Consider the following 69,996-nt stretch of genomic DNA (forward strand, 5'->3'; position numbering starts at 1 on the left):
AGTGGAGCAGGTGAAGAAGTGAGTATCACCATCAGAAGCAGCTGGGGCAAGAGCTGGCACCAACCTCCTTGCAGGCCAAGGTGGAGTCCCTGCAGTTCCATGGCTTTTCATAGACATGCTGCTCAGGGGTTGTAAGAGGGGCAGAGCTCCCCTGTATGCTAGGTAGAGGGCTTGTGGGAAAGGGCACCCAAAGCCACTGCAGACCCCCAGGGAGAGCACACACGCAAGGTCTGTCCAGAGCTCCCTGAATGGCAGTTGCTCCAGGGCTGGGGATAGCAGTGCCTAATTTAAATCAGTCCCAAGGCAGCTGCTTCTGCAGCATACCCAAGGAGACCTGCAGGAGACCACCAAGGTCCCTTGAAGCAGGAACCTCAGAAGCTGTCTGTAAGATCACCTGGCTGTGTCAGAGGGACTGGCCACCCCCAGCATTGTACTGTATGTACTTGCCCAAAGGCTGGACTGGGCTATGAGCAGGCTCTCTGCTGCTGCCATCTGACATCTGTTTCTACCTCACTTTCTCTACTAGTGGTGGCTGGACAACATGGAAGCCCTTGTGGATGTGTGGTTATGGTCTGTCTGATAGTACGGTGGGCATCATAGGTCTGGGGAGAATAGGTAAGTGCAGGTCACGCACAAGATTTGTGTGTCTCCAGTGACAGCAAGGTGGTTCTGGAGGTGTTCAGCCAAGGTGGTGTCCCTGTTGCTCACCTCTTTGAAGTCCATGACAGCAACAAGGAGAGCTGTCAAGATCTCTGAGCAGTGATCTTGACTCATCAGGCCTAAACCTTGAAAGTTTAAAGCGTTCAAACGCATCCAGTACATATAAATGGTAGAGCAAACTGGATGTCATCCTCTTGATATTCAGGTAAACAAAAGCCCTGACAAAGTCCAAGGTGACATGTTTGTCATCCATTCAGTTGTGGACTTTGTCAGATGGCTATTTCTTTCCTCACTTTCCAGTTTGCTCCCTAGAGTATCTTCAGGTTTAACATCCCATTGCTCCAGTTCCACAGTTTTGCTATGGGAGTTCAGTCCTGCTCACTTCAGAAGCAGCAGAAGACCTCCACCCCGTGCTCGCCATGCTCCAGGCTGGGAAGCAGCCTGGCAGGAGGAATCCCACCACAGTGACCCTTTAGCAAGCAGTGTGCTTTCTACTCTTAAGCGTGAGCTCACTGAAGGATGGATTGCCTGGAGAGTACTGACAGACCCTCGCAGCCCAGCACGGGTCTCTGTGTAGCATGCATCGTGCAGGCACAGCGGCTGAACAGTCTTCTCTTTTCCTTCTAGGACAGGCAGTTGCCCGCCGCCTAAAGCCATTTGGGGTCAAGAAGTTTTTGTACACTGGCAGTGGCCCAAAACCAGAGAGTGATGTGGAGTTTGAAGCTGAGTTCGGTAAGCAAGGCTTCAGGAGCAGGGGCAGCATCCATTTCATGGCAGCACAGAGAACTATTGGGGCTCACTGGGGAGTTGTCGCTCCCTGGGAGCGGGTCCAGCAGAGAAGGGAGGTTCCAGGTGGCTTCCTCAGTGTAGCTGGCATGAACTACAGTGGGGGCAGCAAAGGAAGGAATGGGAATCCCAAAGGCTTCTCATGCAGTGTTAGTGGATGGCAGGGAGAGAGACCTGCCTTCTTTGAGTCAGGTGATTCCAGCCAGTAAGCTGCACATACCTAGGCTCCAACTGACAGCCAGCCATTGTTGTGGGCTGTGGTGGTTTCAGCTGCTTTTGCCTTTCAGCTTTCTCCTGTGTCCATCCATTTATGATTTTCAGTTAGTTTCATTTGTGCAAGGGAGTGGAATGTAGCAGGGAAGGGAAAGTGGCAGCTGTGCCTTTGAGGAGGGGATGGATCTTTGGCAGGACTTCTCCTGCCCCTTGCACTTTCCTCTCACCTCCAGGAGTGAAAGTGACCCTGCCTGTGGCAGGGGGATGGAACTAAATGGTCTTTTAAGGTCCCTTCTAACCCAAACCATTCTTTCATGATTCTACAATGATTCTATGAAGTCATCTGTAAGTGACACATAGAGAGATTTAATGCTGGCATAAGCTGGTGCTGCCATATTTTGCTGCCTAAATGTGAAGTATGTACCACGGCCTCCTTTAGGCCAGATGGCTGAAGCATTGCTAGATTCCCCTTTGGCTTGGTTTTAATTCAAAAGTGAAATGAAACATCGCAGTAGTTTCTGTAGGGATGTGTATGATTTTTGTTGGGTGTTTGATGGTCCTTGTGTCTCCCCATTTGTTGAGAGGGGTCTCTCCAGAGCAGCACTCACTTGCAGATGAACTTTTTGGATAAAGAAGGTTGTTGAGGTCTGTTGGTGAGATTCCCCAGGCCAAACTGTGACCTGTTTTTCTCCACTCAGTCCCACTCACAAGGCTGGCCGAAGAATCAGACTTTGTTGTGGTGACATGTGCTTTGACTCCAGCCACCCAAGGAATGTGCAACAAGGACTTCTTCACCAGAATGAAGAAGACCTCTGTGTTTGTCAACACAAGCAGGTAATCACAACCCAGTCTCCTGCAAAGGGCTGGGGCGTTGGGGGTTGACAGTCACTCCTGACAATTACAGCTGCATGGAGAATCTGGTAGGATGAGATGTGCTTCCACTGCAGGTCCAGACAGTCTGTACACCCTTCATGGCCCAAGGTGTCTTGGGACCAAGGCAAAGGCAGCATAAGTTATTCCATCACACAGCTGCCCCAGAGTTGTCCTGTGCTTGGGCACTCAGCTCCTCTCCCACTGCTGGGCAGCCTGGACCAGAAGAAATAGTAGCCCATTGTGCTGCGAGGTTCAGGCAGATCCAGAGAGAGTCTGAAATCTTCTCAGGCAGACGGGATCCAGGTGCCTCTACTGAGGCTGTCCCACATGGGCTGTGTCCTGGCTATGTGCCCCTCAGAGCCCATGGGACCTCTCAGCAGCATGGGGTCTCTGTTTTTGCCAGGGGATCTGTGGTGAACCAGGAGGATCTGTACAACGCACTGGCCCATGGCCAGATCGCAGCAGCAGGCCTGGACGTCACAACACCGGAGCCACTGCCCACTGATCACCCCTTGCTCTCCCTCAAGAACTGTGGTGAGTGGCTGGGCCCCCAGTCTGCTCTGACAGCCTGCACTTTGAGTGCCTCATGTGCCCATGGCTGGGGACCTGCTAGCTGGAGTGACAGGGATTCCCTGCCCCTGTTAGCCTGCCAGTGTGACCAAGCACTGAAACGTGAAAGGACAGGAAGGTCAAGTGTCTTTAAGCAAACTGTAGGTAGGCACTGCACAATGCAGAGAGCTGGTAGGGTGGAAGACCTCATCAACATGATGTAAAACAAACGTGGGAGGTATTTTGATTCTCCAGAAAGCGGCTCAGGTCGGCTCATTTTTTAACACCTTCCTGATGGATCTCCATTTGATCGTTAAAGGCGTGGGGAGAAATCCATGGAAGAGTCTTGATACCAGTGGGTGCCTGAATGAGAAACTGAATCCCTGCTCATGCCCTGCTAAGCTGTGGTGTAGATGTTCTGCTAGAACATAGGTAGATACAGAATAGATACTGAATAGATAGAGAAGATATATATATAATAATTACATATATAAAAATGTGTAGTAGTATATATCATTATATACCTAGAGTGTATGATGTATATAATATATAGATAATACATGTTTGTATTCTAGCATATATTCTGTTAGAAACATTTCCCATGTGGCTAAAATTCTGGGTGCTGAGTCTGCCTAGAAGAATTTTGGCCTTGGGAGTGCTGCAGCCACTGTAGAGCTCTCCAGCTATCCCATCCACTGTGAGCCTGGGCTGCCAGGCGCAGGTTCAGCCTACGTGCTCAAAAGCACAGTTCACTTAAGTGCTGCAGTGCTGGCCTTGTCCTGACATCCACATTCGCCATCAGATGTCAGCAAATTATACAGCCCCTAGCTGAAGAGGCCAGCAGGTGCTCATGCTATGGGATGAGCAGAGATTTCTTTGCAGATCTAGCTGTATCCCCTGGACAAACTAGGGCAACTTTGACTGGTAAAGTGGAGCCCAGTGAGTTCAGGCAGCCTGTTTTCTGTATGGTGACAAGCGGCAGGCCAGTAGGAAGATGTTGGTCTCAGGACTAGTGCATGTATTCTTCAGAGGAGATTGGGTTGGATGAAGCAGGTTGGGTAGGAAGGTGCTTGCTCAGCTGCTCTTGTGCTTCAGTATTGTCAGGCTGCTGGACTGGAAGTGGGAGTGCCTGCCATTAGAGGCAGTAGCTGATCACTGTTAGTTTCACTAATGCTTTCCTGAAAGCTTGCTGAGAACTGCTATGTGGGGCACAATGATGTTTTAGTGCAAGACATCAGCAGCCCTCAGAGTTTACCTGGGATCGTCATTGTAGCAGACTGAAGGGACTGTGCAGGGTGGCATCTTCCATGGCCTCACTGCACACCAGCGCAGCTTCATCCTCAGAGGCACCACGGGCTCACAGGCAGCCTGGGATGAGTTAGGGACAGCTCCTGGTGTAGTCACTGCCTCCCCTCATGTGGCCTTCAGTGAGTAACTTGGCCCAGTCCTTGTAAAATGGGGCGAGGAGCTTTGCTGCTCCAGATAGGGAATGTGTAGGCCAGGCTAGGTACTCAGCGGGAGTGACTCAGACACAAGCCAGTAAAGCTCACTTGTATCCCTTGAGGCAGAAAATACATAAAACAGAAACACAACACAGAGAAGACACAGCTTTCTAGTTGGAAAGTGAATGTATGCAGTTGTCTGCAGCCCCGTTGCTGGTGCAGTAGCAGGGTGCCTGTTCCTACCTGAATGCTCAGCTTTGCTGAGGTGACCAGCCTTCCTGAGAGCTGATGGCATGAGCTGGGCCAGAGTAGCCTCCTCTCACGTTGTTGAGTGCTTTGGCTGCTCAGACTGCACCTGAAGCAGGAGATGTGGTGCATGAGCCTTTGTTTATGTGGGCAAAATACCAGAGTGGCTGTGCAGGCGGCAGCAGTATGTCCTCTCTCCAGGAAGGAGGTTTTTGGAGTAGGAAATGTCTGTATCAAAATGAAACCATAGAGACATCCATGAAAATTTGGAACTGCCAGTGGCTGAGCTTCTGTTTCGGAAGTACAACGTCATAGCTGTGACATTATGGTTTGGGGTTTTTGTTTTTTTTTTTAAGACTTTTTTTACCTGTTTGCTTTGATTCCCATAGTAGACAGGAAGAAGAGTTGACATTGCTTTCACAGCAAACAAGGAGCCCAGACTGTTCTCAGCTTGGGGAGAAAGGACCTATGTGGCCCCACAGTCCTTGGGAGAGCCTTTTATCCCCAGACAGCAGCATGTCAGGTGTTTAGGCTTCTGCATTGCCTGTAGTTGCTGGCTGTTACAAAACAAGCAGAGATGGAGAGACTTTTATCCATACCTTTGGCAAGTACTCTTCACTATTGTTGAATAATTTACTACTAAAACAACTTTGGCTCATTCCTTTGCATTGCATAAGAGGAGCCTTTCCACACAGGTGGATGAAAATCCCTGCCCTGACTATGCTACAGCGTACCAGCTCTGTTGCAAGGGCCATTTGCCTCCATGTGTGCCTTTCCAGTACACCCATGGGTCTGTAAACCAGGATGTTTCACAGTAGTCTTCAGTGTCTTGTTGCAATATATGTTGGTTCATGCCTGTCAGTGAGCTGATCCTCCTTAAAGCCATATGGTAATCACACAACAGTGTGTATATTTCACTGCATTTTTGTCTGCCACAGGGATAGTAGGAGGACCTGCTCTTGGCTGACTGTCTTTGGCCTGGATGACTTAAAAAAGCCCAGTTAGCCATTTGTTTCTTGTTCCCTGTCTGCTGCCAGCTCCTGGTGGAGCAGCAGCTGGTGCCTGGTGGACCCAGGTTGCCCACATCCCAGGAAGACCCCTGAAAGAGGCTGTAAGAGGTCAGCAAAGGTAAGGAACAAGCAAGTAACCTTCCCTGTCTCCCCGCAGTGATTCTGCCACACATTGGGAGTGCCACATATGCCACAAGGAGCACCATGGCAGTACTGGCAGCCAACAACCTCCTGGCTGGGCTGCGGGGGGAGGCCATGCCCCATGAGCTGCTGCTGTGATGGCCAGAGTCCCCATCCTGGAGGGCAGCAGGACTTGGTGTTACTGTCCCCTGGAGAAGTCTTGGAGACCAGTCTTGTGCCTCCTTGCCTCTGCAGCAGCATGCCAGCAGTCCCTGTGGTGAGGGAACTGCACCATAGCTATTAAAGAGAAGCAATGAGTGTGTCATGCTTATTTTCTTTGAGAACCGGGTGCACATGGCATACATAGCACACAGCTCTGCAGGGGGCTGCAAGTCCCCTGGTCATGTCGCTGCTGAACTCAGCAGGCTATGGATAGTGTTAAGTCCCAATTCAGAAAACACTTGCAGTGTTAGGATTTGAATGTTAGCCAGCATGTGTCATATGTAAGAGAGCTGCTGCAGCAGCACCTGTCCTCGGAAGCCTGGCTCTTGGGGTCACAGTGAGAGGCCATGCAGTTCCATACTGGAACTCCCAGCCTCATAGCAAGGGAGGGAGGAGAGGTAATTGCTCAATTGGCCCAGGCCCACTGCTGCCAAGAGAGCTGCTGCCAAGCATGTGTTCAAGGGGCTTGCTGAATCAGTGCTAAGGTGTGATGTTTCCATTTGTCAAACGTCAAAAGCAGAAAGGCTTGTATGGCTGCCCTGGCATTTTCAGGTCTGCTTTTGTCTCTGTAACTAATTCTGGGCACAACTCTGAAGTGAATTGCGAACTGGAATTCACACTGGGAGGTTCTACATCCTCCTGTGTGTTCTGGTTTCAACTCACCTCAGTTTGGTTTGTTTTTTTTTTTTCCCAGATATGCAATGACACATGTTAGTGCAGGGGAAAGCCTGAGCAGGTGCCAAGCCTCTAGCTGCCAGGAGGGGCTCGGGTGAGCACATTTCAGGGGCTTTGAGGGGTCCATCTCTCCTCTAGTAATGTCCCACTTCTATAAACGGGAGTTGGAACCCATCTCTCTGTGCCAGTTCTCCGCAGTGAGTTTCTGCTCCAGCTGATGACACAATTGGCTCCCAGGTGTGCTCCTTGGATTGCTCTGTGCTGCTTACCTGTTTGAGGGCTGCATGTCCCAATGACATTGTTTTCTTAAGGAAAAAAAGAAAGGTGGCTGCAACATTGCATTGCAGTGGCAAGAGGACTTTAACGTGTAAAGCTTGTTAGAAATCCTGCTTTGAATGGGTGTATGTAGAGTGTGATCTCCAAGCAATTTCCTGCTGCTAGGGTGGAAAGGGTCAAGGACACTCCAGTTTTGTGGGGGCATGCCCATAAGCCATATGTAGCAGGATGTTGCACAGGGAGTGCACAGCCCTGCAGCATCCAGCCATGCTCTTGAGGACAAGAGCAACTTATCCCTTACTTTCTTCAGCAGAGGGCTTGGCTATGTCCTTGCATTTTTCTTTCCAAGAATAAGGAGTGAGTAAGCCCCTTTCCCAGTGTTACCCTGCTACTTCTGGGAGCTTGCCCAAAAGGGACAGCTTTCCTCACAGTCCCCTGCAGCAGCCTTTCCCAGTCTTCTGCAAGCAAGACCAGGTCAGGCATCTCTCCTCAGATGGGATCTGAGCCCTTTGGGGTCCATGGGAAATGTTCTCTGGTTAGGAGGCAGGGTCACAGCTTCATGGTATAGATGAGAAATTTTCCCATCCTGTATGGCCAGCACTTGGGGAGGAGTTGTTAAAAAGTTACTACACAGCAAAGGAAGACACCCAACTGGGAGTAAAAGGCTAGGATTGATGTATACAAATGCTGCATTTTGAATTCGACAGCATTAAACAAGCACATTGCTGATACTTCACTGGAGATCTAGCAGAAACTTTTTCTGTATCTAGTCTTGCAGCAACAGCACTGCCCAGAGCTGGACACATCTGCAAGTTGCGAATTTGTGTTCCCCATTTATGAACAAATGTATGATGAGGAAGCCAGTTCAATTCAATTTCTTTTTGTGTTCTACATCTGCAGGGTTGTGGGGAAAGCCTTGGTGAGAGCAGTGTGCTAGGGCTGGTAGGGGATGAGACTGGGGTCCAGATGGCCCATCACTGCCCAGTGGCGGCAAGGCTGCTTGGAAGTGCAGGGTGGTCTTGCCATGGTCCCATCCCCTTGTGCCCTCCTGGCACCTACTACAATGAGGCAGATGGGACCACCCTGCCTGCTGCCTGCAGGATCTGTTCATAGACCAGACCTGCCAGTCATGGCTGCATGATGCTATCCACCCTGGCCAGCCCCTGCTGCATGGTGTGGAGATGGCTCTCACCAGTGTTAAACCAGCCTCCTCCCAACCCCGTGTGCTTCCAGCCACTGTGCTGTGGAAAGTGGTGAAAAGCAGGCCTGGACTCGGGTTCCTTGTGAGCTGTGGCTCTCCACTGGCCATCCTTCTCTCCATGCCTTGTCACTATTCTCTCCAGGTTTCAGCATTCAGAGCAGCATATGGAGCAAATGACAGCCTCATTTCCAAGGCTGTGGGAGGTGTGGAGCAGAGGAGGAAGCAAATGAACATGTCAGTTTGCTTGACCCCAGGGGAATCTGTCCCACAGACACAGAACACAAAGCATGCCCAGTGCATTCAGCCAGGGCAGGTGCTGAAGCTGCTGAGCAGTTACAGGCTCTGACAGCAAGGGAGCACCTGCACCAGCCACCTGGCCACTACCAGGTGACAGCATACTATGTTTCCAAAGACAGGACTGCAGCAGCTCCATTGGCCTCATGGGCACAGGAGCCCACCATGTGCTCCACAGCACAACACCTAAACACAACTCAGGAGCTTGTGGTTTTGGAGGAGCCATCTTCAGCTGGGATTAAACACAGTTAAGGGACAGTGTCATGGTTTAACTTCAGCCAGGTACCACACAGCCACTCACTCCCTCACCCCCTGCCCAGGTGGGATGGGAAGGATAATCAGAGAAAAAGTAAAACCCATGGGTTAAGATAAGAACAGTTTAATAGTTGAAATACAATAGTACTAATGATGAAAACAGAGACAGCAAAAAGAGAACTCAAAAGAAAACCAAAACAAACCAACCAAAACCCCAGCCAGCCCACTCCTGGAAGGCAACCAGTGCCCTGTGCAGCTTCGCTTCTCCCAGCCCATCAGGCACAAGGCAAGCAGTGCACACCAGGCAGCCGTGCCACCAGAGGTGCTCAAGCCTGGAGGTAGCAATGCAGCCGCATGGACAGAGAACAGCCTCTGGAAGACAGCCCAAGACAGTAACCAGCCATAACATGCCTGAACTGCTTAACTCATTGCTTGTTACTGTACAGCACAGGAAAGTTTCTAGCAAGAGTAAAAAGTCTGCATCTCTGATGGCAGCAGTGCACTGTTGTCTCCAATTCTCATCATATATAAAAACTGAGCAGGGTCCTGCATAATAATCCAGTACAATTCTTAAGAAATGAGAGGGGAAGGCAGTAGCTGCCAGCAGTGTAAGCCTGGTTCAGGGAGGAAGCTGGAATACACAGAGAAAAGCCTGTGCTTGGGAATTAAAGTTCATCTAGTACACTGTAGTTCTGGCAAGTGTTGTCCCATGGCAAGTGTTCTTCGTACTGAGTGCTCTACTTGAATTTGTCTTGATGTTAAGTGAACCATACTCTGATAGCAGTAATAGCTATTGGGAGATGTTCGTTAATTAGTTACAGATGCTGGCTAGTTAAAGGAAGACCTTTGTTTCATGCCTCAGAGAGTATCTGGCGTGTTTATCATAGAATCATAGAATCGTTAGGGTTGGAAAGGACCTTAAGATCATCTAGTTCCAACCCCCCTGCTGTGGGCAGGGACACCTTACGCTAAATCATATCACCCAAGGCCTCATCCAACCTGGCCTTGAACACTGCCAGGGATGGAGCATTCACAACCTCCCTGGGCAACCCATTCCAGTGCCTCACCACCCTTACAGTAAAGAATTTCCATCTTATATCCAACCTAAACTTCCCCTGTTTAAGTTTTAACCCATTACCCCTTGTCCTGTCACTACAGTCTCTAATGAAGAGTCCCTCTCCAGCATCCCTATAGGCCCCCTTTGGATACTGGAAGGCTGCTATGAGGTCTCCACGCAGCCTTCTCTTCTCCAGGCTGAACAGCCCCAACTTCCGCAGCCTGTCTTCATACGGGAGGTGCTCCAGTCCCCTGATCATCCTCGTGGCCTTCTCTGGACTTGTTCCAACAGTTCCATGTCCTTTTTATGTTGAGGACACCAGAACCGCGCACAGTACTCCAGGTGAGGTCTCACAAGAGCAGAGTAGAGGGGCAGGATCACCTCCCTCGACCTGCTGGTCATGCTCCTTTTGATGCAGCCCAGGATACGGTTGGCTTTCTGGGCTGTGAGCACACACTGAAGCTGGCTCATGTTCATTTTCTCATCAACCAACACCCCCAAGTCCTTCTCCGCAGGGCTGCTCTGAATCTCTTCTCTGCCCAACCTGTAGCTGTGCCTGGGATTGCTCCGACCCAGGTGTAGGACCTTGCACTTGGCATGGTTAAACCTCATGAGGTTGGCATCGGCCCACCTCACAAGCGTGTCAAGGTCCCTCTGGATGGCATTCCTTCCCTCCAGCATATCAACCGAACCACACAGCTTGGTGTCATCGGCAAACTTGCTGAGGGCACACTCAATCCCACTGTCCATGTCACTGACAAAGATGGTAAACAAGACTGGTCCCAACACCGATCCCTGAGGGATGCCACTCGTTACTGGTCTCCAGCCGGACATTGAGCCATTGACCACAACTCTGTGTGCAGCCATCCAGCCAGTTCTCTATCCACCCAGTGGTCCATCCATCAAACTGATGTCGCTCCAATTTAGAGACAAAGATGTCGTGTGGGACAGTGTCGAACGCTTTGCACAAGTCCAGGTAGATGACATCAACTGCTCTACCCCTGTCCATCAGTTCTGTAGCCCCATCATAGAAGGCCACCAAACTGGTCAGGCAGGATTTGCCTTTAGTGAAGCCATGCTGGCTGTCACCAAGCACCTTGTTGATTTTCATGTGCCTTAGCATGCCTTCCAGGAGAATCTGCTCCAAGATTTTGCCAGGCACAGAGGTGAGACTGACTGGTCTGTAATTCCCTGGGTCATCCATTTTCCCCTTCTTGAAAATGGGGGTTATATTTCCCTTTTTCCAGTGATTGGGAACTTCACCTGACTTCATGATTTTTCAAATATGATGGCCAGCGGCTTCGCAACTTCGTTTTGATTCACAAGCCTTGCTTGAGTACTGCCCATCAGAAGCAGAGTGTTTGGGAACTTTCTAGTAAGACCTCTGCTGACCAAGGAAAGGTTGGCAGATAGGAAGAGAATGGGCTCCTGAGCATCTCAACTGGCTGGAAATTTCCAAGTGACATAGCGGAAGGACTTACATTGATGTGAAAACCTTGGCTGTATTACATGGATGTAAATCCATCACGTTAGTTTGCTTGTCTGTATGATTTTTTGAGGTTTGACCCTAAAGATCCTGGTATTGGTGAAGTTATTGAAATGCTGAAGGATGTTGACTAAATATTTGAGAGGTTATTGTGACCCCTAATAATGTGAGAAATAGTTAAGTGTAAATGAACTGGTACCTGAGCACTTGTAAACTGGTACCTGAGCACTTGTATTAGATTAAGACACATTAAGAAATAGACACAAGTTTGTAAATAAGGCTGCTGTAGTGACTGAAGCACATTTCAGGTGTCACATCTTGGAATTTCTTCAAGAAGGGAACCTTCTGCAGCTATTATTTTGCTCTGCCACACAGAGAAATCATTAGTGAAAAGTTTTTGCTTTCTAAAAGTACTTAAAAACCTGTAAATGATAAAATAATAACCTTATCTTTCTGCCCCAGCTTCAATGAACCTGTAGTTTTTTGGGTGAGTCTTGAGTGTGGCTGGTCAGAGAACAGCCTAATGACAGCAAAGCACAGGTAAGCCTTGCTGCATCTCTGTCCAAAGGCAAACACCTCTTGACAGGATTTCTTGCTCAGCAAGTTATGGACATAACCCATACCAGCAATCCCTAGTCAAAACTTTATGCCACCAACAACTAACTCGCTAGAAAGTGTGGTGAGCAATCAGCAGCATCCCAGTAGTTGCACTGGGCTTCCAGACCAGTGTCAACATGTTCCCATGGGAATTCAGAGAACAGCAATCACAATGGATTATGGATTTTACAGATGTCATGTAGATATTAACATTATTTCAGAAACAATAATAATCTCTTAAAGTATATTCTACCAGGAACAAAATTATTAATGAGTAAAGTAAGTAAAATACAGGCTTTTATGATTACTTTTTGCTAAGAACAAGTATTTCTTTACAGCCTTGCATAAAGAGCAATAATCACTTTGCAGGTGCCTTTTGCATGTCCTGTTTTGGTGATTATTTGGCTGATGCAAACAAGGAGACATGCACTTAACCTGCTTTGAGGGAAACAACATCTCATACCAGCAGTGATTTCTTCATTCACAGCACGCTCACAGCAGCAGGAAGAGCCCAGAGCACAGCAAAGAGGCATGGGAACACAGACCCTCTAGACAGGTAGCCAGCGTCTGTGGAGCTGAGTACCCTGCTTGCTTTTTTCAGCTGCTTACAAGGGTCAGCCCACACTGCATAACATATGTGCAGTGAAAGGTGGTAAAAGTGCCACAGAAGTGGCACATGAACCTACTGCTGTTTAAACAATCATTGGCAGGGAGTGACCCCTCCCTTGGACTTTCTGAATTCTTGTTGTGGTTTGGTAGTGTTTTACATGGTTGAATTAGGAGTCAGAGATGCAGTACCCTGCTGAAGTCACCAATGTGTAACAGACACCTGCAGATGCAACTAGCAGAGGACAGAACACGAAGCCTCGCCTTATGCAAGTTTTCCAACAAGAAACTGCCACAGTCCTTCCAAGAGTACATTTTCTGGCAAGAACAGCAAATTTGACAGCGTAAGTGAACACTGCGCTTCAGCTGAGCATGCACTCCTACAAATGCAGGGTTACATAGATGTGGTATTGATTTAAGATTTCTACCGACATGTAAGCGGTGAGGAGAAGCAAGACACGCCAACCCAATATGGGTGATAAGCAAACTTCTACTTTATTTGTGGCGCACTTCGCTTATATCCACGTGGTGTTTAGCCACGCCTACTAGTCAGAACAGTATTGGTTAGTTCTACACAGTTTCCTTCACATTCTCCTCCCACATCCGGTATCCAGTTACCTGTGAGGCCTACACTTTGCCTTGCTCACACAAGGCCTCTAAGGCTCCATGGCCTTGCTCTTAGAGCCATTCTGCAACACTGACACATTAATTCACTCATTCCTTTTTACAGGAAGCTCCAGACTAAACTTATTTTCACCTATTATTAAGGGAAATTAAGAGTGGAATACAGCTTTTAAACTATAGACTGTTGGGTTTATGCCTTTTCAAAATCTATTTAATGACTGTGATGTCTATTCAAGACATCATGTCATGAAATTTAGTCTTGTCAGCACTAATACATTTTATTATGCAAGTCACCAAGCCAGTCTTTGTTAGTTGCCATGTGCTGCAGACACGGGAGGTTTCTGATGGGCATTCAGATGTTATAATCAAAATTAATTGCACCATTACCAGCCACTTACCCCGCCAGCACAAGCACATGTGTGGGTTAGACAGCTGAAAAAACGGTCAATAATTTCCATGCACAACTAGGGATGCTCCCAGAATCCCCAGGCTTTACAGCCTTTGTCTTATGAGCAATATGCAGGCAATGCTCCCCTTCCCATCCAGGTTGTGGCAGGAATCTCTGTTAAGTAGGTCAGCCAGCTGCAGGGCATCTCAAATGATGTGCAGGAAACATCTTTAATATCACCTCCCGATCAGAGAGCTAGCCAGAAGACAGTCCACCACACTGAGGCAGTGGGTCTGTGAGACATTACCACTCTGAGCCTGATCAAAACCACTACAGTCAAGTACAGCCACACTCTGGCTATAAACTAAAAGTGTTGATGGGACAACACAGTCCTTTGAGACTTTATACTGGCTCAAATATGAAACCACTTCTAGCTGATCAGATACTACACATCCTCTCAAATTGGCAAAGCCTCAGCATGAAGCAGGATGCCAGCCATGGGCAGCACTACATGCTTGACCCCATTTCACAAAAAATGCATGTGTGCCTACATTTGAATAGGATTACTTTGCACTGTCAAGTGACTAGTAACACAAAGAGTCCAGTCAGCTAAAACACAAGCATTACTTGTTTAGTCAATACATTATATGCTTTTGGCAAAGACCTCAGGATAACATAAACAAGTAAATCAAGTCAGACACAGCAGCACAAAAATGCAGAGTTTATTTTCAGATGTTTCATACTACTAACATATGGACATCTTCACATGAGATGTCACTGTAGCATTTGCAAAGTTAAATTTTGAACAAAAGTCAGAGTGATAAATTCTGACAAAGTTACTAGGCTTTGAGATGAGAGACTCTCGTTTTACTGTAGAGGGTAGTTAAGTGGAGATAACAATTCTGAGGTATTGCTTCATACTGGAAGTCTAAGAGAGCAACAAGCCAGCCACAGGCTCCTGGGTTTGCAGTGTGCTCCTCCAGATGCACTAGATCTCAATGAATAATGAAATTTAAAATTGCTACTTCCAAAAAATGCTCTAAGTTGCATCTTTTCTTAAAGAAAGAAGACAGAAGTCCTCCTGCACAAGTTCTGTTATTTTGAAATATCATTTTTTTATAAAAACAGATCAAAAGTATAGTTAAGTATATTTATCTGCTCATATTAGTTCTTAATTACTCTAATCTCCTTACTCAGATAGATGCTTTATTGTGATGTGTAAGAATTCAAGGAATTCAGATGTGCTATAGGACCAGACAGAAAATACAAAAACCCCCTATTTTTAAAACAAAACACTAGAAATGCAAGGGAGTTGAAACAATGTCAGGACATTACCAATAAGGATACATGAGAAAATACTGAAGTACAAAATACTGCAGTTTATTAATGTTTCAGTGAGATTGCTTAGTATAGCTCAATGCTGTTAGTCGCCCGATATCAAAATCATTAGCAATTAAAATACAGCATATCCTAATGCTTTTAAAAAATGCAGCACATTTCCTTAATGCTTATAAAATCAAGAGCCAGAAATATGACCATTAAATAAAACCTATGACAAAATACTAATATTTTAAATGAATTAATCCAGTCATTCACTGTGTTTCTATGTTCCTGTTTACCTTGGATGCTCAAGGTCCAAATGACACTTTGACAGACATCTGGCAATTTTTTTCAACATGAAGCAGTGTAATTAAAGACACACTTCCCTATTAGCAGACTACTATTTCACATAAAGCCAGGTACAGAAAGATTTCCATATTTCCTTTGGTTTGTGACAGTTTAGTGACTGTTTGGTTTCTGTGCTTCAACAGTTTTGATATCATCCTGTTAAATGACCTACAGAACTGTGGATTAGGACTTTATTTTCAGTTTATCTAAATATAAATCTGAGATGTTTAAGAAAGCTAACTATTAGGTAGCACAAATTCCATAAAACTGCTGAATATCATCACGGAGGATACATTTGCTGGACAGAATAAAAAAAGAGCGAAAGGTTTGCCATTCTTTTTTTAATATTAATGGAAAGCTGTTGCTCTGTGACTTAGACACTATGAAATGTAAATCCTGTCTCTCCTGAGCAGAAAAGACATGCTGTAGCTCTGACCCAGCTCACATAAGGCAGGGCAGTATTTATCAACAGAAGTGCCCCAAAATTTTATTTACAAACCTAATATGCTGAATGCCTGTAGTTAGTTCATGTGTATCTTTAATAAAAAACAAACAAACAAAAAAAAAGAAACCCACTGCAGACAGTGTTAGTTACAATAGCATGAAAGAAAAGGAAATTAAAGCAAGATTTACACAACTCACTTGAAGAATAAGGATCACTGAATTTCTGCTATACAACGTGTACAGTGCTATTTTTTAAAATCAAATTTATGTTAGTTTTTTTTATAAATGTATGTGGAAAAGTACATTTTTGACACTGTTTTAACAGGAAGGACTAGATTTGACAACTACATTTTATAAAGACATAAATAAATATGGCAGATGAGGATTATCCCTGACTGGTTTGACCTGAAGAACAATCCACAATTGTGAAGAAAAGTAAGTGTACAGAGGAGGAAATTAAAGCCTAAAGATACGAGTGTCAAAAAAAACCCAATATGTTTCTGCAATAACAGGGATCAAATTCACTATCAGCATGGGAAACAGCAAAAGACTATCTTACACAGTAAAAAAGCCATCACAAATTATCTCTCTCCTTCAAAATAACAAAGCAGACAAAGACAAGCTCTTTTCAGACTTCTGTGTATATAGAATTTTAACATAAGAGATACAAATTGGTTAAAATACTGCTAAGAACAGCACGAACAAGAAACAGTACTTCACTTATCACTTACTACAAGTTTCTACAGAAAAAAATCAAACACCCAGATCTTGCTGTATTCAAATCATATACACATCTGGCAGCCCAAAAGTTACCTGTCTTGGATTTAATTTAAGCACCTTCATTACACAGTGTCCTTTACTACAAAACAGCCAAACATACATTCATGACCCTAAAACTGTTCTTATAATTAGCATATTTTAAAGCATTATGTCAGACAGGTGCACCCAAAGTTTTCTCTTTTCAAGATACGTGGTCTGCATTAGTTACAGTAAACAGTGCTTGCATTACTGTCCACACATAATGCAACAACTTGGTTTACAGGTCATTTATTTAAATGCTTGAAATTTTACAAAACACTTTAGGGGGGAAAAATTTAAAAAAAAAAGAAAAGAAAAAGAGGAAATTTGCACTTCAGTTTCTCATTCTTGAAACATGCTACTTCTTGAGATAACTATGCTCTCACTCCTCTGCCCTGCAAAGGAACTGCTGAGCTTTATTGATTTTATCCCCATCAGCCCAAGGCCTGAATGTACATCACTGTAATCACACATCTACAGTGTGATTTCTGATGATCCTCAAGTTTTCCGCTTACAGCTGTTTAAGCCTCACAACACCCCTGTGAGGTAGGTACAGTTATATCCCCAATTTATAGAACCAAGACTTTTGTGTGTGTGGCACGATCATATGTTGTGTTCACTGACTGACCAGAGCAGCTTCTAAGCCTGCAGCCTTCAAGAAAACAGGGTTCATGTTCTTCAGGGAGCTAGATCTCTGCACTGGCATGCTCCTTCCGGCCTGGAGTGGATAAGGTTAAAGCAAAGTGCTAGGCAGATTGCTGCTCTGCCACCTCAGGCAGGTTGTCTTGGAGTGTTTGTACAGGTGACTGGACTGGCTGAACCGCTTGCCACACTTGAGGCAGGCATAAGGCTTTTCTCCTGTGTGCACACGGATGTGTTTCTTGCAGTCTGTCAAGGTCAAAAACGTCTTGCAGCAGATCTTGCATGCATACTTGCGTGCACCTTCTACAACCAAGACGTTGTGCTCCGATAAGGCCTTCTTGCATTTTGAAAGGACATCTGCAGATGCCCGTGTCAGCTGTGGCGGACCAGGTTGCGATGGATGCCCATTTTCAAAAGAAGTGGTCCCATTCATGATCAGCTGGGAACTGGATGAGTTATCTTGCATCTGGGAGCTCCTGACAGAGGTCACCACAGGCATTTTAGGGGCTATGCGTCGGTAACCAGGAAAGCTGTTAGCTCCACCCCTTACTGAGCCCATCACTGCCCTTGACAGGGAGTGCAAGCCTAAGCCCGACCGTGGAAAATCCATGCCAAACTGTTCTGCTGCACGGTACCCAGAAGTCTGTACACAGGGGAGACCCATCACATCCTGCATTGGTCTAACAAAATGAGAATCTGCAGGCTCACTAAATGGATTCTCGACATGAGAGACAGTGGCAGATGAATGGCCAACAGCAGGCCCTGACTCTGGACTCATTAGGTAAGAGGCATCACTGTCCATTCTGCAGTCACTGGTGGTATTTGGAATATTGTCATCACTGTTTTGATTGGCACTGAAGCTACCACTTCTACTTTTATTTAGAAAATTTGAGATACTGAAGGTAGACTTGTGTTCCAGGTTATTTGACACCTCCATGATATGGATGTCTCCCACCCTATCAGTAGTGGATTGTGGGTCAGAAAAGCTACGATCACTGCTCTCAGGACTCAGTTCTATCTTCTCTGCACTCACTACTCCTCCTTCCACTTCAACAGACTCGCTCCCCTCTGCTTGGGAAGTGACATCGCTCACCTCATCTTGAGGCTCCGGGGAACTCAAGGGCTCAGACTTCACCACCACCCTCATGTGCTCTTTTTCATTCATGCTGACCTCTGGATTCTCACATGGGAAGTTGTTCTTCTCAGAAGCAGCCTCCTGGTCAAAGCTGGTTTCCACTTGTGTTGCCTGGGATGCCATAGACATCTGTGAAATGTTTCCTCCGCTGTTGTCAGACTGGCTGGGCACTTGAGCATCTTCCTGAGTACTGAAAGACTGATCAAACAAAAGAGTATTATCCTCCTGGTTATCAGCAACAGCATCAGCCTTAGAGTTGTCCACAATCTTCAGTGAATCCGGTGAGAAGAAGTCTTCCCGTGAATGAACTACTGACTGCCCACTCTCTGTAGTCACATCAGAAATAGACTCATCCATGGTAGGCCTAATACGCTGCCTGGCCCGATCTTCAGAAGACTGTTTACGTTTGTGGAGACGACGGATAGGGAAAGTAGTGCGCTGTTCAATGTTACTTCTCATAGAGGAGCTCATAGTATTTGGTTGTTCCTCTGTGCTCTGAGTAGAATTTAAGGCAGAGCTCACAATGCTCAGTCCAAGCTGCTGCAGCATGAAAGACCTCTGCATGCGTGCATTTTGCTCTTGACCTCTATCACTTGGTGAAGACATCGGCAGTGTCCTGGTAGTAAGGTAGTGCTTGCATGCTTTAACAACAGAATTCAAATGTAAGTGAGAAGCTGCCAGCAAGACATCCATAACATTGCTCTCCCCAAGCATTAGTGTGGAAGTATACATCATGTCTATCAGAGCAGCAAAAGCTTCTGCTGTCACCACTTCGCTGTCCAGCTGAATCATATTCATAGTCTGATCTCCTTCTGCTACAGTAAACAGAGCTCGGAAATGTGTGCTACATGCTGCCAAAACAGAGCGATGGGCTTTGAAATGCCTGTTTCCCACCACAATGACACAGTCACAAAGCTGACCATGAAGCCTCTGGTAGTTGAGCTGCTGAAAGATTTGCTCAAAATGTCCTGGAAAATCCATGATCCTGTAAAACAGAACAGAAGAAACTATAATATTAAAAACAAGTCCTATTCAGACCACAGCCAAACTGGGCTTGACAATGCAATTCGGCAGCTGAAGCACAGATGAACAATAACTGATCTTAATTTACCACTGCCACATTGGTACTGCATCAAAGTCGGCAATCTTGCAGGGGCAGACTAGGAATAAGAATATGCAGGTTCTGCCATGGAGCTGACCTAGAATAACAGCCGCCTCAGCATCAGACATGTCACGGGCAGCTCTGCTGCAAACTGTGTAACACAGGTCATTTCACCTCCGTTAGCTCCTGTCCAAACGAAAACACACTCTTCAGTAAAACATTTGTGTTTTTTTTTTTTAAATCTGTGAATAATCTACTGCAGCCTTTGATAACCTCCTGCTGAAAAGTCTAAACTTTAATTCTCATCTCATTTAATCCAGCTTCACCTTCTGCAAATGACTTTCTGCATAGTTTCTCAGATACTGTGCAGAACTGACATTCAGGTATCTGCTTTCAACATAGAAACACAGAAAAAAAAAAGTTCAGGGAAAAGAAGGGAGACAGTTCTGCACCGGGACAAACGGTCAGCTCTTACCTCAAGCTGCCATCTCAAAGCTCTGTGCTCTCCTTTACTGAAGGCAAAGGGAAGAAAGGAAGGCAGGACAGACCAGGGACTACCAACTTCAAGACACATACTGCTGTAAGACTGTGCTGGTTAAGGGTCAGAAAGACAAGCAACGCACTGAAGACCACTGACGGATTTACACACTTACATACATGTAAGCAGGCAGCTGTGGAATTAGGAGGATCTGTGGGTTTCCAGGAGCAACTTGGTTCCTACAAGGAAAGTACCTCTGCAATGATCCCCAGCCTTGGATTATCACTATTAACATGTCAGGGGAAAGTGGAAAGGTTCTTGATCTTCTTTTATTAAGAACATATTCCTTTTAAACTCATTTGGAAGTTATTCTGCCAGCAGCATGAGATTAGGTTTCTCAGTCACGCCATCCACTGGCAGAACTGAACAAGCACAAGCTGTATACATGCTGGTTCCACCCAGCAAGGGGACAAAGCTAGCCCCTCCCCCCTTTTCTATTAGTCCCTGTCGTGGTTTAAACCCAGTCAGGTAACTCGTTCGCTCACTCCCCCCCTTCTTTCCCTCCCCCTACTCCCGGAGGGATGGAGAGGAGAATCGAAAAGAATGCAACTCCCACGGGTTGAGATAAGAACAGTTTAGTAACTAAGGTATAACACAAATCACTACTGCTACCACCAATAATAACAATGGTAAAGGAAATAACAAGGGAAGAGAATACAACACCTCACCACCAGCCAACCGATAACTCACCCCCCCAGCCCGACCAAGCACCCACAGATACCTCCTCCAACCCTGCAGACTCCCAGCCCTTCTGGGTAACTCCCAGTTACATCCTGGGCATGACGTGCTGTGGTATGGAATACCTCTTTGGTCAGTTTGGGTCAGGTGTCCTGTCTCTGCTTCCTCCCGGCTTCCCCTCCTCCCTGGCAGAGCATGAGGCTCACAAAGTCCCTGACCAAACCAAAACATCCTTGTTATCAGCTCTGTTCCCGAGCTGAAAGTCAAAACACTGCACTGCACCAGCTACCAAAGAAGGAGAAAAATGACTGCTACTGCTGAACCCAGGACAGTCCCACAGCTATAAACCATGCTGGACTTAAATACTGGTATCCTCAGTCAAAACTTGCCAGTGTCTCCAATAGCTACAGAAGGAGTGGGCAGAGAACCATGCCCTGTAACACTTTTTGTCCTTAAATAACAAAGTTTTGTGTTGCCAGGACAGGTGGCTACAGACAGCTGTCCTGCAGTAAAGACTTACAGATACTCTCTGGTTTTAAGCCTGTCTTGAGGCTACTATAGACAGTGTGTGGTGAACAGCTGCCATTTTCTGATTCCCAGGCTTATGAAATGCCTTAGGGGCAACCTGGACAAACAAAGGGACTTGCTCAAGTTTGTGGCATTTGTGGCTTTTGCGGTACTTGACTAACATCAGGTGATATAAAATTAATGGAATTGGTAGTACAGTAGGTGAAGAGATCTGAATTCGTGCCAGAAGAGGTGGCAAACTAACGTAAACCACAAAGACTAAAACCATTAGGTCACAAAACATGTCACAGAATGGCCCCAGACTGTCTCAACTGTCAGGCTGTAGCTAGTGCAAAGTAGCTACTGTTCTCTAGCTGAGAGGCAGCCAGCATTCACCCACCTCCTCCATCTGTAATGGGACACAACATATGTTTTGCAGGTCTTTGCTGGAAAAGGATTTCAAGACAGTCCACTGGACAAAGAACCTTTGCCCTCTCCAACAGATACAGGCTCACAAAGAACTTCAGTTTTACCTAAACACTGAAAAGCTGGAATTTCTGCTGGCAAGTTATCTGCTGCCTTCAACTGTAATTGTTTCCTGAATATTTTAGAAAGAATAAATAAATAAATTACACTTTATGTCTTCCAGCAATGGAGAGGGTCCAGGCTTACTAGTGGCATCAAAAATCCACTAACTTGGCAGCACTAAGGCTATGATGCCTGAAATAACATCATAATGAGATTTAATTAAGTACTGTGGCACAGTACTCCCTTATCACTATCAAGCTGTGTAATAAACCAGAAGAATTTGGGTTTGACACTTTATTTTTTAAATAACAGGAATGCAGACAATACCCGAGTTTATTTCTTTTTAACTACCAATGCATATTTGACAGCAAAAATAACATTTTCAAAATAAAAAACATTAAACAAACGTTGTAATTGCAGTTTTTATTTCTACATTTCCTCTGAGAGAAGTGTAAGACAACGGAAAGGGAGGAAATACTTCTTGGTGCCTTCCTGGAAGAAGGAGGAACGAAAGAGCAGACCCTGAAACTCACTGATCTCCAGCAGCCAGACAAAAGGAAGACTGGGGAGCCTGCTGTGACAAGAGACACAAGTCCTGGCAAGAAATGTCTGGAATGTGGCAGAGGCCAGGACTGCTTCGAGTACTGCTTCGAACACTGCTGTCTGCCTCTGCTGCCCAGCGCACCTGGTTAAACTTACGCCCTCCTTTGTTCCAGCAAGCACCATGCACAGACAATTGTCTCTGTCAAGAAAGGTCCCCTCCAGCCAGCCATCTCTGCAAAGTTGAGAGGTGACTGCCAAATAATTGTTCGTTTATCTTCTTTTGCTCACCTCTGAGATGGGCCAGATGTTATACCGTCTGTTCTTGATTTTGTGGGACTAAAAGATCTAGGGGAGAATTTTGAGAGGAGATGGGAGAGGCTGGTGGGTGCAACAGTTGCCAGAGTAACAAGGAAACGCTCCTTTTAGAGTACCATCACTAAGCATCAGTGTGCTGTTGCGGGCCTAGATGCTGGGTGACCTTTTTTTTCACCTTGCTCCCCAGTCAAGACTGACAGCTCCAAGAAACAGTTGTGTGGTTCATCTACACAGTGTACAATGCTACAGCCCACTTGGCAGACGCCCTGGAAAACACCAGACACACACCACACCAGGAGAGGCAAGGGATCTCCTTTCCTTCGGGACTAGAACTGGAGGGCACTGTAGTTTTAACTATAGTGACTTTCCAAAATGCAGCAGTGCTGAACCATTAGCACCACCACCTACAGGGGCAGCTAAGACAGGAGCACTTTGCTGTGCATTATCTGCAACCAAGAATGAAACATTCCACTTGTACCTTCACTACAGAAAGCACAGGCCCAGTAGAGACTGCTCCAGCTTCAACGGTCATTAGAAGCAAGCTGCTCACAAGCACTCAAGCAGTTCCCAGTCTGTGTACTGCTTTATGCCATTTTAGGAAACTCTGTAGAAGACAAAATACTTGAGAGCTCATACATTGCCCTTATCAAGCCAATCCCAGGGGCTGGCATTCTTCAGAAGGCTGTATAATAATGCATTCCAACCAATGCACAGAGAAGGCTGGGGGTGTAAAACACCAAGCAACATGAGGACAGGATTTCACATCAGTAAAAACACTGAGAGGGACTCCAGAAAGGAACACAGGCTACAGGGATGGTCTAAGGTATTTCTGCCCAGGCAGGAATATATATCTGAACCAGAGAAAACAGTCAGAACTTGTTTTGACCAATGATTTGGGATTTCAGAGTTTACAGAGTCCTTCCCTAGAGTCACCAAAAGTGACTGCGTCCTTCATCTGAAATAATACTAACCCAGTTTTGCTTCAATTAACATTAATTTGGCTTGTTATTTAACTTCTACTACCCCATAAAGGCTGAAGTCCTTGAATCAGAATCAACAAACAGACCCCACAAATGAAGAACTTGAGATCTTGTACAAGATCAACTGAAAATTATAAACCAGATTTGATTTGTATATATCGTATACTATCCACATACCACATTTGGTTAGATATCAGCTACTCCAGCTTACTAAATACATGCAAAGCATTTATGTCATTATCAAAATACGTATGAGTGGCATACCTCAGGACACACCCATTCTGTCTGCCTTCCTCTCCTGTTCCACTGATACCTCACCCTTCAGCAACAGCTGGCTGTAAAAACACCGCTGAAACACTGATAGGCTGCACATCTCATCATTCTCCTGTCTAGTGACCCTACATCTCCAGCACACAGTGGGTGGTATCCCATAACATGGTGTGCAAATGCCTACTCAGATGAAGGATAGAGATGTTCCCAACTGAGTAGTGAGTGGTTTCAGCAGTCAGTCTTTGCAGCCTTCAGGAGGCTCACAGCCAGCTCCAGTTCATATCCTGGGGACACAGGGAAAGTCAGATGAAACATTCTGATGAATCAGATCCAGTCTGTCGGACTCAGGGGAAGCATCAGTGGTGCAAACAGCACACACTGAGTCCAGCAGCCTTTTGAAGAGGAAAGGGAATAGCAACTGAAAAAATGACCGCGATTGAAAAGAAACTATACCAAATTGTTTGGTATAATATTGTTTTAGTAAAACTATAATTTGTTTAGTAAAACTATACAAATATCCTATACTTGTTTAGCAAATACTATAATTGTTCAGTAAATCTATACAAATAGTATTACCAATAAGTAAAAATAGTCAGAGCCATAAAAATTTTAAGAACAAGCCATGAAAAAACATCTAGCAACCTAGTCTAGTGGAAGGCATCCTGGTCTGTCAGGTGAGGCTGGAACTAGATGGTCTTTAAGGTCTCTTCCAACCCAAACCACTCTATGATTCTATGACATCCTGACCGCAATACAAACATTCTGCCTGTGCCTGGGCTAAGGTCTATGAGCTGAAACCACCAGGGTGTCCTGGGTTCAGCAGTAGCAGTCATTTTTCTCCTTCTTGGTAGCTGCTGCAGTGCAGTGTTTTGACTTTCAGCCTTGGAACAGAGCTGACAGCTATGTTTTGGTTTGGCCAAGGACTTTGTGAGCCTCATGCTCTGCCAGGGAGGAGGGGAAGCCGGGAGGAAGCAGAGACAGGACACCTGACCCAAGCTAGCCAAAGAGGTATTCCATACCACAGCACATCATGCCCAGGATGTAACTGGGAGTTACCCAGAAGGACACGGGCTTCCGCGTGGGACTCTTCTTGGCCGGTGGTATCGTATTCTCTTCCCTTGTTATTTTCTCCTATTCTTGTCGTTGGTGGTAGCGGTGGTGATTTGTGTTGTACATTGGTTGCTGGACTGTTCTTGTCTCAACCTGTGGGAGTTGCACTCTTTTGATCCTCCTCCCCGTTCCTCTGGGAGCAGGGAAGGGGAGAGCCCCGGGGGTAGGAAGGGGGGGGCCTCGATTTCTCCCAGCCTGGCACCATTCACTGGGAGTGAGTGAACAAGCTGTCTGGCTAGGGTTTAAACCATGACACAGGGTAAGAACCAAAGAAAATCTCCTTCACATAATGCAGTTAAGCTACAGAACTCCTCACCATGGGCAAGTACATGTGAATTCAATAGCAATTATGTAGATGCATTGAAGAATAACCAAATGAGAGCTATTAAATATTCAGATGTCACCTCTACCTAGGGAAGTCACTAAACCCCAAGTCACTGGAGGTACAGGTTTATATACACTTACCTTTCTAGCTTTGTATTTTACAGCTTGATTTGTTATTTCTGAAGAGTTTTAGGAGAGAACTAAGTTTTTTTTTAAATGTAAGAATAATTTGGTAAAAATAAGGACACATCTTCTATGTAGCATTTTGATTATGCACTTAAAAAGGTAATTAGTCCTTGAATAAAAAAATATGCTCAGGATATATTTAAATACTTGCCTCTTCACTGCTAGAGGAAAATATACCAGCAGCCCACGAGAGGTGAGACTGCTGCTATTGCTAAATGTCCACAGATTGCAGCAGGAAAGTCGGAGATGACGGATTCCCAGCAGGCACAAATTCATGGAACATATGAATACACGAGAGACACTCAGCACTCACACAAACACAGGTAGCAGCAAAGGCCTCATCTTGCTGTCCTCTCTGGCTGGAGGACACATGCAGGCAAGACTCCTCCAGCAGCTGGCCCTCCCAGTAGCTGTCCTGTGGGTCCCAGTCTCCCCATTCCCAGTCTGCATGCATACAAATCCCTAGGCCACAGCCTGTCTCCAGTTGCCAGTAGACTCTCACAGGTACACAGAAACAATCTTGCAGCTGTTGTCACACCCAGAGCTGCCCTTACAGACCCTGTAATGGATGGGAACCTAACTGAGAGCGATTCCCTCTCATGATCATGAGAAGCACTAATGAGGCAGGTTTTTACAAAGTGTATTTGAGAAAGTATATATCTTTTTATCCATTATGACTATCTGTTGGAAAGAGGCAGGAAAACATGCATGCAGCTGTTGTATGACCATCACATTTGGCCATGCCAGAGTGCCTGGCCAATGCTCTTGGTGTGGCCAACAGCGAGAAAGTGAGAAACTGCACGGCCTCACGAGTAAAAAATTATAGATTATAGCCAGCTGTGTTTCTGAGAAAAAAAGCAGGCCTCTGAAGCCTCAGAGGCAACCTCACCTATAGATGTGTGCGAGTTTTCCCAGTTACCTGAGACTCACAGCATCACCTGCAATGGGGCTTCCCAGCTTGAAGTGTGCGCATAGATGATGATTTGGTGGTAACTGGCAATGTATTTCTTCTTAATCTCTCTTCTCTCTATGCAGTAATGATTTGACGCATTGTTAATTTTCCTCTGTGCTATACATACATATATCTCTGAATCGCTGTATTGTGCTTGTTTACTATATACATATATACCTGATTCACATTAGTGTGCTTATTGAATAAACTGGGCATGTTATACGGCTACCATGTGATTGTTTTGAGTACCCTGCCTGTTTGCAAAGCAGACCCACAAATCCCCCTGCTCCCAGGCCACTTCACCTGCTCATCCAGTTTGATCTCTGCTGGCTATTAGACACTCACATGCCCACACTGGCTTCAGTCAATGCCCCACGGACATGGTGACCCTCTGCCCTGTAGCTGCATTCATAGTAACCACAGATCCCTCACACAGGAGAGACAGGAAGGAATTCAGTGAGGAGCAGGATAGATGGCACTGATAACATGCAGGGCATGGTCAGGCAAGCTTACTGACCAGCCAAATGCCTACACATGATTAGCTCTTCTCATCCCCTCTGTATTTCCACACTTGTTTCTCCTCAAATCTCCTAAACTATACCCTTGCCCCACTTTTGGTTTCTCATGTAAACATCCCATAGTAAGTCCCGTGAGACTTTCGGTTTTCCCTGCAGCCCCTGTATCTCTGCAGTGGGCAGCAACCTCTTTAGTATGACGGGACACTGGGCAGATGCTCTGCTGGACTGCCCTAGCAGGGGCCTGGATAGGGTGCTCCTTTCTTGGGGTTCTTGATTTAGGTTCCTACTGTGCCCCTATGGTCCTCTGGGCCTGTGGAGATGGGCTTGTGATGGGCTAGCTTCAGGGATGGCCTTGGGAGCAGCTCTGCAGGGTAGCGTTTAGGCTCCCCCTCCCACTACTGTCTTTCCAAGCTCCCCTAGGGCTGTGCAGAGGAGCTTTGATCATGTTCCTGGACATTCATGGTGTCATATAGTATAATATTTCTCATATATGTGGTATCTGTGGATGAATATATGGCCTAAATTTCTTAAACTAAGCTTTCCATATTAAGAAAGCATCAGGACTAAAAATACCTAATTGGGAAGATGATATGCAAGTGTTCTGAAATTCTAGGGAAAAATACCTACAGTTTACAGTTACACAGCCTGTTTAGTCATTTCTTATTAGCTATTAATCTCAGAGTCTGTCAACTCCAACCAAATTAAACAAAGATGAGATTACATACTGAATTCCCATATTTTCTGTTGGTGCCTGGTTACAGAAGCAGCCAGATTTGTAAGGATGACTTTTCATATTCTCTTAAACACCACAAAACACTCAAACCCAGCCAGCTGACCAGTTTGAACACACAGCTATCAATAAAGCACTCATGCAGCCACCTGCCCAGCCAGGAAACACAAGGGACAGCTGGTAACGCAAACACGTAGCAGGACAAGGGACACTAGATCTTTCCATAGGAAATCAGATTTTATTAGCACATATTTCTACTTCTTCTAATGGTAATAATTTCTTCATATGGGAAAAGGCAAGTATTTAAGTACACCTGAACTGAAACTGCTGCAGAATCCAAACCTTTTCTTTCACTTCTTAAAAAAAAAAAAAAGGCTAACTCACTATAAAATAGTGTAAAAATAACTCCAAATAATGATCTAGTTACAGTTTTATTACTATGTCCCATACTACAGGACACAGTTTAGATTACACTATAATCCTGAGCCACTGTTAAGAAGTCAAACACACGCAGTCAAACATATAAAAAACTTAAATGCAACCTCAAGTTTCCCCTAAAGTTTGCAAACTTTTTCTAAAAGTTTGCAAAGTAATTGATTTTGTGTTACTAAACCAACAAAAGCTGCCTCAACTATATGATTCATTAGAATGGTATCAGAAGAAATCTCACATACAAATACACTAATGAAAACTTCAGACTAGGCACTTGGTTTTTCTTTATCAGGTAAGTGAAGGACAAGTTATTACTTGCATCTCAAACCCCATTCCCAACAATCTGTGTTTAAATGCAGTCAGTATTCTAGGTACCAAGCTTGCAGGAATTCCTGACATATAGCCAGAACTTGAGAGCATGCCAACATAACTGCTTTCCCCTTAGCTTAAATGACATTTTACAAAACATTACAATGCACCTGTACTGTGCTTAAGCAACATGCTTAAAAAAATACACCTCATATAAAGCTCCCCTGAAGCCTGAACTACACATATAAATCTAGATAGGAGTCAGTGATACATGTGTTATTTTAGAAAATGCTTTCTACTATCAATTAGGTTTTTAACTACCAGTTGGGTTTTTAACAAGTCAGCAGGGCAGTGGGAGCACAGAGGCAAGAAGAAATTGAAGTCTTCACTTTGACATCTTCTGCAAGTTTGGTCACTTTGAAACATGGATGATATGCATTTTGTGCTCTGAGAGCGTTTTCAATCCGAACATATGATGAAATTTTAGTTAACAGTCGTTAAAACGGTTTCTGTATCTGTGCCACATAACTACAGCAGACTCCAGTGTTACATCACTTTCATGTATGTGACAATATAGTTAGTGCCGAACATGAAAGGCATTTTGTGTGTGTCTGACAAGCATCTCTAACTACCGACTTTCACGACTGACAGTTAAGCTTACCGCATCTCATTTGAGGTGCTTCCTTAGCCAAGTTTTATATATAGTTCTACTCACACAGTTTATCTCCCTATTTATTGTCAAAGAGGATGAGTTAAAACTTGTCTAAGAATCAGAAAGGATAAACTGCACTGCAAAAGCTGCTGCTGGTTACATCAGCCCTCCAGTGAAGAGATTAAAATATGGTATAGTATTTTCTCATCATCTGAAAGGTACTGCAGATAGATAGTCTATCTCATGGCAACACCAAGTCATTAACAAACAGTAACAGCACAGCTTGCCAGGAGCAAAAAACATCTCTGAAAGAAGCAACAAAACGCTTCCTAAAAATGGCTAAATTTTTCCTAGACACTGAAGAGATGCTACCTGTGACACAGCCATCTTTCTGTTTTCTGACATTTCTACTCACTTCCTCCCAACCCTCTGATGCATCTCTTGGGTCTCCAAATCCTGCAGTGTAGCTGACAGTTCAGAGGAAGACACACAGGAGACTGAAACATGACACACATTTTGATGCACCATTTCAGCTTATCACCAGGGGGGTTGTTTTCTTGTTGTAATTCCACTATTTAACAGACCTACATTGCTACATATGCTTAACTCACAGAATACTGTCCCCTTGTAATTCTTGGCTAACCACTGATTGAGCTTCAAGGTCAGTACCATGGCTTTCACAGACATCAGCCTCTCTCAAGAGTTCACATATGCTTTTCTGGTCAACTTACAAAGGCACAGTGTTTCCTAGGTATCAATAAGAAACAGATGATGATAATGGATTCTATTCTTGATCTTGGGAAGCTAAAAAACCTGCATCTAGATATAAGAAAATGGTTGCTCCCCAGAACATAAAAAGTTTTATAGGCACTGCACAAAGAAACACCTGAAGACAGGCGTTTGGGCACTACTACTATTTGACTTATTTTGAAAGGGAAAAGCAGAGAAGGCTGCTACACAGAACTGGCAGTAAAGCCATTTAAGGGCATGGGAAGATAAGCTGCCATCAACAAGGATTGATTTGAACTCAGTTATATTATCAGTTCAAAAAAACTCGAGATTCATGGTACCACGGCAGTCTCCGTCACTGCCATAGTTCTCTCGCAACAATGTCCAGTGCTGCGAAGCAAACTTAGTTGCCAGCTTCTCCTGCCTACCTTCACCCCAGTTTATTAACCAAACAAGAAACACCATGCAGAAGCAAAGGTCTTCAGGCACAGGTCCCAAAGGCAGCTCAGCACCAGTATGATGTCTTCTTGCTTAATATGGCAATAATTTCTAAATCTAGCTCTTCACTATTTACCAGAGATTCAAGAATTTTAAACAACCCTGCTCAACAGCCTTCCTTGCTGATTCCTTTGCCTAAGCTTTTAACACCAGTGAAACTGAAAGTTAACTGAATACACATGCACTTTTGCCAGAAAACGGTTTAGATTGAAGTAAGAAATATTAGTCTGACACCACCACAATGGATTCATTAGTATTATACAGCTTTAGCCAATCAAATACCTACATCCACATAACCAATTCAACCGATGACTGCTATATTTCAAATGAGAACTGTTGAGTTGTCTGCTCCTGATCTTCCCAAACTCATTTCCAAAATTCATCTTCTAACATTGTCTTTTTATCCTCATGGATGCACTGCACAGTTCTGTCTATTTTGGCATTGTGAGGGGTTTATAAGACCCCCACCTAGCTGTTCTCTGACTCCCCCTCCTTAGCAAGATGCAGGAGAAAGATGGAAAGCCTTGGGGGTTGAGATAAGGACAGGGAGATCATTCACCAATTACCATCTGAAACACTCAACTTGGGGAAGATTAATTTAATTTATTGCCCATAAGTAAGAGTAGGATAGAAAGAAAGAAAACCAAAACCATATTCCCCCCACCCTTCTTCCCAGGCTCAACTTCACTCCCAATTCTTCTACCTGTTCCCCTCAAGCAGCATAGGGGAAAACACAGTGGGGATGGTGGTGAGTTCACAATGCTTCATCTCTGCTGCTCCTTCCTCCTCACACTCTTTCATTGCTCCAGCGTGGGTCTCTCCCACAAGGTGCAGTCCTTCAAGAGCATATGGATCCAGTGCAGGCCCCCCATGGTCCACAGGTCCTGCCAGCAAACCTGCTTCAGCATGGGCTTCTGTCTCCTTGGGGCTGCAGGTCCAGTCAGGAGCCAGGTCCAGTCAGGAGCCTGCTCCAGGGCAGGCTCTCCATAGGCTGCAGCTTCCCTCAAGGCACTCCATCTGCTCCACTGTGGAGCTTGATTATTTTCAGGTGGACAATATCCCTAACCATGGCCTTTACCACCAGCTGCAGGGAATCTCTGCCCTGGCATCTGGAGCACCTCCTCCCTCTCCGTCTTCACTCACCGTGGTGGCTGCAGGGCTGTTTTTCTCACTTCTGTCTCACAGCTGCTGCTGCCCAGTGTTTTCCAGCCTTTCTCAAATATGTTATTTGGCCAGCAGCAGGTCCATCTTGGAGCTGGCTGGAACAGGCTTTGTCCTGTATGGAATAGCTTCTGTTGTCTTCTCACAGAATAAACTCCTGCAGCCTCTCAGCTACTAAAACCTTGCTACAAACCCCAAAAGAGGCATGTACTAATGAAGAATTTGGAAGAACACATTGCCCTAATCACGATTTGAAAGTCACAATACAGGGTTACAACTTACACGGTCTGAATGCATTATGCCGAATTAACTAAATTCCTTCTTAATAATTTTTGAAAGGCACAGGAAGCAGCTTTTGTTGGTCCAGAGTTGGTAACTTCCTTCTCTGTTCTGGCACAGGACTACCTTTTCTTTATAACATATGGGTTTACAGCAGAACCTAACATAGTTACCAGCTTGAACACTGCAGAGTTTGTCTTTGTTAGCACAACCATGAGGAAAACTGGCATCTACAGGTGTAAGTGCCACAGAGATAACACATTCCAGAGAAGCAACTGGTGTGCACACAACTTTTGTACACCAGTAGTATGCATAACACCTCTCCACTAGTACGCTGTCCTCCACAAGACGGGATATGGTTCAATTATCAAACATCACTGCAGGTATCGCACAAACATCACTGCAGACTCAGCAAAAAAGGCCACCCAGAAATTCCTTCTCAAACGCAGCATCTCAGCTCAGCGTAACCGCTGCGTATGTAGTGAGAAGGTCGAAGCCAAATGCATTTCAAGAAGACCCGAGGCAGAGGCCAAGCACAAGCTCTATTCCACCAGACTCTGGCTGAAGGAGCGCCCGACCACTGCAGGCGCCCTGCATTCGCCGGTGTGACCCTGCAGACACCAGCCCGTGACTGAACTGGCCCACAGACCTGAACAGCACATGGAAATCCAGTGAAGGGAACTGCGGCTCCGAGCGAAGCGAAGCCAGCACCAGCCCGTGGGGCCCGCCTGCTACCCTGGGGGTTCCTCTCAACAACAGAATCGCGTTCCCTGCCATCAGCTGAGCATATACCGGTACTGCCACCCGCAGCTGCCCATTCCGCAACACCGGCGGCGTTATGACCTCTTGCGCTCTTCCCCGGGGTGGCTCCGGCGGCTGCTCTGTTCCGCCAACAGCGCACCACCCTCCCAGGCACCTCGGTCTACAGAGTGCTCCCAGCTGGCCTAGGAGTTCTGCCCGGGGTGGGAACCGGAGACGGGGAAGGGGCGGCCTCTTGTAGCAGGAGCGCTCGCCGGCCGCCCGCGTCACCCGCACCTCCCCCGATGCCTGCCGCCGGCACTACCCGCCGGACCCGCCGCCGCTCACCTGCGGTCCCCGCCCCCCCGCTGCCTCTGCTCTCCGGTCGGGAAGGGCCGCGGCGGGGCGCCCTGGGAGGCAGGAAGGACAGGGCGAGGCTGCTGCTGCTGTCAGCGCCGTCGTCGTCCCTGCTGCCCTGTGCCCCACTCTCGCGGCTCCGCCCTCACGGGACCTCCGCTGCAGCGCCGTCGGACGGAAGTGACGCCATCGTGCAGCAACCCGCTCGGCGGGCGTGGACAGGCCGGCCTTCCCGGCCATCAACCAATCAGAGCCCTCGTTACTGATAGGCAACGGCGCCGCCGTCTTCTTCCCTACTCCCCACCGGATACGACAATAAGCACAGCCGTGATTGAGTGAGTCCCGCTTCCCCGAGAGCCAGCGGCAGTCCTCGCGTTTTGCCGCCATGGCCGGCGCCACCGCTACTTGGCGCTACCGCGGACACCCCGGCTCGGAACAGCCGGCGGTGCTGGGTGAGGCAGGAGCCAAGATGGGGCGGACGGGAGCGGGATCGGGGTTGCGGGATCGGGGTTGCGGGATCGGGGTTGTGGGGCAGGGCAGTGCCAGGCCAGGCCACCCTGGCTTACGGCCTCTCTTCGCCGCCCTGCAGTGCAGTTCTCCAACGGCAGGCTGCAGCGGACCGGCTCCATGCGGTTCATCGTCTACCGAAACAGGGACACGGCACACCCCCGGAAGAAGCACCGGAGGATTTTGGTAAGGGCTCGCCTGAAGATCACACTCTGTAGCCGGGCCTCGTGTGGGCAGCCGTGTGGGCTCCTGTGAGGGTGGCCGCGGAAGCCTGGAGCTGCGGCCGCCCCGAAATGGTACCGTTCGTGGTACGTACCGTGCAGCTGGTACCGTCTACCCGCCCTTATGTAGCCGTGTAACGAGGGCTGCACTGCTGCACCTTAGACTTGGAGAGTCATGCCGGGAGGCGGTAGCACCTGTTGGAGGTACAGAAGCACAGACTCTTCTCCCAAAGAACAAGGGATAGGGCAACTGGGAGCAGCATCAAGCTGTACCATGGGAGGTTTAGACTGGAGATTAGGAACAATTCCTTTTCCAAAGGGTGGTGAGGCATTGGAACAGGCTGCCCAGGGCAGTGGAGTCACCAAACCGCCTAGACAAGGCCCTTAGTGACATGATTTAGTGGTGGCGTTGGCAGTGTTGAGGACATTTTGACTTGATCTTAAAGGTCTTTTCCAACTTGTTTGATTGTCACTCTGTGAAGTTCTGGTTCTTATGTGGGCTGCTGCCATAATGCAGTTGGGCGTGATAGGGGTGTGGCAGAACAGGGAAGTCCTTGGCACGGGTGGGAAGAACCCTTCCCTTACTCTGCAGAATGCTCTATGCTGGTGAGCCACGCTCCCGGCATTTCTGCAGAGACCCACAAGGAGTCCTTGGACCCTGGAGAAGTGGGTGCAGGTTCTGCAGGGCCACTATGGTTTCTGTGGAGCACGTCATGATCACCCTCTTGGCATTGTGAGTTAACTCTTGGAACAGAAAGGAATCTGAAAAATTGCAATATGGAATGTTTGTGATTAAGGATATCGAGACAGATGTGTGAGTAAATTTCCATCAGAGCTGAGTATGTGCTTATTTGACAAAAATTTGATGTATACATGGTATTCTTAGGCAAAGGCTGAGGCACTGAAGTTGCGTGTGTTCATGATTTATTTTAATAACCTAGAGGGAAAAAATGTTTGAAAGTGAAAAGCTGTTACTTAACAACTAGTCATGTCCATTTGGTCACAAAATCTGCTGTGTTATGTTTATGCAGTGAACACAGTGGATTCTTTATCAAATTTTTTTGTTGTTGTTTTTGTTAAGTTACATTATAAGGGAATTTATATCTTTTCACTGAAGAGGGAGCCAAGATTAAAGTCAGAAGTTGCTTTGTTCTGCTATTGGTAAGTTTTACAGCTGCCTACATGCATGATTCAACGAATAAATGGCTTTTCAGCCATTTATTTTTCAGCCAGTTATGAGTAATTCCAATTACTCAGGGGAAACACACTGTAGTATAGTACAAACACAAATATTTTGAAATGCATTTAGGTGGTTGAGGTGTTTGTAGTAGTGCTGGCTCTTTTTTATAGTCAGTGAATTGTAGTCCCTTGGCAGTACTAGACCTTTAGGTAGATCATTGAAAATTATATTACACACATAGACTCTACGTTTAAATTACTATTCACATGATTTCTTTGCAGCGGTTCCTCATCTTCTGGCTAAAGTGAAAGCTGAGGTAGAATTATATATCATTGGTGGTCTCAGCTTCAAGAAATCTTGTCTGTTAAAGATTTTGACCTGATGCTCAGTGTACCCAGGGTGGGCTAGTGTCTGATGCCTAGGAATGTAGAGCTGTGTGGCACCAGGGAAAATGAAATGCAGAGAAGGTTATTCACAGTCCCGTACTCAAGTAATTTTCCTTTGTTTTTCAGGTCTCAGAAACTGAAAGGCTTTCATATGTGGGGAATAACTTTGGCAGCGGAGCTATGAAATGTAATTCCCTATGCAGGTATGGATTGCTAGCAAAATGGGGGCATGAACTTGGAGGCAGAAGCAGAGGTGTTGCTCATACACAAAGTTCCTGGTAGCCTTTTTTAAATGTGGCTCAGAAGTTCCCAGGGAGGCTGTGATTTGATTTGTTGGAAGACTCCAGTATCTGGCAGCTGCATAGTTTGTGTACTTTACATCCCTTTGGAAGTTGTGATGTTTCATGTGGTGTGTGTTTGAAAAGGTCTTCAGAAGGAAAAGCTGAGGAGATGATTTGATGTAGTTGAGATGTAGGAATAATAGCTTTGCTATTAAGAAGCTATAAAACTAACGTTAAGAAATTGCCAAGATCATCTGCTGCTGCCCAGGAACCTTCTGGGTCATTAATCACCATTTAACTTCAGGGCCACAGTACGGGGTTGCTATGTGAAATAACAAGCTGCCACACTGTAAAAAGAACATTGGTGAAATCACCAGCCTTTACATGTCCTGGTGTAACAATATGACCTTTGTGGCAGTGGGGCAGATCCTACTGGTCTCCTCTAAGTATCTTGTATGTGAAATCTTTCTCAGTCTCTAACAGACCCATCACCAAAAGGGTAGAGAGCCAGTGTGAAATAATCTTGCCTTGTTATACCCAAAGGTGTTTATTTTCTCCTTTGATGCATATTATTGCTCCTTCTAGCCTACACAAGACTGAAATGCATTTAATGTGCATGTCAGGATCTTGGTACCAAATGCTTTGCTCTGTAGATCCACTCCACTTGACCCACGTGGTTTGCTTGCATTGGTCATCTCTCCTGTAGTTGGACTGTACTGATGTGATTTGTATCTGACTAGTTAAAATGCAGGTGAAGGAGTAAAAAGCAGAGCTGTGTACAATTTTTATGGAGAGGAGGTGTTTTCAGATGTTGGCAGCCTGATGGTCCAGTGTTCTGAGTAAGACCAACCTTTGGAAGCATTTCTTTACAGAGGTGGTGTTCAGACTCTGGGACGGGCTTACAAGGGGGTTGGTTGATGCCCCAAGCCTGTCAGTGTTTGAAAGGTATTTGGGCAATGCCCGTAATAACATGCTTTAACTTTTGGTCAGCCCTGAGTTGGTCAGGCAGTTGCACTAAATGATCACTATAGGCTTTTTCCAGCTGAAACTATTCTGTAAAAGGAACAGGCTTCACCTCTGCAAATGGTCTGTCAAAATAATACTAATACTACTCTTTGTTCTTTTCTCTGGGAAGTGAAACACAGAGAACTGCACCTTCAGATGTAATAGTCTTCAGTTTAAGATACTATAGCTGCAAAAAGGCATCAAGGAGCTTTTTGTTTTTGAGTTTGAATGATAAATTTAATTTTCTGAGTATGTGTGATACAGATATCAATGCAGTATTATTTCTAGGCATATTTAGCAGTCTTATCTCTGGGCACTGATTAAGAGATGGTTTTAATGGCTTAAGTTGTTCTTACCTGCACCTCTGAAGATCCTGAGCTATGGACACTAACAAGCCAAGCTGACTGCTGATAGTATGTTCAACTTCAGGTATTAGTTTTGCATTATGTGTGCACATGCCTCAGGATCCACAGAGATGCAGACAAGAATCAATTAAGTAATTTCTTGCTTTTCTTTTAAGTTTTCCCACACCATCCTTCTGTCCCTTTTCTCCCTCATCTGCTTCAGCTGCATGTATGAGGATTTCCTCCAGTGGATCCATTCCTATAGTTCTTAGCAGCTGTTAGCCTAAAAATGTGCATTCACAACTGCTCAAGTAAGTGTAACAGGGAGCAGAAACTAGCTCTGATCAAACCACTCTTTATTCTGTGTGGAAAGTCTTTATTCTGAGTTGAGTCCATCCAACCTCTTGGCTTCCTGGGACAGCAGGAACTGCCCAAAAATCTTTTCTGGCCAGGAGGTGCTGAGGTTCCCACTGTATGTGGGCAGCTCCTCTGAGGCCATAGAGTGTTGCTGTCACTGCAGTAGGCAGCCTGTTGTGCAAGTGGGTTTTTGCTTCAGGAAACGTGTTTTGACTTCTAGGAAAATGTGTTATGGGCTGGAAGAAGTTCAGGTACCAGTCAGAAGGGGTCATATGGAATAAACTCTTCTGGCTGGATAAGAAGCTGGTGCAGATGATAACTTGATCCATGTTAGCCAAGGGTGACATAACAGCCTGTTCTTTTTGGTGGGTCATGAGACATAGTGAGGAGCTGTATAAACCATTTGGGCTTGCCCCTTTGAGATGTGGGATGAGAAGGAAGTTACCTGAGAGAAATTATCGTATTTCAGAAATGGCAAAGTCACATTTCCAAGGAGCTCTGAGGACTTAAAAGTGACTTGTACTAAGCAGAGAACTGGCCACAAGGAACCAAAGCTTATAAACACAGGCAACTGCATAGAAGCACTATACATAACATATATGTAACATAGAAGAGAAACCAAAGGTTCTGGCACATCAAAAAAGGCAAAAGACAATTTAGCATTCTGGAGCTAATTTAATTGTCATAAAATTTCTACGTTTACTTAGGGCAACAAGTCTTTATATTTTTATATATGTGCATGCATGCAGTAACTCGTTTTACTGTGACATCCTAAATGCGCTTGGAAAACTTGTGTTTGCAAAGCAGAATAATTGGCAGAGGGTGAGGAATACACATGGCTTTGCACTATATATTTTAAAACATCAGTTCCACTGGACTGTCTCTCACTAATAATTTGCCCCTCTTCTTCCCAGGTATTTTATTGGTGTGTTAGACAAGGACTCTGGGCAAATGGAAGTGTATAATGCTGAAATATTCAATATGCAGCCCTTGCTGTCAGGTAAGAAGATACTGTTTAACCCCAGCACCAGATTCACAGCATGCTAGACCTATGTATGCATTCAGCTACTGACTGCTTGACTGCTGACAGCAAAACTCTGTTTTCTCCCTGGCTGCTCTTTCTTCCTCATTTCTGCCTTATTCCCTTAGTATGAAGGAAGGAGGATACATTACACTCTCCTTCCGAACCACTGAATGATGTGAAAACAGGCAGAATAAATTAAGGTGAAATGTAGGGTGGATGTTAGCCAGAGAGCATTATGGGTGGGAGGGTGGAGGTTCTGAATATTCTGTTCAGAATAGTGTAGCCTTGTCTAGGTGTGCTCTGCTGAGGGAAGCCTAGAAATTATCAGGTCAAGGGACTGGATCACTGAAGAAACAAAACAGCTTTTCTTCAGCAGAACTGCTTTTTTTTAATTGAACTCAGGAGGGTAACCCAAAGAATTTGGTCTTTTGGGAGCTTGTTTTTCCCCTGTGCTGCAGTCCATGTGTTATGCTCATAGACTTTATAGCAATAATTGGCTTGTCTTTCCTTTTGTGTTCTAGGTGCATACTCTCTTATTCGATGTGTTCTGTAATTGACAAAGTCCTGTGGAGGAGATCTTGAAGTGATGTGCTTAGTGTTTTAGTAATGGATTAGAGCTAAGGGGATACCAAACTGTGCTGTCCTTGCTCCTGCAATCTAAGCATACTAACTTTTGTCCTTTTATAGATAACTTAGTACCTGATGACACAAAGGATTATCAGAATAAATCCTACAGGGAGAAGGTAAAGTTGAAATCCTGTATTGTATTCTGCTGTGATCCCACTAACAGTGGCAGATGATACTTATCTGAGACGTGATGTTTGGTTTACTGCTGGGTAAACCTGGGTAGTTTCAGCACTCCCTCTGTGCCTTACAGGTCTAAGAGGTAGTGCATTATTAGTGCCTACCTTGCAGAATTTTCATAATTATTTTAGGTTTGATTGCAATCTCAGTTACTTCCTGACCCTTGCGGATCAGCGCTTGTTGCATGATTGGGTTGTGCCCAGTGCAGTGTTTGAAGTTTTCTTAAGAGAGTGTGAATGTGGAACAAGTGGTGGTTAGCTGAGTTTTCTTCTTGTGTGCGAAGTGTCTTCAGTTCAGCAGTGTGTTTCAGTTTGCATCTTTCTTGCCTAGATGGATTTGTGCATTGAGGCCTTTGGTACGAGCAAGCAGAAGCGAGCTCTGAACTCTCGGCGAATGAATGCAGTGGGAAGTGATATATTGAACACAGCTGTGACAAAAGCAGCAGCAAACATTATAGATGCAAAGGGAGTAACAGGTAATATTACTGTCTCAGGGGTTTAATGAAGGCAATCAGAAGCCCCTTTTTCTGTCTGCTCCTTGCCAAGTATGGTGAGAAGAAGAAAGGGGTTGTCTTTGAGTGACTAAGCAGGCAGCTGTAGAAGGGCACATGTGGAAGAACTCACAGGTCTTTCTAGTGGAAAAGGAGCTGCTTCCTTCTGATCCTGCTAGTCTTGCTGTGGGAGTTGCTTGAAGGAGGAAAGATTACTGTGGCATCAATGTCCCTGGCCATTACTGGGAGTTCTTCTGGGATTTCCTGGGATTCAGTGTTCTGGGATAAAGGCAGTGCATTCACCTGGTCTGAATTGAGACACTGAACATTCATTAAGGTGAATTGTACCACTGGCTTCACAGTGTCATGTCTATGTAAAATAGTCCATGTCCTAAATCAGGTCACAGCCCCATCAAGTGCAATTCCATGTGCTGTTGTGAGATAGGTTGATGGAATTAGGCTTCTGCTATGGAGGAGCCTGCAGCAAATAGGCAGTCTGCCATGCGCTTAGTTATTGTCACTATTGCAGGCAACATTCACTCTCCAAAGCATGATATTGAGCTGAAGCTTCAAGGAGAGTTGATAACCCTTGAGTGTGCTGGTGAAGTGCTGGTGAAGCTGCATCTGTATCATGTTGTCCAGTCTGCTACCCTGTCCTGATCAAGAGGGAGGTGAAGAAATGACAGAGGAGAGGGCATGCAACTTGCAGGCAGGGGCCACGCAACTGACAAGGAGAGGTAGAAGGAGCTGAGCTTGGTTAGTCTGGTAAAGAGGAGGCCAAGGAGGATCTAACAGCAGCCCAGAGCTACTTGAAGGGCAGTCAAAGCCAAACCCTTTTCAGCAGTACCAAGCAGTACAAGAACCAATAGCACAAGCTGCAGTGGTACCTGAACCTTGAGAGGACCAGATGGGAGACTGGGGGAGCTGTCTTGCCTTAGAGGATTGTGGAGCCCTGGAACACATCCCAGAGAGGTGTAGACTCATCATCCTTGGGACTTCCAAGCTTTGGGAGGACAAATCTAGGGTTGCACTGATACTGTGCTGTAGACAGCGCTACTCTGAGCAGGAGGTTTGACAGGAGACCTCCAGAGCTCCTTTCCACTAGTGCTTCTGGGATTGTGAGTTTCATTGGCTATGAATGGGAGAGATGTCTGTTGACTATAGAACCCATCAGCTCTCATCCGTTCTGTTCCAGCTGGATAATGTCTGTGCTCTTGGAGCTGCTTTGTGCCAAATGGCTCTCCAGTGGAACCCATAGTGCAAAAAACGTATACTGTCCACCCTGCAGGCAAGAGATGCAGCAGCAGCAGCAACCAGTTTGTCTTGGTGCACTTCTTTCCCAGATTTTTATCTAGTCTGGAGAGGCTTTTCTAAATTTTAAGGAGCAGGAAGTTCTTTGTGGAAATGGTGACACTATGCTAAACCCAGGGTGCTGAGTACATAGCAGGCATGTCAGAAACTGTCAGCCTTTTTGTGCCTATGGGAATGCTTTCTGTACAGTCACCACCTCCGTGTGTCAGGAACAAAACAAAATGTGGAAGAGCTGTAGCCTTTCCTTGCTACTGTCCCAAGTGAAATAAACTGGTGTTTTAAACTAGTGACTAAACTGGTGTTGATGCAAGAACCACCATGGAGTAGGCTTGTATTTAAAGAAAGGATTTGGGTTGCGGTCATGTTCTCAGTGTTTTTGTTTGTATGGTGCAAATACTTTTCTTTCCTGCTTCCCTCCAAAGCTCTGATCCAGGATGTGGCCCAAGATGATGTACAGAACATCTCTACCTTCCTCCCACCATGTAATGAAGATGCTAACAAACCAGAAAATGTTTACAAGTTTGAGGACAGTATCTTTTTCTGTGGCACAGTGGTTTCTTATACAACTGTAAGCCTTGATGTCAGTGATCTGACGTGTGGGAGTGAGTGTTGCAAAGTGTGTGAATGAGCCAAGCCGCCTTCCCTCGCAAGCCAAAAGCTGAGAGCAGTGACACAATGTGTTGAGATTTCTCCCTTATCCTGCCTCTTTGCTACAAGAGAGCAGGATGCTGTGCCTCGCTGTTGGCAGTAGTTCGACTGAGATTAGGAATGAAGTTGGCTATGCAGACATGACTTGGGGTACAGTTACAGTCCTTTAGAGACCTTTGTTGTTGGCCAGCTTCCAAGTGTTGCAGTTACATCCTGCCTATTTGTAATTTCGTTTCATCCTTCCCTGCCCCGTATCTCCTAAAATTAGAATGGATGTAGCTTATCTCATTGTGGGCTGTTCAGACCAGAAAGGAGAGCAAAGGTGTTTTGTTCTTTTCTTTAAAATCCCTCCAGTTCTGTCCCCCGCAGAGTATGAAGCATTGCGGATTCCAGCAGCAGCTTTTGTTAACATCACTCCAGAAGAAATCACCAAGAAAACACAAGAGAGAAGGTAATGCTGCTGCAAACAGCTTCTTAATAGTCGATGTGCCCTGTGAAGCTGTAGTTTATCTGTGGATCAAGATGGCTACTGCTGCCAGCTCCAATGTACCCAGGCTGACCTTTTCAGTGCAGAGGGAGGACATTTGATCCAGCCACAGCTGAGCAACATTTACCCTGGGGAGTATGTGGTATAATTTTATACATGTAAGGAAACTGTGTGCACAGCAGCATGGTTGCTCTTTGGGGAACTGATTGCAGAGGAAGAGAGTGGAGAAATCCTAAGTGGGGTCTGAAGGCAGGTGCCTAGAAGATGGACCACAGACCTGTACTGAACATGATATTCCCATGGCTGGGCACTGTCACAGCCAAATAGTGATTTGCTGTTGAGGTTGCTGTGGCTTGGCATGGACATACATTTAGAGCTATTAGGCTGTTTGCTAAGGGTCTGAAGTGAGCAGGAAGAGCATAAACTGCACCTGTGCTTCCTGCCTGTGCCACATGAACAGCCTCCAGTTTCTACAGTGCAGGGACCTTTCTAGTAGCTGCACACTAAAAGGGGCTGGCTGAACATGGTGGGCACTGACAGGAAGGTGTGCTCACAAAGCAGTCTCCTGGGCTATCCTTAGAGGTGTCCGGGGAGCAATTCTCAAACAGGTGAGCATTGAAGTTACAGGTGTGTCCTGTCCTTCTGATGATATAAATTGATTCCTAATTCTTTGAGCCTCAGCCTCTCCTTTTTTCTTCAGCCATTGCTGCTTTGTTTTAGAAGAGCTGAAGTTCCTGCCTGCTAATGAGAAGAGCAGAGATCACAAAGCCCGATGCCTCTGGTTCCTGGACACCCTTATTAAGTTCAGCTACCAGAAAGTGATCAAAACAAAGTGTAAGAGTTTTCAGCTTCTCTACTTTTAAGCTGTGACTTTTTAATGCTGAGACTTGTTTTGTAATTACTGCAGTAGAAAATTATGAAGCTGCCCAGAATGAGTTGAGTGATGAAAGAGCTAGCTAGTGGTTGAAAGGCTGCAGCTAGCTGCAGCAGTTTATTTCAGCCTATTTCATGCTGAAGTTGGTGATCTCCATGTTGTTGAGGGTTGCTAGATCTGCATCTGCTGGGAGATGGATGTTTGCAACTGGTGTGCATCAGAATGGCACCATGAGATTCTCTTTGTAGGAGACAGGATAGCTTAGATTGGAAATTTTGAGATTCTCCCTAGTTTATCAATAGTGCTGCACTTATAAACAAGTTTTATGTTTTCACACTTTAGTCCTAAGCCAAGAAGCTGGAAAGTGTTATCCAGCCTCCGTGTTCCAGGTGCAAAAGGCATTCAGTACACAGTATATACTTTATCTTTCTTTTTGTGCTTTTGTCTTCATCATCCTTTGCTTATTAGTTCAGTCTGTGGGTCACGGTGATCGTATCTCTGTTACGTTCAGGGTTCTGCTTTTAAAATGTCAGGAACTGCTGTTTTCAAAATGACTACACAAAATATTTTGGTTGAAATCTTCAGGACTTATCATCTTCCATAGAACCTGTGTATCTCCTTGTCAGTGGTGAAAATGTCGTTGGCATTTTCAATGGCAGGGAGTGGTGGAGGAGGACATGGTAAGCCTGGTTGTGAATATCCTCCTGCGCTGCTGTAAACAGAGGAGTCACCCTGTAGAACTTAGTCAAGGATGACATGGAAATGACAGGTCTTGGGTGCTAGTAGAAATTCATTAGCGTGGTTTCAGTTTTAATAATATTTTCTGACAGGACCATCTATTGAAAGGTAGAAATCTATTAAAAGAAATATATGCATAGGTGCACATGCCCGCATTCTAGATTGTGTAGTGTTGATGTAGGAGATCCCATTTAGAAAGAAAATAAAAGCTGTTAGGAGCCTCTTTCAGACCTGAAAAATGATGAGACCTAGAAATCAAGTGCTGAGGTTTCTTTTGGGTTTTCTATGTTCCTGGGAAGAGTGATGAATGTCATAGTGATAGGTGTGCTCTTATGGGGGCTGGAGTAGTAGTACAAGAAAGAGTATGTTCATTCCACGGTAAAATCCTTTTCTGTCCTAGATCCAATGGGTCCTGAATGCCCACAGATTATTAGCAGGAAACTCATGAAGCATTTCACTTCACTGACCTACAACAATAGCAGGTAAGGAATTATGTTTGCTTTGATTTTCTTGAGCCAGACATACAGCAGAGTTCAGCTTAAAGGTCTATGGACACATTATCAGGAAACCTACCGAAATGTAAGTAGATTTTCTTGATTCATGCCTCCATCCCTGCAGAACACTGGGTTGTGGCTGGTGGTAGGCACTTTCAGACAATGCTGGTCTATCATGTAAAAACAGGGGAGATTTTCTCAACCCCTAGTGTTTGATCTATTTGTCAGAGCCCCAAGAAAGCTGAGACCTTGTGCCCAACCAGTCTGTTAATAGAGACCATTGACTGAGCAGTCCTGCTGGATCAGAGGGTGATTCAACTGACTTGCTCAGGGAAGTGCTCTTGTTATAACAGAGCCTGGCAATCCTGTTGAATGGAAGTACCAAAATAAAGGGAAGAGTGAAGAGTGTCCTCGCTCTTGCCAGTGCCTTCTCCATGTTCAGAGAGGCAACACCCACGCTGCCTAGAAGGGGCATAATGGTGATGCTTTGCTATTGCATAGCTGTACTACCACTGTTGATCTATCAGAAGCAGAGAGTTTGAGTCCAAATGGGCCAGGTTTTGTCTGAAGACTCTGACCAGTGACAAATGGCAAGCAGTCAAATGCTCCGAGAGGATCACCAGACAGGGATCTGATTTGTGTGGATTATGTATTTAAGGTGCCATTAGTACTTACACTGAATACCCTCAGAACAGCTTTCCTTTGCCACCTTCTTGCAAGAGACCAGTGCCAAAGAGACTGAAGTGTCGTTAGCTGGTGGATTTGTCAAGGCTGCATAATGATAACCTCAGGGGCCCCCTACTTCTGAACAGAAGTAGGCACCTGAGGTGGACAAAGAAGTCTGTTAAGCCCCTGTGATCAGAGGTGTGCTGCTTTGAGCTCTTCTTTGGTGTCTAGGAAAAGTCCACCATGTCTAACTGGGGCTCCAGTTCTGTCTGCACCTAATGGGGCTTGTGTTCTGGGTTCACTGACACTTCACATCTCATGTGTTCTTCCTCTTGCCATGCAGTGTCCAGAATTTAATCTCTGCATCAATGAAGGCTAAAATCACAGCATATGTCATTGCACTGGCTCTGCACATTAACAACTTCCAAATCGACCTCACAGTCCTGCAGAATGACTTGAAGCTCCAAGAAAGCAGGTGAGTTGTCATGTTTGTTCACACCTGGTTAGATATGCTGTGACCCTCCTACAAAGAGCTCTGAGGAGAGATCTCACTCTGGAGCCCCTCTGGTACCTGAGTAGCACAGTAATACCTGCTAGCAAGTCCCTTTTGTTGTAACTGGATTCTATCTTTTCCGAGTTTGTTGAAGCTTTATTTTGAAGCCCTGTTATTTGTAAAGGGGAGTGGTTACACATCTGAAACTTAGAAAGGGTGCTTGCCACAGAGGTCCTCAACTGCATCAAAAGGCTCTTCAGCTGTTCTGCAGGGAAGAAAATAAAGGCAAGGCAGTATAGAGGTAGCCAGGTGGGGCAGATTCTACGACAGGACTTACTCCCTGCCACTCAGCTCTGTTTCTTGCATGATAAATCACATCACTCTTGACCTTCTTGACCTCTGCGTCCCTTGTCCTGCAGAGCTCCAGTCCCTGTTAGGTACCAATTTGGGTGTAAGTAGTACTTCAAAGGTACCTGTAAGGTTTGCAACTGACTGCAACAGGAAAACTAGAAACGGGTTTTCTCCCACAGTTGCACGCTGAGCATGTAGTTGTATTTACATGGAGGAATCCCAGGCCCCTGAAATTTATCCATTCTGGGCTTGGCTCCAAGAAGATTGTTTTTGAAATACTGACAAACTTGGGGACTCTGCGACAAACATCATGGGGAGAGGTTGTAGGCAGAAATGCTGGCCATATGGCATATGCTGGCAGTATTTGAAATGTTTGCCAAATCGCATCTAGTGAAAGTGAATGGGTAGAAAACAGCTTGCAGAATAAGCTTCAGGGCAAAGAACCCTTGGTGTGTTAGCTCTTTGGGGCAGTTGCTCCATAGACTTCAATTTTCTAAGGAGTGTCATGCACCTGCCATTAGCTGCAAGACCTGCTTTTCCCAGCATCTGTCAGTCGGAGCCTGCTGCCAGCTCATCAGGCTCTGGGAGTTCTATTCCAGTTTATGCACTGTACTGTCTCTCAGCCCCCTGCTGAATTAATCAGGCATCGATGAGAACTGCTCAAGAAGTACACTGTGCTTGATGAGAAGCTTCCCAGCAAGCAGACATCAGCTCAGCAGGCACTTTTTTATTAATTGTGTCTGGAAAGAGATCAGGTGCCTCTGTTAGTGACTGCTCAGCTGTGCTGATTAGCACCTGTCTTACACCCTGTCCTGTTTTGTGGGCAATGGTTACACCAAGGACATGTGCTTCCTAACTCAGTCACTGAGACTGTGGTCTTTCTTATCAGGATTGCTTAGTGAGTGTGCATCCAGGTAGGACCTGTGGAGGGACACAAACCCTTCACTGCAACTCAGAAAAACACTGTGGCATATCCTAGGGTTTCTGGCTGAGGGGTGTAATGTTACGGTCCATTAATATCGGGAGGTAATCTGAGCCCTTAGTCACCTCCTCATTTTGCAAGCTCTTTAGTCAGCCATGATGCAGTTACTTCTAAGTTTGTCCCCAGTTGTGCTCTTTATTCTTTGATGTGTAGTAGTGGGTTTAACAGCAGTGTTTGCTATTAGTTTCCACCTTCTGTTTCTTGTTTTCTTTTTCTCTCTTGGCTTTTCCCCATTCCCCTTTCTTTTCATTCTTTTTGTTCTTCTCATTATTTTTTCCTTTTTTCATTTTCTTTTTTTTTTAATTTTTCTTTTTCTTGTTGCAATTAAGTTTTTTTTAAGGAATCTGTGTTGGTTTTTTGCAATTGATACCAAAATTTTGTTCTTAACTACTGTACTGAAGCTGAGAACACAAGCCATAGGATGCTGTTGAGAAAAAGGTGGAGGAGGCTAGGACCTGTTGGAAAAATTGTGGAGAGACACCTAGCCCCAAGTCCCCTGATGGGATGATCCATGCTTCAAGTGAGAGGTTTGACTGAAGAACCCTTCCCAACTCAATCTGTATGTCTTTCAAAGATACAAAGTCAGCTGGGAGGATTCTGGGACTTGAGTGTTCTCAAGACCCCAGATGAAATCAGGACATATATTTCTCTGCTAGCTTCCCTTCAGTTGCACTTTGTTCTCTCTGTTGGACAAGCTTGCAGGTGTGTTCTGATTGTGCTTTCTTGTCCAAACTCTTCACATTATACATCTCAGCCAAGCCTCTCTTCTTAAGGTAAGAATGCTCAATTTTAGTTGCTAAGAGACGTTCTTGCTATACAAAGTTCCGTTCATCATAAAATACACAAGAGATGAGTGCACAGGGAAGCAACCATGGGCTGCCAGCAGCAGCATCTGAACACAAACAGTGCCTGTTCTTTTCATAGGGAAGCATTATTTTTCTCTCAGGTAAGCTTGAGTAAAGCAGTGTGGGTTTAGAATGCTATCCAAGGTGCTGGTGCTGAGCTCAGTAGCCTTCTAGTCTCCGCAGGAACGATCTACCTCATAGTCTTTGAATACTTTCAGCATCTGTCTCCATGGTATCCTTGACATGCAGAGAACACATCCTGCTTGCTCATGCCTTTTGGCTTCTGCCCCGTGGCAAAAGCCTGTTAGTTGATTTTTTTTGTGGAGTATCATGGGACAGAAGACTTGTGCACCCTGCTCACACAGTGTTTCTCTGGTGTTTTCCAGGATGATGGACATCGCAAAGGCCATGCGGTTGAAGGTCTCCAAGGCAAAGGGACTGCCAGAATTTGAAAATGATCAGAACCACAAGCTGGGCACTCTTTCTCTCCCCTTGCCTATGCAGAAGGCATCAGGGAACCAAAAGAAGCGCAAGAAAATGAACTAAAATGTCTGGGAGGGGCAAAACAGTTGTTTTCTCACTGCTGTTCCACATCATAGGAGTGTTTTTGTCTGTTGGGTTTGGCTGTCCAGCATCAGCACATAACCCTGCTGAAATCCTCTCTCAAGGCTGGGTTGCAAGATATGTTCACCTCATTAAACTGCTTATTTTTTTTCATTTATGTAGAAAAAGCTGTAGTAAAACCTTTTTCTTTCTTCCTGTCTGTATGAGGGGAGAAAGATGTAGGTTGTGCTGGAGCAAGAAGACATGGTTTGAAACTGCAGGTCCTCCACTGACTACTGAGGATTCTCAGTACCTGGGAGAGAGACTGCTGGGTTAATTTCTCTGTGTATTCAGTCTAGTCCTGGGCTGCAAGGCTCATTCCAAGTGTATACTAAGCAAGGCTGTAGGAATCTGGGGCTTCTGAAAAGCTGAGGATTACCTCCAAGAGAAAAAGCTTATGTGAAACAGTAACATGGGCTGTCAAGAGCAGTCTTCTCTTTGAGGTGTTTTTGCTCCAGATTGTAATTTGAGTTTAGTACATAATTCTGGGATTTAAGAGTAATTCAGTGCACACCTTAATGACTCACTACTCGCAGCTCTGTCACTCACAGGAGTGACAGAAACATCCAGTTTTCTGAGTAAAGGAGAATTAATCCCATGGGAATTGTAGGCTGCAGATAGGAATGTTTCTAGGCTGCAGATAGGAATGTTTCTATCACAGAATTGCTGATACTGGAAGGGAGCTCTTGTGGTCACTTTATCCTGTCCCACTGTGCAACCAGGGCCACCCACAGCCAGGTGCTTTCGCAAAATGAGTAGCTTAGTGTTAAAGAACGTTCTTCAAAGGTTTTAGCAAGAGCAGTTTTAATGTGATATATAAAGGCACAACCTAACAGAATTCAGTGGCAAGGTTCACTCTTACGTATTACATGGATGACCCATACAAAGGAAAGTCGAGGTAAAATTGAGCTAGGGATGGTTGATACAGGGACCAAAGTCACAAAGGGTAAGGGAAACCCTCCTGTTGAATTACGAGATTCAGAGTAGACCATCTTCCTTTCTAAATTCCTGATGGAACCTAGGTTCAGCAGGATCTAGTCTTGGTCTTGGATATGCAAACCATCCTAATGTTCAGCTCTTCCAGCACCACAAAGAACATCACACAGGGAGGCAGGCTACCCACTGCAAGCTGCTGCAGCCTCCCTACCCCAGGTGCTGAGGAGCAGAGGGGCTCCAAGCTGCAGGCTCCTTTGCCCCGTAGAAAAGTACAGGAGAAGCAGCATGTAGCAGTTGAAGCCCACCTCGGTTGATGTCACAGAAGAGTCTGGGTTTTAGCCTCCTTCAACCATCCTCCTCACACTAGGGATGAGGTGAGAGGCTTTATCAGCCATGGGACTGCTGCTCTGAGAGAAGTCCCAAAACCAGATGTGCGGTGCAGATGCGACCATGGTTGATGGTGGGAAACATTAGACACAGTAGCAGGAGCAGAGGTAGTGCTGCATTGGAAATGATAGCCTGCAGAGCACATGTGGGCCCCGCTGCACATGAGTAAGGTGTCACATGCCATCCCCTGGGCTTCCACCTGCCTCCTGTCAGAAGGAACAAAGCCCAAGGGCCGCAACCCCACCACCAGCTCCTCCTCCCCAGTGTGATCCTGAATCTCTGGCTTGCTGTTGAGATGCAGAGGAGAAGAGCAACCAGGCTGATCATGAAATAAAACTACCAACTGAGCACAGTGCCTGCTACAGACTGCCTTGGCATCCTCTCAGGAATGCTCACCAGAGATGGCTCCACTCCAACCAGGCTGTGAAGTGAGTGGAGGAGCTTCTGCAGCAGTGAACCAGGGTGGGAAAGCAGTGCATGTGACATGCAATCACAAGCAATGCACAATCACTATCACTAGCTGGGGGTGTAGGGCTTGGTGCTGCACTTCAATCTGCTGTTCTGCTGCAAGGGTAAGTGCAGGCAGTGCAGGGACCATCCATCTTCTCTGGCCAGACAGCTGTGTCCTCGCTGTCCTTGGTTGCCCCAGCATGGCTGTCCCTCCTCTCACTGCTGCCTGCTTGGGGCAGTGGCTGTGGCTGCCTGTTCAGGCAAGGCCTGGCAGCTGAGGAAAGCCCCTACCACCCTGCCAGAGTAGTGCAGACTACCAGCAGTGCCCAGGGTATAGAAAACTGCTTGTGGGCTGCAGGGCCTGGTGTGACGTGTGCCGACCTCTAGAAAGAAGGGCCAGGCAGGAAGAACACACAATGTGCTCATACTGGACATCCACACTTCCACCAGCAGCTGCAAGGGTGTGAAGGAAGAGAAGCTGTGAAACCATCCTAGAGGCAATCCTCCAGGAACACACGTTTGGCTGCCTGGGGAGGCACCTACAAGAGGCAAGAAATGCAGGCACCTGCCCGAGCTGGGTCCCACACACCAAACCCTGGCCCAGGATTGCCCTGCACTGGAGGGTCCTGGCTGTGCAAGGACATCGAGCCCTTGCCAGCTCCACCACACTCCCACTTCGTGTATCACCCTGCTCCCATCTCACATCCATGCATTCCACTGCCTCCCACTGGCTGGTGCTCTGATACCCATCTCTCAACAACAGCCTCTGGTCTAATTCCTAGCTGAGCAAATTCTCACTGAGAGCAGCAGCTGGGCTGGCCGCATCTCCCTCCCATTTGCCACCAGTTAAAACCAGGCTGCTGAGCAAACTGAAAGCAAACGAAAGAGAACAACGGAAGAGAGGCCAAAATGCTGGATCTGCATTTGTTGCCAGCCTAACTCCTATGAAAACAGCCCCATAGCATCTCAGAGCTGCTGAAGAGCTAAATTCAGCCTCCACTCCCTCCTGCTACTACTATGTCCATGGGTCAGCCTTCAGGATGGCACCTTTGATACAGGTATTCCTTGGAAATAAAGGAGGGGTCTTCCACTGGCAAGAAACAAGGTGTTTCTGCACAGGAACAGTGATCTTGGGTGGGGACTGCAGATGAGGAGCTAGCAGAAATCACAGCAGCACCCTTTCCCAGAGTCAGCTGGAAAAACATCCCCCCACCTTCCCTTGCACAAAACTTTTCTTTGCAGTCTTTAAAAGCAATAAACTGAAAAGTGGGCCCAGATCCTGAGCTGCCCTGACCAAGCAGTGGGGATGGTCTTGCTCTGGGCTGGAGATGATCTTCCACAGCTTCCCTCACACTGGGGGATTTTTATCACCCCAGTCCTTGTTCCTGTCTGAAGAGGAACACAGGCACAGAGGTGAACTTTGGGCAAGCACTGTGCTGAGAGAAAACCTCAGTTCAGCCTCCAGCACATGTCCTGAGCCAAAATCCCTCCCCTGAGGGTCTCCTGAAGCAGCCACATCTGGCCACGGCAACTGTCAAGACCAGAGGCTGACACCACAGTCCTGCAGTCCCTGCATTTGTGGTATGTGATTTGCAGCACTTTTATAGGGTGAGAGTTTAATTTACAGGTAGAGCAGGCCTGACTACATGACCCCAGCATGCCACCAAGTTAACATCTCCAATTGCAATTACATGAAGAAAGCAGGTGGCTGCAAGTGACCTGCCTTTCATTTGGGCTGGTTAACACAGGCAATGCATAGAAAAGGAGACAGTGGAGCAGGAGGGAGAGGGAAGAGGGCTCACAGCAGTCTTCACAGCACCTTTCTGTTCTGTATGTAGCACACTGCGTAGGTAAGATCCCTGAAGATGTTTCCTTCCAGTTTTGCTTGCCCTTGTGAATAAATGAATAGTCCTCCCTTCCCATCCCTGAAAAGGCACTGTCAGATGATGCAGCCTTGCAGAGAGTTGGCCAAAGACTGGGCCTCCTTGTCCTGCTGCAGCTCCTGCTGCAGAGACTTGAGTTTAAGGTCCCTCTGAAGAGTGTGCAGTCTGTTGCTTTGAAACCTGCTGTCCGTAACATTAGCAATTGTGTCACTCAGACTGTGAGCTTGATAGGGCAGTTTGTAGGCAGCCTGAGCATCCTCTGCATTGTTGCTGTTTAAGTCACTGTCACTAGAGTTTGAGTTGAGGGCTGGGGATTCCTCCTCCTTTGCTGCCTGCAAGCCATCTCTGAATTCAGTGCCTTCCTGGGCTGAGCCAAGCAGGGCTTGAGCACCAACAGCAGAGAGGAAGCTGCTTTGTCCTTACCCTACAACAATCTCAAGTGTTCTCACTGGCCCCAGCAGTGATTCCCTCACAGCCATCCTGCTTGGCCAAAGGGCAGCCAGCTGGGTTGGGCTCCCGTATGGACACTGCATGGGATTGGCCAGCATGGCCAGGTGCTGCAGGCCCAGTTACAGTCAGAGCTTGGGCAGCCCTTCACAGTTACAGAGGCAGTCCCACTGCTGGTGAACTCGCAGCTCTCCAGGATGCAGAGGGCCATGCTGTGGAGGTAGATGCTGAACTGGCTGAAAGTGCAGAACTTCACCTGGCACGTCCCTGGTGCATGGATCTGCAGCTGCCCATTTTCAAAGTTGCAACTGTCTAACTGGACATAGCCTGAGCTTGTCTGGAGAGTAAGCACAAAGTGAGTTCATTGCACAAAGCAAGAAAAAGTGGTCCTGGACATCAAGTCTTTCCACAGCAAACAAGCTCATGCTCACAATATGCAGTCAGGTGTCACAAAAACAAGTTCACACAGACATAGATGCAGTGCTGCAAGCCGAGTTAGCAAGTATCTTGCAACAAGTGATATCTACTGACTTTCTTCTGTGCTGGCAACATTTCCTTAACTTCACAGGCAAGACACAGCTTTGCAGTTGTCGTGGTTTATCACTTCAATGTTTAAGTGGTTTAAGCCACTTTAATGTGGTTAAACAGTTGCTCAGGGAGGCCCAGCAGCCACAAGAAGGAGCGGACAGGGCCTGATGTGCCAAGATCATTAAACCTTAGCAACACTCTCTACACAGTAGTTTGCAACTTCAGAGATGCATATTGGCCATTGGGCATTGTTAATGGACTCATGGGTTTACTGGGTGAATCAGAAGTTAAGACGACATCAAACATTACATGGGTGACCTGGAGAGCTACAATTCTCCCCTGAGCCATTAGCATAATTGGTGAAGGATGCTGCACCCACAATGTATCAAGTGCAAAGCAAAGAATGTAAAATTTTGTGCCATACTGTTGCACAGGCATTATGTTGTGACACTGCGGTGGCAGAGACACAATCAATTCCTTGTTCCCTCACTGTGGTTAACCATCTGACTTGCTGGTGCTTGCAGAACTGTGAGCCATCCCTACCATGACTTTTCTACTTTGTTAAGCAATACATATAGCAATTTCTGGGTGCTGGCATACCACCAGGATGATTGTGCATGGCCAAGTATCTCTGCTTATCTACTGAAAAGGCGAACTGTAATGCAACAAGGTACAGAGGTGAGAAAAGCTGAGTAGTGTGCTTGGAGTTTCACAGTGCTCCTAATTTGACAAGAATCTCTTAAATCATTATTTTCTCTTCCTTGATTGGTGCACCACATTAAAAGCAGACTGAAAATAGCTTGTGACAAGTGAGCTGGGGCAATTTTACAGATATCCAGAGTCTGCAGCCAACATACAGTCCTAACATCTGCTTTCAGCCTTGAGCAACCTCAGAAGTGGTCATACTGCAGAAAGGTTTTGAAATGCACTTATTTGTACCCCAAGACAGTAACACAGAAATCCCTTCAGACCACTAGCCTGCTCCAGACTTAATCATAGCTTTCCATTTTCTAATTAAAAAGCGCTAATAAACAGAGATACAATCAAATAAGCTTCTGAGAGGCTGCTTGTGAAAACCTTTCTGAAATTGCAACTTGCAGGGTTCTTATGACTGCCAGTAAGATTGCTGTAAGTTTGCTTTTTATGATTTTTCATTGATGGCTTTGTGGGGAAATGCCTTCATTTCACCAACTGCAGCTGCACATGGAGACCAGAGCAACAGTCTGAAAGGCGAAATGCAGCCACACTGACCAGCCAAATGCAGGAGATATTACTGAGCAAGACACCACATGTCTGCATTAGCAACCCAGCATGTGGCCACGGACAAACAGGGACTATTTCAGCAGATTTGCAACTCAGTTTTCCCACCATGTGCCAGTGCGTTATCTTTCTCCTGAGGACTTTCAAACTGATTTACATATGATAGAATGACCAGCAGGTTGAAGGAGGTGGTCCTGCCCCTCTGCTCTCATGAGACCTCACTTGGAGTATTGTGCGCAGTTCTGGTGTCCTCAACATAAAAAGGACATGGGACTGTTGGAACAAGTCAGGAGGGCCACAAGGATGATCAGGGGACTGGAGCACCTCCCATATGAAGACAGGCTGAGAAAGTTGGGGCTGTTCAGCCTGGAGAAGAGAAGGCTGCGTGGAGACCTCATAGCAGCCTTCCAGTATCTGAAAGGGGCCTACAGGGTGCTTGGAGGGACTCTTCATTAAAGACTGTAGTGATAGGACAAGGGGTAACGGGTTAAAACTTATGCAGGGAAAGTTTAGATTGGCTATAAGGAGGAAGTTCTTTACTGTAAGGGTGGTGAGGCACTGGAATGGGTTGCCCAAGGAAATTGTGAATACTCCATCCCTGGTGGTGTTAAACCCCAGGCTGGACAGAGCTTTGGATGACATGGTTTAGTGTGAGGCGTCCCAGCCCATGGCAGAGGGGTTGGAACTAGATGATCTTAAGGTCCTTTCCAACCCTAACTATTCTGTGATTCTATGATATTATATGTGATATCATAAAATTGTGAAAAGGAAATGAAAGTGTACATTATAGCTAATGATGGGCTAACTTATCACAAGGAAAGTCTTTTTTTTTTGGAGGCACAGCCCATGGGTGCAGCATTCATGATGGGCATATCCCACTCTAGACCAGTCAGCAACTGTCCATGGGGACCAAAGCCTTATCAGGGTAGACTACGGCAAGAGGGCTAAGCCCACAATACTGTGTTCTGCCTTAGGTATACAGAAGACCCTGGATATCCCAGCTGAGGGCTCCCAGCCCAGGCTGAGGCAGAGTGCACATCAACAGCATCAAGCTTTTGGGGCAGAGGGGCTGATGTGGTGCACACTGTAAGGACTGCCAGCTCCCGGGGTACTTCTTGTACACCCAGCTTCTTAGGTTGCTCACACCTCGCCACATGGACAGTTGGAAAGGTGGCTGGTGAGAAGGGGAATATCACAGAACAAAGGAAAATGCCCACCAGCCTGGGAGCCAGAAACATCCCTGAGAAGCACAGATGCATCTCTGAAGTGCAGCTGGGTACTAAAGACATCCTGAGATACCACCAACAGGTGAAACATACAAGGGACTGCAATGGCAACCTATCATCTGGAAAAGTGGAAACAGGCCATAAAAATAAAATCACTCTGAAAGAACAAAACCCATCATTATTAGCTGCTGCAGGTGAAAAATTTAAATCAACAGCATTTACTGGTTGTTTGAAGTGGTGGTGTGCTACAGCCCCTTAAAACAGACTTTTTATCCAAAATTAAGCCTCTCTCTGAGAATGTCCCATCCTGCATATACTTTTCCTTTGGCCCCCCTTCTGGGGTTGATTCAGTTTGCTCTCCTGCCCCTGGGATGGCTGGGCTCCCTTCTAAATGGAGTAACAGACACACCCACTCTGATCGAGTGAACAGCGCTTTGGTCCAGGTAGCACAAACAGCCATGACTAAAGTCAAACCTGCAGTGCAAACAGTGCCAGGCCAGACCTCCTCAGGGACTAGCTAGATCAGGTCTTATCAGGAGCTAACAGTGCCAGCCTGAGCTGAGAAAACGGTTAAAGCTAACAAAACAAAAACTGCTATAGCTGTGCACCTACACAAAGAGTGGGGGTTGACAAGTCCATCACTTTGAGTCCTCCTCTAGGGTTGCACTGCGGTGACCTCCCTCAAGGAGGCATGCCTCTCAAGATTACTCCCTCGGCCTGAAAGACTCCTTAATATGGCATCTGATAAGAGGTAATATGATATGAGGTATCATAACGAGGTAAGCAATGTTTTACAGTAGGCCTCCCTAAAAGTATGTTCTATATTGATTACATTTATATATCCAGCTGTTGTGTATTTAAAAGTATAGTAAGCAGTAGTGCTCGACCACCATCTAAATTATTGTTTAAATCATTTAAATCAGTGTCAAATCATTGTCAAATCAGTTTCATTACCATTTGATTATTGCTTAATCATAATTTTACTACCATTTAATTATTATGCAATCACTGACTAATTATAATTTGATCACCATTCAACCACTAATAAATCCTCTAGTTTACACCACAACAATGACCTCTCCTAATTCACAGCTGGTTTGATCCCTTCTGAAATCTAATTCTCCTGATAAGTGTATTATATTATCTACATAAGTAACCTATCATAAGCATATCTGTTATTGTATTAGTGGTAAGTTTGCAGTAACCTGTAATAATATTTACCCACTTGTTTGCTACTGTTATTGGTTGTTGCTATAAGATTGTTGCTATTACTGATTGCTGCCATACTATCGATTAGTACTGTATCACTAATCGCTGCTAGTAATCGGTAATAGCCTGATAGATATTTATATTTGCTTTATTACACAAAGACATTTTTGTGGCATTTGTGGCAATCTGTAATCAAGTGGAGACATTTGAAGGATAAAGCCTCCGAGCCCCTATGTGTTAAGGAGTCCAAGAACTCCTGGGTGTGCCCTCTGAACACCCAGGGAATTCAGGTGGCCTCCGGAATCCTCTGGAATCCTAGGGAATTCTTTGGTGACCTCGCCATCCCCATGACTCTGCCTTGCCAAGCCTCACCTTGTAGAGCACCTAGGAGAAGCGGGACAGCATGAAGACCACATTGTGGAAGTGAACAGTGGGACAGTCAATGCTTGCCAGCAGTGCCACATCCCCCAGTTTGGCCTGCCCCACAGCCTCCACAGGCACCTTCAGCAGCACCTTGCTCTGCTCATGTGCACCAGGTAGCAGCACAAGGTGGGGCTGGCAGTGCCAAGGGCTGCCTGGAGCCTGCTGAACTCAGCCCCTATGCTAACACAGAGCTGGCACCAGCCCTTCCTCCTCTGAGAGAGACGCAGCTGGAGGACTGCACATCCTGCATGTTTTTGGTCCAGGTTGTGGAGGACAGGTAGTGCTGTTTGAAGGCCTCTCTCCAGGACTGTGGCTCCACAGGCTGGTTAGGCCAGTTGGGGTATCTGTGCTCAAGGCAGCCCCAGGCAGAGCCATCTCCTGTTTTGTCCAGGCTCAGGATGAACTCATACCAGGCCGTGCAGACCAAGCTGCAGCAGCCCAGGTCAGGGAGGCACAGGTAGGCTAAGATGAGCTGCCACAGCTACACTGGCAGGCTACCAACCTCCACCAGCACTTGCAAAGGACAAGACACAGAGTCAGTGGTGTGTCCAGACAGCTCAGGGCAGGGACCCCATGTTGACAGTGACATGCAAGTCCCCACTGAACATACCTCTCCAGGGACAGAACTGTACAGGAGCAGGCCCAAGGTAGCAGGCTGGCACACCTCAGGTAGACATGGGATCTGACCAAGGGGCGCTCAGCACTCATCCTATGGTGTGCTCCATCCACCATCACCCCTGTCCCTCCCTCCCTCCCTTCCTCCCTTTCCTGCTAGCCCCATTCATGGGTCAGCAATGCCCAAACAACCTGTTCTGAGGTCTCTGCTCTTTCAGGGTGTTTAAAACTTTGTTGTTTAAGGTTCAAAGATGCACGTAAACAAGCACATCCATCCTCCCCTAACAATGGATCTCCCACTGCAGCTTCCCCTGTCCCAGCCCCTCCTGTCACCTCCGTGGGAGAGTTGTCTGCCAGCTCCCACGCAGTGACATGGCGTAAGACCCCAGGAGCGAGGCACGGTGGGCAAGAGGACACATGCACCTCTGGTGAATGAAAAGCACGGCTGGGAGCACACGCTGCACGACACAGAGCTGCTGAGTGTTCGGCCAGGTCTTGCTGCTAGGAGGGAACAACGCGGCATGCAGGACCTGCGTGGCTAACTAGCAGGCGTTCTCCCGACTGCGGTCTCCTGAGGACCGCCCCTCCAGGATGCAGTACCCGATCCTGAAACAGCTTCTCCAGGACACACAAACAGGGCCGGAGAGACCTACACAAACCCAGAGCAGCACTGGGGGCTGCGAAGCTGGGGAAAGAAGACATCAGGATACAAGTTCTGCAGCGCCCCCCTCCGCGGCTTTCCCCCGTTCTCTCCCCGAAATCTTCGCGGCACCCGCAAAGGGGGAATGCCCCGTCCGCGGCAGCAGAGCCCCTCCCGCCCTACCGATGTGTCGCACGGGGCTGCCCGAGAGCGCTCGGCTGTCCAGCGCTTACCTCCGCCCCACCCCACCCCACCCCACCCATCATCACGTCACGTATCACATCACGTCACGTATCACATCACGTCACGTATCACATCACGTCACGTATCATCCCATATCACATATCTCACATCACATCTCATCACATCTCATCACATATCTCACATCACATCACATATCATCACATATCACATATCTCACATCACATCACATATCATCACATATCACATATCTCACATCACATCACATATCATCACATATCACATATCTCACATCACATCACATATCATCACATATCACATCTCATCACATATCACATCTCATCACATATCACAAATCAATCACATATCACATCTCATCACATATCACATCTCATCACATATCACATCTCATCACATATCACATCTCATCACATATCACATCACACATCACACATCACACATCACACATCACACATCACCACGCATCATCACGCATCATCACGCATCGCATCCCATCCCATCCCATCCCATCCCATCCCATCCCATCCCATCCCATCCCATCCCATCCCATCCCATCCCATCCCATCCCATCCCATCCCATCCCATCCGCTCCCGTGCCCCACGAGCCCGGCTCCCCGCACGATGGAACCCGCACTTGCGCGGAACGTACCGTCACCTTATTGACGGGGAGCATCAGGTCACGTGGAGCGGAGACGGCGCTACGTTTCCCCGCCCTCTTCTCGTCGCCCTCTGTCCTCGTCATCCCTTGCATCGGGCAGTGCGGCTGCGTTACAAGCGCGCGCACGAGAGGCGGTGGCTGGGGGCTCAGCCCGCCGGCAAAGACTCCGGTCCCCTCCCGCCCCTCTGCTGCCGCCATGGCAACGGCCGCAGGTACGTCCTCAGGTGTGCCCCGCCACCGGCGCTCCGAAACGGATCGTTTCGGCGCGGCACGGGGGTCGCGCAAGCGCGTTGTGTCGGGGGCGGGCGAGAGAGCGTGGTTCCGTTGGGAGCGGGCTGCAGCCGCCGCCCCCCACTCCGCCACGCCGCGGGCCTGACCTTGAGCTCCCTCTCGGGGCCCAGAGCCTTAGGGAACGGGGCCACGCCTCAGCCCCCAGCCCGGGAGAGCGCCGAGCTGCTGGCCACTCAAACGGAAGGCCGGGCGTTTTCTCTCGTGGCCTCCCCACTTGCTCCGCTGCTGCGGTACTGACTTGTGCTTGGCTTCTTGCTTTTAGGTCCCCTGGCGCCGTGTCCCGGAGCGGCTGCGATCGCAACCAGACGTCCCCGGCACACCGGCGCCGAGGCCGGACGGCCCTGCCAGCGTCGTCGAGAGCATTGAGGGCTCTTCAGCGGCGTCAGCCCGGCGAGTTTTGGCCTGGCACAGTGGCTCCGCGTAACTCCCGCGCCAGTAATGCAGTGAGTTTGGAAGCGTGGCTGGGGAGGGGCTCGGTGCTGTTGGCGGGCCGCTGAGCCGGAGGTAGTAATCTGGGGTTTGACATCGCAGTAGGTGATCGGCTGGAGAAACTAGTGGACGAATCCATCAGCCTTCTGTGCTGACTGCATACCTTCAGGGTTTGGTTAGTATTTTAGGGTGAACATTTCTCACGATGGCGTGTGAGTTTGCAGAGCTACTTTGGTTTACTGATCGAGCAAGTGTTTGGGGTAATCTTAAACAGTGACTTGGCCAGGAGGAGTTCCTAGGCAGCATATTCGTTCCATGGCAGTCAGGATGACAGGAAACACTGCAGTCTCCTGCAGGAATTGGAAATACAAAGACATAATGCAATACCAGATACCAAATTCCTTTTTCTTTATTTTTCCTTGTTTTTTTCAGACCTAGTGGGTCACCTGCCATCATTTTGAAGGCCATGGCGATTTAAGCAGGTAAATGGGTTGAGACTAAGTATATGTACCATATGATGTACAGACCTTGGATTAAGGAACCTGATGTCAAAAAGAATTGCATGTGCCCCCTTGCTCTGAGTACTCTGAATTTGGGTGCTGCATTGAGGGGAACTTCTATGTATAAATGGGATGTTGCAGCAGCTTCAGGTGTTCACCTATATAGGCAATTTTGTTAATTCACAACTTTCTTTTTATTTGAGAAGTGTTTTTTAATGTTAAATTGTAATAAAATGGCTGCTGTGCTGATATACTTGTAGATGGTACAGGCCATACAAAGTGTGCCTGAAAACAAGGGTTCTGTCATAAACACTTCTGGGAGGACTTGCTGTGCTTGGCTCTTGCAAGTTCCCAACTCAAAAGTTTAGGATCCTGCAGTCCTAAACAACTCCATACTGCACACATCCAGTACTTACACCAAAAGGAGCATGTAGCTTCTGAAACTAAGTCTCTCTCTCTCTCTTAGTTTTGTTTTGTCTTTGTTGTTTGTTGGTTTTTGCCTCAGTCAGCTGTCACCCATATAAAAGACTAGTTGTCAAAGACCTTCTGAATCGTGTTGTTATTGTCTGTGATGAGACTGTTCCACATTGTTAGTTAACATGACCCACTATCCCCTGTCTAAGGCTAGCATATTTTCAAATGTGGCTTTTTAGTATATACAAGTAGAATTACAGTAATCTGAATAATACTGTAAACCACCGCATATATAGTGATGTATAAGCCATATAATACAAATCCTTGTCTCTTATGTTCCTTCTTATATTGACAGAAACACTTCATCTTTGTAAAATATTAAAGTGGCATTTTCACTTGCTAGACCTTAAAGGATTAAATAGCGTGTAAGTGTAGGGGAGATTCCAGTCAAGGTAAATATGTGTTTTGTTTTAGGAAGAAATTGTGTACTTGGTCAGAATAATCTGTCAGGTTGCTTTGAGCAATCCAGCTTGTTTCTGGATAGCTTCTGCAACACATCCTTCACATAACAGGCCTGTAGTGGCTGCACCTTGAGAATCAGGTCCTCATGGCAGTTACAAGTATTAGCTTCAAATACCATTTTGAAATCATGGGACTGTCATGCCGGTTGCTGGCAGGTGGTATGTGAAGTTTGCAAGCCAGCACCTGCCTCACTTGATTGTTACCAACTTAACTCAAATTGTTCTGTAATGAAAGTTAGTATTCGAATCAGCTGCAAAAACAGATTTTTATAATTGTTGAACAAGTAATCCCATTTTAAGTGATGAACAGGTGTTGCCTGGTAATGATTATTTTAGTGCTTCTCTGCTTTATTTGATAGAACTGTCTCTGGTTTTGTGTCCTTCAGAACCTCAGATTGAGCCAAGCTCAAGGTCCTAAACTTCTTGACAGAACATGAAAACAAAGTGTGGGTTCAGGAAGCAGTCTTTCTCTGTGGATAAGGCTGCAAATTAATTAACTGGAATGCTCAGAAATTTTCAAAACTTAGAATTTTTCTTGTTGTTTAAAGCTGTGATTACGGTTGTGTATTAGATTTGGAATAGAGTTAATTTTCTTCACAGTAGCTGATACAGGGTTGTATTGTGGATTTGTGATGAAAATAATGTTGGTGGCACCAGGATGTTTTATCTGTTGCTGTGCAGTGATTGCACAGAGTCAAGAGCTCTTTTGTTCCTCATGCTGCCTTGCCAGCAAGCAGTCTCGGGGTGTACAAGACTTTGGAGTGGATACAAAGTAAAACAGCTGACCCTCATTGACCAAAGGGGTGTTCCATACCAATGTCATGCTCAGCAATAAATCTGGGGGAGGGAGGTTGGAGCTGGGATGGTGCTCAGAGGCTGGCTCCTCTCTCTCTCTGTTGGGTTTTTCGATTTTTTTTTTTTTTGGGGGGGTGGGGGGGTGGAGAGGTGCCCCTTAAAAGATACTTCTAAAATCTTTTTAATTATTAAACTTTTTAGCTCACTTTTACTTCCCTGATTCTCGGAGGGGGGAGAATGAGCATGTGATATTTAGTTGCTGGCTGGATTAAACCACAACTAACAAATTGTTACTTAAATTACCTGATGTTTTCTGCCACAGAGAAAGGCAGAGTGGAAAACCAGAATTTGTAATACTACAGCATGTATTTTATTTATTTGTTTATTTATTCTTAGGCTCTCTTTTGTTCCCATCACCACCATCCTGGTGATGTATATTTCATTTGCGTGACAGTAGGCCTTTCACTGAATTATTTGGCACAGTGAATGGGGAAGTCCAGTGTATAAGCTTCCTCTTGTTAGCTGTGATGTAGCACTTGTGAAGTTCCTATCTCAGTTTTCTTCCCAGTTTCCTTCTATTTCAATTTGAAAATGTGTAGAAAGGAAAAACTGCCACTTTTTCCGGTCTGTGAGACTTGAGTAGAAAACAGTACAACATCTGTCATATCTGGTATTTGTCACTTTTCTCCTTCATATTTTATGAGCTTTCATCAGGTGTAAGATACCAGGTGCTGTTGGAATGATCAGCTAGTGTGGAAAAAAAAAGCTGCAGGGTCACCTACAGCTCTGCTCCTGTTCTTTCTTTTCATTTTTTGATGTAGGTAAGGAGACTTGAGATGAACTGTAGCAAGAAAAACAGTATGATGGATTCAGAAGGTTCTGCCCCAAAGAAGGCAGAGGAGTATCTAAGCACTGATGTAATGGCTACCTCTGGAAAACATTATCTTTGTGGCTGCTGTGCAGCCTTCACAAATATAGCAATCACTTTTCCCATCCAGAAGGTCCTCTTTCGACAGCAGTTGTATGGTTTGAAAACAAAGGATGCAGTACATCAGCTGCAGAAGGACGGGATTCGAAATCTCTATCGTGGTATCCTTCCTCCCTTAATGCAGAAAACAACAACACTGGCTTTAATGTTTGGCTTGTATGAAGATGTCTCATCCCTGCTCCATAGCCACACGAATGCTCCTGAACTAGTCACTTGCAGCATGGCAGCAGTGCTTGCAGGGACCACAGAAGCTGTTCTTACACCTTTTGAGCGAGTTCAGACTTTGCTTCAGGACTACAAACACCACGATAAATTTACAAACACTTACCAGGCTTTCAAGGTACTGAAAGTCTATGGGGTGAGAGAGTATTATCGGGGACTGGTGCCTATTCTGCTCCGAAATGGACCCAGTAATGTACTTTTCTTTGGCCTACGGGGACCTATTAAACAGTGTCTGCCTGAAGCAACTTCTTACAGCACTCATTTGGTCAATGACTTTATCTGCGGAGGGCTGTTGGGTGCCATGCTTGGATTCTTGTTTTTCCCAGTGAATGTTGTAAAAACTCGCATGCAAGCTCAGATTGGTGGTGAATTTCAGTCCTTCTCAAAAGTTTTTGTGAAGATCTGGCTGGAACGAGATAGAAAACTCATCCACCTTTTCCGAGGAGCCCATCTGAATTACCATCGTTCTCTCCTGTCCTGGGGCATAATCAATGCAACCTATGAATTCTTGCTAAAGCTGTCATGAAAACCACTATCTTCCTTCGGCTCTTCTGTTTATGTGTTTGTTGGGACATACAATGTCACTTAATCCCAGGAAACAGTGCCTGTGTAGTATGAAAGGTCATTAGTCTTGGCCTTCAATATTTATGGAGTGAATGGTGATGATTCTAAACCTTGGTGCAACTAAGGTGAACTTTTAAAATGATTTATTTGCTGGCAGGTGAGTTTTCCCATAATGGAGCTACTAGACAAATAAAAGATTTAAAACAAAGGAAATTTAAAAATACTTTTATTAGTCCAGCAGCTTATTCTGTATCATTCCCAAAATTTTGTAACACTTTGATAGAATGTCCACATTTGATCCATTGCCCACACTGTAGATCATAAAAATCAAGAATCGGCTGCTGAAAATGATTCTTTTGCCTAATAAACATCAAAACCTCAATTTACAAACTGTATTTCATAATGTTTTAGAGTCCTAAGTACTTCCTACTGTTTAAAGCTAAAAGGACAGATCCAGATGGGGATAACTGAAGTTTAGAACTTCAAACTTAAACTAAGCCTACGTAAACTGCTTTTTGCCAGCTGTTTTGATGCTTGGGTTTCAGATGAGTATTTCATTCAGCAGTGGTTACCAAATGTTTTAATTTCAGTGTAAACTGACTCCAGAGTGGAATCTGTGTATATGTACATGTGTGCCTTCATGTGAAAAGGGAAAAGTGGAAGGAATGAAATGGCAAATCTACTAAAGCTTTAAAGTGTCCTTCCTTGTTAAAAAAACTTCAACTTCTAAACATGGAGTTTGTTCTGCTTTTTGTGGTTGGTTGGTTGGTTTTGGTTTGGGGGATTTTTTTTTTATTGCTGCTTTTTCTTTTACTTGCAGCTATGGGGCTAGAAAGAAGATGGCCCTTTCTGTAATGCTTATGAAATGAGTTAGCTTCCTGCAGCAGAGAAAATAGTTCACAAACACAGCTCTTTATACTGAGTTATCTTGTCGATTGCAAACTTTTGTTTTGTTTGAGCTGTGGAATAATGGATCACAAGAAGGTACTTTAACCTGAAGCTTGGTGTTCTGTCTACTTGATACATAACTCTTGATGGTTCTGTAAGGCAGAATTGTATAGCAGCATTGACAAGATGAGGTTTCTGGGTATTACTGACTTCAGTGGAGGCCTTTAAGTGTAGCAGAGATAACAGCCAAAGATTACTTTAGAAGCAACTATTTAGGAAAGATACAGTGTTTGGAGATGTGTTTAAGTCTTCTATAGGTGACTATTGAAAAAGACTTACAGAAATAGGAAGAATTATGTGTCTTACAGACTTGGGAGTTGAGAGAGAAGACTTGAGGCCTTAGAGAAAGGGACAGAAAAGCAAGCATGACCATAAAACAGATGAAGGTCTCAACAAAAAGCATTTGATTTTCCTGGGGGACTTTATGAAACTTTATATGTAAAAAAATATTTTGAATGATAGGGGGCAGGAAAGCTTTCAAAAACTGGTCTGAATTGGTCTTTTCATAAGTTTTGAATGGCTATTACTTTTTAAAATTTGAGTTTTCCATTTGCTAAACTGTCCCAAAACATTGATTCTAATCAGTGTGTTGTAATATAGTCCCTAGCTTGACAGTCAGAAATGCCCAGGCACAAGTGAGCATCCTGTATCTGAATGTTTTGATCATCTGTATTTAAATAAAATGTTTACTGAATGTTTGTTACTGGCAGAATCTGTGTACTGGTTTTTTGTAATCATTCCTCAGTGGAATAAAAAAATTTCATCCTGTTTCTCTGTGATAAATGATACATACCTCTCTGATATTTCTAAGAGAAATCTGAAGTGTTTAGAATAAAATATTAACATAAGCCTGCCCCTAATTGGTGATTGGCAGCAAAAGGAAAGTGGTCCTGATCTGTTGCTGTAACTGCTTATGTTGCATGGTTAGATTGAGTGCAGTGCAAATCTGTCATGATGGAACAGAGTTCAAGTATCACTTTTATAGCCACTGACAGTATTACAGCACACTCAAAGGAACTGTATGCTTAAGATACAGATGTTTTATGCGTAAGGGGACAGATACTCAAAATCAGTGAAGAGAGGGATCCAGTGAGTTTTGGCACACAAGTTACTGCTTACGAAAGTTACAGTTTACAAGACAGGATGTGTAATTGGTCTTCAAGAGAGCAGAGAAGGAGCTGCAGTGCTTCAACTGTTCTAGTATTTATGTTCCTTTGCTATGGGACAGCACAGGAGTGGGATCCTTAATGTTTTGCTGCCATGTCTCATCACTGTGTTGCTATTAACCCAGTACATTGCCTGAATAGCTAGAGGGGCCTCATTTGCTGCCTTCTCTGAAAACATATAGCTCATGTTTTGATCAGCCTCTAAAGGAGAATTTTAAAACTGATTGCTGATGCTGTGGTTGCTTTTCTTGGTGGACTACAACAATAATTTCCAGCTAAAGAAGGGAAAGGGAATTGGGAAGGGGAATTCCACAACAATAATAACTGGAATAGAGAGAGAATAATAGAGCTAGTCTTCGGGTAATAAGTGCTTTGAGCAAAGGAGGGTAATACTGCAAAATACTGCTCTGTGGGTTTTCAGGCATATTTCTATTCCAAGACCACCTATACAATATTTTATGCAAATCAGTTAATTAAGTTTAGCCAGTTCTTAGCTGTTTACAGAAGTGGGGTATGGGGAAATCTTTTGCATGGGAAAGTAAACTAATATGAAGGCAACAGCTTTTAGCACCTCTGAAATGACTGGCTGGAAAAGGCAAGAGGCTCCAGTAACAGCTATAAGACCTAAACATTACATACCAGTCAGGCTGTGACAGTTCAGTTAGATTTTGGTCATAGAAAAAAATCCAATACCACCTCTTAACAACTAGAGAGATAGCTTTCTTATCATTTATTATGCAGTGTGTGATGAGGGGGTGAGAGAAAGCCACAAGCACTGACAAGCCCAAACAGCATTTTTGCAGCATCAGGATAGGTAAACTAGATACAGTGTATTTATTTTAGGCAGGGTACAGACTGTTTATCAATCACTGCCTGGTCTGGTGATCTTCATCAAACAGCATTGTTGTACGGGTAAGAGGTCTAGAGTCAGATTTTGATTCTTCTTAGCTTATTTTCAGCAAAGCTTGATGGAGAAGTGCTACAGCTGGGTCTGTAACCCACCAAGTTTGAGAACTGCACCAGCAGCTTAGAATTAACCACCATTATAGTGAAGCCAGGACAGCAAAGCGTGCTCATTTCCTCAGGTGCTTAGTTTGTATTCCTCTGCCCAAGCTCAGATCCACCTTCTGATTTAAACCCACATCACATTGCTCCTATCTGTGTTGAAGGCCTCATTTACAGAAAACAGCAGACAACGATGTGTACAATGTACCTTCAGCACCCAGTGCCTCACGTGCCCCATCAGTCCTGCATGACACAGTGACATTTATCAGTTCTTCAGGTGGTGAGGTAGAATTCAGTTTTTGTGCAGATGTTTTTGCTGTGCCTAATGGTGAGTGGCTTTACTGGAGCCCAAACCTTTGCAAGTGGAAGAGGGCAGTGTGTCACTCTCCTTACAGCCAGCCAGCCCACGAACCTCTGCCTCAGATACAGCTACCCACGGCAAAGCAAACAGGTATTTTCAGTCTTAGGCTGTTCTCCGTGGACAGATAGTTGCCTGTTCACCAAGCAAATGCAGAGTTTTACAAAGAACAACAATGCTGTCTTCAAGGATTGGAAAGGCGCTCTCTACCCACAGGTACTGTCTTGGGCAACAGAATGGTTGTACTTAGTTACTTGTACTTAGTTTGTAATTATCATACTAGCCCCAGTATGTGTTCTGCTTTCCGGGCTTCATGAGTGAACTGTTTCTTCTTACAAGCATGCTCGACAGTAAGGACAGTAGCAAAGCGGTGGAGGGGAAGAGACCCGCGTACAGAAGTTGTTTTGCTGTAAGCACTGTTTTTTAAGTCTTAGTTGTAGGGAGTAGGCAAGAACCAGTGAGCACTACAAAACACAGCTCAGTGTGAGATAAATACATTAAAATAGATTTTAATTCAGTGAATTATTAAATATTTAATTTATTATGCAAGCAAGAGAAACTGTGCACAAATAGTAAGTTACTGTACGACTGTAAGTACAATATTTTAAGAGCAGGTCTGGTACTTCCTATACTATATTAAAAGGCTACAATTTTCACTATGAAATCTCAGATGTTTCAAAATATTCTACATGCACAATTTATTCTTGTAATAAAAACCTTAACTGAAGTTACTTAGTGCTTTAGAAAAATGCACCTTTGACTAAGATCAGGAAATGAGAAGTTTCTTTTTCCTGCAGGCTGTTGACTTTTTTCTTTTACTCCAACTTTTTAGAATCTTGTAAACTAGATTTTTAAAAAGCTTTCATTTGGCAAGAGTATTTCCTTTTTCTAAGAGTTCATATTTCATAAAGCAACAAACCCGTATTTTATGCTATCAGGACCATTTCCACATCAGTTACCCAAATTAAAAACCAAAACCAAATCACCACCACCACACAAAGAAAAAAACCCCACGAAAATCAACCACACCATCACCCAAAACCCCGGAAGAACCTGATGCATACATTCTAATTCTGGTAGTAGGCAATCAAACTGTTCTTACCAAGACTTCCAAGAGTGCAAACAAATGTCTGTGTGTCTGTCTATATCACTGTGCTTTTCTTTCTATCCCCAATAGTTCAGTTTGGAGGTTACATTTTTCCCTGAACTACCCATGTTTGACAAGTGGGCCCATGCCCCATGGCTGCACACATACTGAAATGAAATTACCTCATATGGATAAAGTACATATACACAAATGTCATTGTACAGTCCTGTTAATAGTTTCTCACCCTACCCACAAATGTCCAACAGTGCTGTAGTGATTTACAGACTGAACTCTAATGGAATACTCAGAAAATGCACATTTTCTCCCACAACATACAGTCACTGGACTATTACGGAAGATTACCATCTTCAGACACTGATTTGGTTCCTGTCATTGCTGCTATACGTTGACATTCCTGTAGAGATATTAATTACACAGTTTATCTGCTTTTGCTGATGAGCCCTGCTGTGAATGGAGGAATTCTTTTACTACAGAAGTTAACGAATATGAAACCATCCATTTAAACATACTACATGCTTTACAATCAAATTGAGATCTCTTATTCAGTATAAATACTGTAAAATCTGTCAAATGATAAACACTTGGTCAAAAGTAAACATTTTAAAGAGACCTCCTATGTAAGTCAATAGCTTACTTTGCTGTTAGTGCAGTCTGTGCAGTCTTTCACCATTTGAAACATTTTTTTTGTATTTATTTCAGGTTTATATATTTATGGAAGGTTAAGAATTCATCTTTTGAAACATAACAGCAAGATAAACCTTTTTTTCTTTTTACTATCTAGACATAATCCAAAGCTCATCAGCAAATTACTTCATTAATTCAATAAGGTAATACTATTCAGAAATAACTGAAAATTACTCTTTCCACCAAGACAGTAGAAAGGCATCAGTTACAATAAGCCTGCAACTGCAAAGCGTATCAGTTAGGAACTACTGAACAGTGTTTCAATATGTGTTGCTTGAACTTCACAGGTAAAGAAGATTAACTTCCATTGAAAATTTCCAAGTTGTGTTGAAAGGGAATAATCAAATTATCAAAACCTAATATTACTTATTCTAATTCAACTTATTACCAATATAATCAGAAGAACTAAGTAACATTTCTACAGCATACATGGACAGAATTAATCTTAATATGCATCTGCTGGACATGTTACAAAAACATCAGTGTTACCATCAAACCCCTTAATCAGATCAATGTCAACTTTTAGCATCAATCCTACACTCCTGCTCAGCAGCTCTGGTTTCCAGAGCTGGGCAAGGCTGGTCAAGCCACAATGCTGTGATGATGTGTCACCTGGGAGTAAAATTTCTTTATACAGAAAAGTTAGTATCCAATGTTTCAGCACAATACTCTTGTAAAAAAACAGTGGATCGTGAGGTAGAATTTAAAAAGTAACACTCAATGCATATTAACAGGCATAGAATTAAAGTCATAAGCAGTCTACCAGTTCAAGGAATTTCTGAGAGGAAAAACCAAAACCAGCCACAAAAACAAACAGACCCAAGAACTACTTTGATTTCCTGTGTGCTGCTTTACCTCCAAAATGAACACAGTTCAAGCCTATGAGAACAGTAAGATATCTTCAGCTCCCTGTAGTCCCTTCAATGGTGTTTAGTAAAAGAGTGAGGTGAGAAAACAGCAGCCTAGAAGCGAGTGCTTAGGGAAAAGTCATCATAGTCCACTGGAGGGATAGGGGTAGAACCTGTTTATTACTAACAGGCAACAAATTCTAATGGAGGGAGTCAGAGAAATGCAAGTGTTCATACAGTCACAATGCATTGTTTCAAAATACTTCAGGCACATGTAACTTAGCACTTCCACTGGTCTAATACCAAGAACACTGTATGCAGAAGTTTTGCCACACAGTTAACAGTTTCGTGGGTTTTGTTTTGTTTGGTGTGGGTCCCCCTGCAAACAGCTTAGCTCCTCCTTTGCATAACAAACTTGTGTTCCACAAACAGTCTCAAGTTTGGTGCACACTTCACTTCCACTGCTTTTAAGTCACA

The 69,996-nt window shown here is 45.4% G+C and overlaps 5 protein-coding genes across 14 annotated transcripts; 3 read left to right on the forward strand and 2 right to left on the reverse strand.

The window, feature by feature from the left end:
- The first annotated feature begins 462 nt into the window (after window positions 1–462).
- On the forward strand, window positions 463–6,217 carry GRHPR (glyoxylate and hydroxypyruvate reductase). The gene is made up of 5 exons (XM_057430467.1): window positions 463–615; window positions 1,288–1,392; window positions 2,358–2,493; window positions 2,936–3,066; window positions 5,937–6,217. The coding sequence occupies exons 1-5, from the start codon at window positions 558–560 to the stop codon at window positions 6,056–6,058; spliced, it is 552 nt and encodes a 183-aa protein (XP_057286450.1). The 5' UTR covers window positions 463–557; the 3' UTR covers window positions 6,059–6,217.
- A 10,284-nt stretch (window positions 6,218–16,501) lies between these two features.
- Window positions 16,502–32,780, reverse strand: ZBTB5 (zinc finger and BTB domain containing 5). Of its 7 annotated transcripts, none has more exons than XM_057430449.1 (3): window positions 32,695–32,780; window positions 23,636–24,012; window positions 16,502–19,252 (listed from the first exon to the last, which is right to left on the reverse strand). In XM_057430449.1, the coding sequence occupies exons 2-3, from the start codon at window positions 23,638–23,640 to the stop codon at window positions 17,224–17,226; spliced, it is 2,034 nt and encodes a 677-aa protein (XP_057286432.1). In that variant the 5' UTR covers window positions 23,641–24,012; window positions 32,695–32,780; the 3' UTR covers window positions 16,502–17,223. The 7 variants fall into 7 exon arrangements, 6 of the variants coding, with proteins under 6 accessions (XP_057286432.1, XP_057286430.1, XP_057286429.1 ...); XM_057430447.1 differs by having other exon boundaries at window positions 23,636–24,120; XM_057430446.1 differs by lacking the exon at window positions 32,695–32,780 and adding an exon at window positions 25,668–25,892 and having other exon boundaries at window positions 23,636–24,120.
- A 308-nt stretch (window positions 32,781–33,088) lies between these two features.
- On the forward strand, window positions 33,089–48,374 carry POLR1E (RNA polymerase I subunit E). The gene is made up of 12 exons (XM_057430460.1): window positions 33,089–33,155; window positions 33,293–33,396; window positions 35,124–35,200; window positions 37,899–37,984; window positions 38,696–38,751; window positions 39,143–39,287; window positions 41,036–41,143; window positions 41,616–41,712; window positions 42,449–42,582; window positions 43,761–43,842; window positions 44,864–44,995; window positions 47,578–48,374. The coding sequence occupies exons 1-12, from the start codon at window positions 33,089–33,091 to the stop codon at window positions 47,735–47,737; spliced, it is 1,248 nt and encodes a 415-aa protein (XP_057286443.1). The 3' UTR covers window positions 47,738–48,374.
- Window positions 48,375–50,087: 1,713 nt separating this feature from the next.
- FBXO10 (F-box protein 10) lies at window positions 50,088–58,876 on the reverse strand. The gene is given in 7 exon segments (XM_057430459.1): window positions 50,088–50,436; window positions 52,055–52,234; window positions 56,493–56,674; window positions 56,677–56,757; window positions 56,760–57,056; window positions 57,154–57,169; window positions 58,670–58,876. Coding segments are annotated over 7 exon segments (1,038 nt in total). The 3' UTR covers window positions 50,088–50,361.
- On the forward strand, window positions 58,855–65,044 carry SLC25A51 (solute carrier family 25 member 51). 4 transcript variants are annotated; one of them, XM_057430490.1, is made up of 3 exons: window positions 58,855–58,890; window positions 59,232–59,573; window positions 62,450–63,688. In XM_057430490.1, the coding sequence occupies exon 3, from the start codon at window positions 62,465–62,467 to the stop codon at window positions 63,362–63,364; it is 900 nt and encodes a 299-aa protein (XP_057286473.1). In that variant the 5' UTR covers window positions 58,855–58,890; window positions 59,232–59,573; window positions 62,450–62,464; the 3' UTR covers window positions 63,365–63,688. The 4 variants fall into 4 exon arrangements, 3 of the variants coding, with proteins under 3 accessions (XP_057286473.1, XP_057286474.1, XP_057286472.1); XR_008975062.1 differs by lacking the exon at window positions 58,855–58,890 and adding an exon at window positions 64,223–65,044 and having other exon boundaries at window positions 59,108–59,573; window positions 62,450–63,459; XM_057430491.1 differs by lacking the exon at window positions 58,855–58,890 and adding an exon at window positions 59,831–59,880 and having other exon boundaries at window positions 59,108–59,573.
- The last annotated feature ends 4,952 nt before the right edge of the window (window positions 65,045–69,996 follow it).

Source organism: Pezoporus wallicus, unplaced genomic scaffold, assembly GCF_028554395.1.
Source record: "Pezoporus wallicus isolate ANWC-B61680 ecotype Strahan unplaced genomic scaffold, APGP_CSIRO_Pwel_v1 contig_3573, whole genome shotgun sequence".
Classification (NCBI taxonomy): Eukaryota; Metazoa; Chordata; class Aves; order Psittaciformes; family Psittacidae; genus Pezoporus; species Pezoporus wallicus.

Bases quoted from the DNA above. Each gene is read 5' to 3' on its own strand.
- POLR1E (XM_057430460.1), top strand. From the start codon at position 33,089: ATGGCCGGCGCCACCGCTACTTGGCGCTACCGCGGACACCCCGGCTCG. The intron at 41,713-42,448 runs GTAATGCTGCTG...TTTTTTCTTCAG, and splicing joins AAGAAAACACAAGAGAGAAG to CCATTGCTGCTTTGTTTTAG. The intron at 42,583-43,760 runs GTAAGAGTTTTC...TTTCTGTCCTAG, and splicing joins GAAAGTGATCAAAACAAAGT to ATCCAATGGGTCCTGAATGC.
- GRHPR (XM_057430467.1), top strand. From the start codon at position 558: ATGTGTGGTTATGGTCTGTCTGATAGTACGGTGGGCATCATAGGTCTG. The intron at 1,393-2,357 runs GTAAGCAAGGCT...TTCTCCACTCAG, and splicing joins GGAGTTTGAAGCTGAGTTCG to TCCCACTCACAAGGCTGGCC. The intron at 2,494-2,935 runs GTAATCACAACC...TGTTTTTGCCAG, and splicing joins GTGTTTGTCAACACAAGCAG to GGGATCTGTGGTGAACCAGG.
- SLC25A51 (XM_057430490.1), top strand. From the start codon at position 62,465: ATGAACTGTAGCAAGAAAAACAGTATGATGGATTCAGAAGGTTCTGCC.